Genomic DNA, 72,089 nt, shown 5'->3' with positions numbered 1-72,089 from the left:
ACTTATCAACAACAGATCATAAAACAACTGCTTGTGAAAGAGGCTTGATGTTATCTATAAGTAAACTTTAAAAACTGACAAATAAGATTTCAAAAAGAAAATACACAAGATTACTAGAATTGAAAGAAGTAAAATTTGGCATTCACTCAAATAATAAGATTAACTTTTGATCGTTCCCTTCCCCTTAAATCCCCCTCCTACCCAACTGGCTCTGTCTTAGTTAATATCTCGTTTACTCAGTTACTAAAATGCATTTTTCTGATTGCAACATTTAATCCATCAACATCCAGATTTTGTAATAATCTGACATGTTCAACATATTTATTGCTATAATTCCAGTCAAAACTACTATAATCTATCACCTGAACTATTACAATACCTTATCAAGTGATTTTTCTAATTATACCTTTGTCCTCTTCTAATTTTTCTCAATATGGCATCTGAAGAGATCTTTGAAAAATTTAAATCATATAATATCAATTATCTTTCTAAAACTCTTCAATAGCTTCCTACCATTTAAAAGGGCTTACAAGGTCCTGCATGATCTCATGACATGATTTCCTTATAGTATACTCTCAGTTACCTTTCTTGAGTATATAAACTTAACTTTGCTTCATATTCCTTAAACATACTAATGTCTCTTTTTGGAATATACTCTTCTCTCATACAGGGTGTAGCTCAAATGTCATCTCCACATTTAAGACTTTCCTCACTATTCAATTTAAACTCCCCATCTCTTAAATTATTCTGTCAGTATCTCTCTGTTTTTTGTTGTTGCTATTGTTGTCGTTGCATTCACTGCTATCTTAAAATGTTATTTTTTAATGAATTTAACTGTAGGACCTTATTGATCTGTTCATTGTTATATTTCCATAGCCCATAGCAGTTCCTGGTAAATAGTAGGGGCACAAGTCATTTGTTAAATAATGAAATGTACTCCATTTAGAGCTTATTATTAGCATAATTGAAAAATTTATTATAAATATACCTTTTATGAAAGTTTATCATTAGAGAATGATATGCAAAAATTTTCCTCATTTTTAGCCTGTAGAAATTATTAAATACTGAAAAAAGATATATTTTATACTATGTGCGATGTCCAATGAATCACAAAATTTTACTTCAAATATAATGAACTAAGGGAACATTTATAATATCTCTGAAAGAACTTGAGTTTGTGTTCTGATAAAGATAAAATTATGGAAATGACTAAGTCTTGAATATTAAAAATATAAATAGTTGAAGATGTATGTTTAAAAATAAAAATGGGTTTATTACCCAATAGAGCATCTTCTAATGAATTTTTTAGATGCTTTAGACATTCTAATAGAGCTAAATAAGTGGCCAACATAGTAGTTTGGTGAAAGAAAGTAGTTGATTTGGGCCATAAAGGTGAACAGAGAAGAGGGGAGAGGGCACTTGAAAGAAGATAAAAATAAATTTTAGGCGGAGAATGAAATCAAATTTCTTAATTTGGAGTATAGGAATCTAAATTATGTGAAGACTTGAGTTATGAGGAAGGAGAAACTACAACAATATTTGGAAGGCAAGGCAAGCCCATCTGAAACTGTCATTGCTTTAAAGGAAAGGGGCATACGGTTGGAAATGGGCAGTAAAGAAGCAAAGACATCACATTAATTGATAACTGCCAATGTGTGATATGTGGGCTCTGTGTAGGCTTGCTTTGAAGACCTTCCTGCATTCCCACAATCAATCTCCATAAAAACCCTAGACACAGGGAGAGTTTTTAATTTTATTTATTTTTATATCCTTACCTGAGGAAATTTTTTTTATTGCTTTTAGAAATAGAGGGAGGGAGAGAGAGAGAAAGAAACGTTGCTGCGGGAGAGAAACATCAATTGGTTGACTTCTTGCACTTGCCCCCACCAGGGATGGAATGGGTAACATTGGCATGTACCCTGACCAGGAATCAAACCTGCGACCCTTTGGCCTACAGGACAATGCTCCAACCAATTGAGCCATACAAGCCAGAGCCATAGAGAGGCTTTTCATTATTGTTTTTGTTTCATTTTTTTATTGTTGTTCAGTGACAGTTGTCCCCATTCTTCCCCTACTTCCCTCCCCTGCCCTGCCCACACCACCTCTCCCACATGCAATCCTCCCCTATGTTGCCCTTGCCCATGGGTCCTTTATACTTTCCTTGACTTGGCCCTTCCCCTTCTTTACCCCATTTTACAATTAAGAAAGTGGAAACTTAGAAACATTGGAAAACTTGTTCAAGGCACCTGATCAGTTAGTGAGAAAAGCAAGGTTTTTACTCTAACCTTTCTGATTCTAAAACCTTCCCTTACTAAACATTCTCTATGATAATACTTTCTCTTCAGCCTAAAATATAGGATGTGTTTGTTCTCCAGCAAAACCCTGAAGGTTTTCACAGGTCCCTGTTTATAATTTCCTGTTTCTTTCGTGTGCGTGTGCGTGTGCGTGCGTGTGTGTGTGTGTGTGTGTGTGAGAGAGAGAGAGAGAGAGAGACAGACAGACAGACAGAGCCAACATTTTTATTGAGTTGGCCAAAAAGTTGATTTGTTTTTTTCTGTAAGATGGCTCTAGTAGTGCTTAGTTGTCTTTAACTTCATTCAAAACAATTTTGTTAGATTGTATTGTGACAACTGTCATATCAGCATTCATTAAAAAGAACTTATTAAAATTAGTCAATTTTTGAGTAGCCATTTTAAAGATGGAAGAAAATATGCAACATTTTTGGCATATTATGCTTTATTATTTCAAGAAAGGTAAAATGCAACTGAAATGCAAAAGAAAAAGAAAAGATTTGTACAGTGTATGGAGAAGGTGCTGTGATTGATCAAATGGCTCAAATGTGGTTTGTGAAGTTTCATGCTGGAGGTTTCTTGCTGGATGATGCTCCATGGTGAAGTAGACCAGTTGGAGTTGATAGTGATCAAATAGAGACAATAAGTGAGAACAATGAACATTACACCACATGGGAGATAGCCAACATACTCAAAATATTCAAATCAATAAAGTTATTGGTGAAAAATGAAAAATGTGTCTTTTATTTGATGGAAAAAACTAAACAGACTTTTTGGCCAACCCAATATTTGTAGTAACACATTGGGTTTACAGGGCCTGAGGTTTCCTTGGCGGTCAGCCATCTGCTCTCACCTTCTCAAGCTTGTGGCTGTTGCAGTTAGCATTCCACTTTCTTGCCTGCTCTTTTTAGACATTTCTTCCATCTGATTATCCATATAAAATCTTCCTGCAGTGTTTGTTGTTCTTCACCTGCTTGTTGCTTTTCCTGTGTTTGGAGGTGAAAAAGTTATGTTGGTGCAAACTTAATAAAACCTAGCAAGAAATGAATCCACACAACCGTTTGAACTAAGCAGATGGCAAAGCATGGTTTGAAAGTTGAATAGCTTGCAAACTAAAATGAGGAGAAAATTTCAATGTATTTATTGAATATATGATTCAACATAAAACATTAAAGCCCAATTATACTAATCGGTTAATAACGATTTCAACCAAGATTCTTTTAAATTACTAACTATAACCCCAGTATGTAGTTAAATTCTATTGTCTCAAAATAAATTTGATTATTACTGCTAACAATAATTCTTTTTTGAATAATGTGTCCCAAAGCCTTGGGAAGTCAGCCTATTTGTGACTTCTGAAGGAATAATGGAATAAACCAGGCCACCTGGACCCCTAACCTCTTAGAGTCAACAATATGATTCAAGAACAATAGGAACTAAATTCTTAGCTTTAGAAAGTATAGATATTTTCTTGTTTCACCACTACTTGGCATTCTTCGATCACTATGTCATTTTAACAAAATGCTACGTACATGACAGGAACTTCTTCCTCTATAGCTTGCCAAAACATTGCTCTAAAACCAAACTGTGAACCCCATTTCCACTCTCTTCAGCAGGAGCTATTTTTCTTCACACCAGGCCTATGTTTGGCTAGGGAAAGAGGGCCAGCAGTTTCCTAGGTCTCCATTTTCACTATCATCTTTTCTTTTGAATAACCATTTATTAACAATGTCATTTATTTACTTTATTGTCAGCTTCCCACCGACTTTGATGACTTTGGTAACAGAATCAAGGTTTCCTTCCTTAGAGCTTCTCCCATCAATTTTGGAGATGCCAAAAATGTTAGTGAGGCTAGCAATTTTGTGTCACAAATCTTCATCTTTTCAACTCAAATATCAGTTTTTTCTATTCCACTTTGGCACTTTGTATCCATAGCCACATCTTAGACCTTTTCCTCAAAGAGAACATAGTTTGGAAATCTGAACCTCAACCATCTTACTTTTGTTCCTAAGTCCCATTGCACCACCTTTTTAAGCTGACTTCCTCCTTTCCTCACCAGGTCACTTCACTTTTCATTTTATTAGTATTATGTAAGTTGTTCTCTTCTTATTTTCAGATAATTGGTTTAATGAATTGAGCAAAAGAGTATGTCCCTCCTTGTCAATTCCTACAGAGTATCTGTTATCTTCTCTTATCCCTCCCAGCTAATTTCTTCAGGAAGGTATAGGAAAACTCTATGATTGTATTTTATTGTCCAGTAAGCCAACTTTGTTTTCAAGACATATACTATTTGATCTTCCAACTTCTTCAAATTTACTCTTTGGTGCAATACGGTTGATTTTTCCTCCTCCTATTCCACTGAAACTCCTCTCTTGAAAGTTCCAGATGACACAATTAATACGGACCACAATTAATATGGGCCACAATTAATATGGGCTTATATTAATTTGATCTCTGTTTAGATATTTAGTGCAGCTAATCAATACTTTGTCTTAAATTTCGACCCATCTTAACTTCCATAAGGCCACTCTTTCCACATGCCATCCCCACCTCCTTTGCTTTCTTATCTCTTGTTCTTTGATGTTCTCAGTTTGTCCACATTCCTTTTAAAAATTGGTGTTCTAACCAATTTTTCAAGTTGGTTTTCAAGTTGGTTGGTTTTCAAGTTTTCAAGGGCCAGCATTGGCTCTCCTTTCTTCTCACATCACACTGTTTTTGGGAACTTTGAAACACATCTTTTTCTTGAATTACCATTACTATTTATATGCTAAAGATTATCTTGCATCTCTGATTTTTTTCTTGAAGACACATCTGCCCAAATACTTACAAGTTGCACTACATGTTCTAGAAGTATATTAAGCTCAACTTGTAAAGCTCAAAATTATTTGTTTCTGTACCCCCATCTCCTCTCCCTATTATAAACCTCTAAACTTCATCCTCTCCCTACATCCCCCAGTTTGGAAGTTAGTGCTATCACCTAGTCAATTTCCCAAGCCAGAATGAGAGGCACCTAGAAACTTTCTCTGATGGACACTTTACCACAATATGCTCTGCTTTCTTCCTCTCTTTTCTATATCTCTGCTGCCATTGTTTACTTCAAATTTCTTTTATTTTTTACATAAATTACTGTCACGGTTTTCTTTAAGTTCTCATATTCTTGTTAACCTACCCTCTACGCTGCTGCCATCTAATTTTGTTACTCCTATGATTAAAATCCTTTAGTACTTCCCTGTTGGTTAGAAAAATACCAGGTATAAAGACAATTTGTGAATTCATACAACACAATATTAAAAAAATCTGATTAAAAAATGGACAGAGAACCCATATAGACATTTCTCCAATGAAGACATACATGTGGCCAACAGATACATGAAAAGATGCTCCACATAACTAACCATGAGGGAAATACCAATTAAAACCATAACAAGATATCACCTCACACCTGTCAAAATGGCAATTATTAAGAAAGGCAATAAAGATTAAATGTTGCTGAGGATCTAGAGAAAAAGGAAAACTTGTGCACTGTTGATGGGATTATAAACTTGTACAGCCACTATGAAAAACAGTATGACAATTTCTCGAGAAGTTAAAAATAGAGCTTACGTATGACCCTTCAATCTCTCTTTTGGGTATTTATCCAAAGAAATTGAAAACATTAATATGAAAGATCAATGCAACCTATGTTCATTGCAGCACTGTTTATAAGGGCCAAAATATGGAAGCAAACAGTGTCCATCAATAGACAAATAGATAAGGAGAATGTGGTTCATATATACAATAGACTATTATTCAGCCGTAAAAAAGGAAATGTTGCCATCTGTGACAATATGCAGGGACCTCGAAGATACTGTACTAAGTGAAATAAGACAGACAAACACAAATATATGATTTAACTTATATGTGGAATTTAAAAAACAAGATAGCCCTGGCCAGGTTGCTCAGTTAGTAGGAGTGTTGTCCTGTACACCAAAGGTTTGCAGATTTGATCCCTGGTCAGGGCACCAGGGCGCCTATGGGAGGCAACCAATCAATGTTTCTCTTTTACATTGAAGTTTCTCTTTCTCTCTCAAATCAATAGACATGTACTCAAGTAAGGATTGATTAAATAAATAAATAAATAAATAAATAAAACAAAATAGCAACGGAATTATAGATACAGAGGAAAACAATAATTATTGTCAGATAAGAGAGGAAGGGGGGATTAATGAGACAAAAAATGTTGTATAATATCTAGCAAAGCTATTTTTCAAAAATAAAGATGAAATAAAGACATTATCAGATAAGCAAAACTTGACAAAATTTGTTGCTACCAGACCTGCTTTACAAGAAGTTCTAATAGTTGTTATGGCTGAAAGCAAGTTACCCAGATAATACTTTAAATTCACATGAAAAAACCAAGAACACAAGAATAAAGGTAATTATATAATTATAAAAAAAAGGTAAAGGGGATTATTAAGTACAGACTGCCAGTTATAAAATTAATTATGGGGATATAAAATACAAACATAAAGAATACAGTCAATAATGTAGTAATAACTATGTATAGTGATAACTTTGTAATGTATATAAAAGTGCAATCACTATGTTGTATATCTGAAAATAATATAATATTGTATGTCAACTATAATGTAAAAATAACTAACATAAAAAGACGGTGTGTGATGACTTCAAATATCTGAAATTTCCCTCTAACTCCCTTTCACATTAATAAATCACATTGATATTTGATCCACATCAGCTATAAAACTTTCCTTATTTGTAACATGTACTTTCACCACTTTGAATTTTTTCCATCTTTCCTCCCTTCTCTACCAGGATAACTCTACTGATCTTTCAAAGGTCTACTGGAGTTCTATCTTTTGAGTAACCTGCTATTTTCTGCTATAACTCTGTGTAGTGATTTCTATCATAATTTTTATTACTGTAACAGTCTTCCATGAGTCCCAGCCTTCATGTCACTCATAAGAATTCCAAATGGTGCATAGCAAATAATAGGTGCTAAATTAATATTTTCTGAATATACAAATAGACAAAATTAAGAAAGTTAGGTGGACAACATATGTGTCATTTATCCTTTTAAATGTCAGCTATAGAATTACATAATTTCAGGGGCCTCTATGCCTGTTACTGAGGAACCAATAAGACCTTAACTGTTTTTCCCTGCACATCCCAATGTCTTCACTTCCTAATGTTCCTACTATATTTTGATACAATCTTATTTCATTAATTTTACTGGGGAAAAAATGTGTAGGAGAAAATTGACACAAATCTTGAAGAGTAAGAAGACTATTTTTAGAAATTAACATAAAGTGAACTGAAAATCTAGTAGGAAAAGAAATAGACCCTTCAAACTTGGAAAAGAAACAATTTCTCTAAAAACCTTCATACACAGTAGATTATCACACTAGTTCCTGTACCAAAAATATGATAAAGCTCAAGAAAGACTAGCTTATTAATTAGTATAGATCCTACTCTATTTTCCAAATGTTCTTATAATGCCTTTACTTGAAGCCCTCCTTCATTAGATTTAGAAGGCCCTGTTAAAGATTTCAGCAAGTACACTTAAATTTTTGAATTTTTTTATATTATAGACTTCAACTTTATTTTCATAAGAGAGTTCTAGTGGAAGTATAGAATCTTAGTGGTTTTTATTTTGGGATGTTTTATGCCAATTCAGGGTACTGACAACCATTTCCTTTTCAGAGTGGTGTTGACACACATCTGTTCAAATAAATATATTAACGTTTCCATCTCAACTGACTCAGTTGGCAGCAACCAGCTCACTCCTTTTTGTGAATATAGAACCAGGAAGGGAGCTCCAAAAGGGGGGGCAGCATTTTACAATTTGTCAAGATATATATTCCAGCACTTTCAAAAAAAAAATATCAGTGCTGGGTCAGCTTGAGCTAATAAGCTAATGACTGCTTATCCTCTGCTATTAAGGCTTCAAAGCAGCTCTTAACTAAATGAGCCAATTATTATATCACCATGTATTTTTTTATTCCTTCCTGTTAAATCATGCATTTGGTGGTGTATAGAATTTTTATGCTTATTAAAAAAATAACCAGTATGTATGAGCTTATGAAAGGAAACCTCACTCAGATTTTTAAAAAGCAAATGAAAACCTTCAAATCTAACTGGTGCCATATGGTACACTCAGAAACACTTGTAAAAGGAAAGTTAAACCTTGAATATATTAATGATTTTTTTTTTACTGAAAGAAGAAAAATGCTTCTTTTCCATCTTTGCATCTGAAAAGATTTATGAATAGGGCGTTATAGAACACTTTTCTATACAAAGAAGTGAATTCAGTAACGTAAAACTTGTATTGGTTTTATTATCGCTTGCATGGTTTTGAGCAAGACAAAACAATAACACTGCCTTAACACTGTTCTTAAGATATTAAAGACCTAAAGATACCCACAGCTGACTTTCCGCTTTTTTTTCATTCTGTCTCAATTAAACTCTTTACTCTGACCTTGATGTGAAGACACAGGCACAACCAACTAGGTGTGAGATGCAGCTAATGTGCCTCTAGAGAAGCGAGTCTCCTTCCCTGTCATTCATTTTTTTCCCTTGCATGTGAAGTCTCTTACTCTAAATTTATACTAATATGTAAAGCATCTATTGAAGAGCCTCATTGTTTTTTTTCTTCTCTCAAAATGCAAATGCGAACTTCCCAGAAAGCAGTGGAAAACAAAGAATTGTTAGGTTAAGGAGACCACCTGTACCTCTACAACTCTTTTCTTCCCATCAGTTTGTCAACGTTAAGCAGGACCAGCATTTATTAAAAACAAAGAGTCCTTTAATTTCAAGCATACTGAAGAGTAGGCATTCTGAATATCTTACATGAATACTATAGTCATAAATATACACATCTTATTATTTTTTCATATACCACTACTCACATCTCATTTGTTGAGATGGTTTACTTTATTTAAGCTGTCAGAGGCTGTTTTGCTATGGAATATAGCACAAAGGGTTAGAATGAAACACTCTGAAAAAAGGTTTCAGCATAAACAGTGGTTCACAATTCCATCTTACTTTAAGCTGTGTCTGCTAAAATTATACCTGCTTCCAATTTTCATATATTTTTTACTACTCTTGACCCAAGTCATATGTGTTAGATAAGATTACACATATATTGTCCCAGGTATTTTAGGCAATGATCATTTCCTGAAGGAAGTGGTAATCAATCAACAGCTTCGACATACCTAAAATAACTGAACATTGAGTTTCTACTGTTCCCTGGATTGGGAGTCAAATAGCCTTTTTCTTGGTATTTCTTTGATTAGCATTACGATTTGATTTTCAAGGAATTGTTTTATAATTTAACACATTTCCTTATCAGATATTAAAAAGATGTAGATTTTTAAGTGAGAAACAAGTCTGGCATTGAAGAATGACCTTGCAGAACCTGTTTAATTTAAACCTGAAGAACAACTGTTTATCAGGAAATAGCAAAGTATTTAGTTGACTTATTTAATCATCAGTGTGCATCCCAGAGTGGGGATATGTAATTTTAATGTATACATGATTTATTTCACCTGAAAATGGAATGGAAATTGACAATTGAGAAAAGTAAACTTGCAATAAAGTTAATGTAGTAAATTGTATAAGAATCATAGAAAAGTAATATTATACTGGTCATTTTGAGAAAATAATGTGTGTTAAAATTACATTTCTAAAATCCACATGTGATTTAGTCATCTAGGAATAAACTGAAACCTACATCTACAAAAATAAAAACAATTCAATTTCAGTCATATGGTAGTTTGAAGGGTGTGTTCATGAGACTGCAAAGAGATCTGCTGATTAAATCTGCCTTCTGATTAAGACCTAGAATCTCAATATTGGGACTGTAACTTGAAGCTTAGTTTATATTGCAGAAGATCAAAGTAATACACGACTATGTAAAAAATCAGACAATAAAAAATAATTTGTAGTAAATATATACTAACAATAGCTAAGGCCAAAAACTCTGCAGCGACATGCCGAGAAGAAAGTTATGAAGCTTCATCTGGGGAGAGTCTATGGGGTAAGAGAGGATGGCGAAAGCAAGACAGTGCTTATGGAATGTTCTCTAGGTTGTCATTCAAATTCCTCTACATGACTCAAACATGAAACATAGAATAAGAATATAGAGTCTCACATTGTGAGAGGAGAGACAAGAACTCATGGGAGAGGAGTCTGATTAAGACTTGGGTGATCAGATGAGTCCTTTGAGTCCCTGAGAGATTTTCTCAGACGCATAACTCTCTAAGTAACTTAATACTGTTATTAAGTATTAAGTGATGATACTGTAAAAATGCACATCACTGAGGAATGGAATCTGTCCATGGAAGGGATAGAAACCCCAAAAATAAAAATCTTGAAAGTAAATATCCTGTTTTAATTTTCTAGAAAATTGTTAATGTCTAAAATATTTCATATTTTGAAATAAATACAGTGGCATATAATAATACATATAATACAATTCTGTTTATGGAACAAAAACCTTTATTTTCATGTGTACATATGCCCATGTGAAAGCATTGAAAGTTACAGGAATGATGTAAAACTAAGACTATCAATGAGGAGAGACCATGAAAATAAAAATCTCGAAAGTAAGTATCCTGTTATAATTTTCCAGAAAATTGTTAATGTCTAATCTTTTTCATTGTTGTACTAAAAAAAATAGCAAAAGTAGAAGAAAGAAAATAGGAGGGCAAAGGGAACCAATTAGACACTGGTTTGAGTAAGATAAAAGCAATTTAACAGGAGTTTGGCAGTGAGTTTGTGATAATAGAGAAAGCATAGTTCATGATTGCCAGATATAATTCCCAGGGATGAGGTGAGTCCAAACTCTTTGCACAGGAGACTACTCTTTCTTTACAGGCAAATTCATACAGAAATAGGTGTATAGAAATGTTGTGACTGTTCAAAATTCCACTAGTTTCTACTATTCAACTTACATACTAAGTTGGGTATCTTTAATAATTTTCATAAGTATATATAGAGGTAAACTTTAAGTTGGTTGCTATTGATAAAAGTCTAATTTCTTGGATATTAAAACAACCATTGATATACTTTGGCCCCATGAAATTTTGTATTCTTCATATTATAGGCTACACAGTGGACTTAAAGACTAGAAGGTGTAAAAAATCTTTTATTTTTAAATAATACTTTCTGAAACACAATCATATTAACACTTGATGTATTTTCTTCTAGTTATTTTCCTAATTGTTTTATTACCAAATTGAATATTTAATTTGGCATTCTACTTTTTTTCACTTGCTGCTAACTCACAAATGTTTTCATGAAATATTGTATTCTTGATAATAATAACTTTTAATAGTTAAATAACATTATATTTTGTGGATTTGTCATAATTAATAAGCATCTGAAATTAGAATTTTAATTCATTAGCAATTTTTTTAAAACAATATATTTTCTTGTTATTTGTATGCATAATACCATTTTTACAATATAGTAAGAATAATTAGCCCTAGCTGGTGTGGCTCAGTGGATTGAACACTGGCCTGCAAATCAAAGGGTCACAGGTTCGATTCCCAGTGTAGGGCACATGCCTGGGTTGCAGGCCAGGCCCCCAGGACGGGGCGTGCGAGATGCAACTACACTTTGATATTTTTCGTCTTTTCTCCCTTCCCCTCTCTAAAAATAAATAAATAAAATCTTTTAAAAAATATAGTAAGAATAATTAAAATATATTTTCAGAATTTTTTTTAACTGCACAAGCTTCACGTGAAATTCAGAAACAATTCAGTGATATAAAGGTACTTAAAATGTGGGTGATTGTCTCCTTTTATTCTCTGTCTCATGGTCTCTCCTCATTGATAGTCTTAGTTTTACATCATTCCTGTAACTTTCAATGCTTTCACATGGGCGTATGTACACATGAAAATAAAGGTTTTTGTTCCATAAACAGAATTGTATTATATGTATTATTATATGCCACTGTATTTATTTCAAAATATATCTTGGTATAGTTACTTCTTTGTGTCTTTGTTCTTAAATTTTTAAAGATATAAAAAGTACCTAAAATCTCCTCACCCAGATATCAATTACATATGTATATAGTAAAAAATTCAGAATATTATACTGTGTAAGCAGTCCATTCAAGTCATCATCCGTCTCCCATCCTTCTTTCCAAAGGTAAGAACACCAAAGTGTTACATGGCTTTTTTCAATTAAGGGGAAAACACCAAGTTAATTTATCTTGTTTTTATGCAATGCATTAAGTAATTTTTATTCTAAGGTTCAATTTATACAAAGAAATAAATAGTAAATCAGAAGAAGATGCTGATTTTCCGAGGAGTTTATTAGGTTGTGAGATTGAGATTTCCTCCCAATTATCACAGATTGGGCTATAATTCTAATTATTTGTGGGGCCTATTTATTGTGCAGAGAAGCAAGTAACATGGATCCCAGGCAAATGACGTAAAGAGAACCCACGAGAAGAAGCCTGCTAGTTTATAGAAGGGTTATTCATGCTGCACCCTGCTTGAGAGATTAAAACCCATTCAGGATGCCCCCCTAGTCCTGCCTTCAATTACATTAGAGGCCATAAAACAGCTTAGGAGTGTGTTTTTTACCATAGTGAATGTAAAGGACAAAGGACAAAGGATAATTAGCTCCTGACCTGGAAGGGCTCATAAGAGGAGAAAATTCCAGTGAAACAGCATTACTTTGACTATTTTGAAAGTGTATATGTGTGTGAAGCAGCATGTGTTCATCAGTAATAGAATCTATTTTTTTTAGAATACTATATGGCAGGTCAAAAACTCAGATGGCCACATGGGCAGGCAGTCATACAAATGTGTGAAGCTGGTTGGAACTGGTGAATGTAAGAGCACAGGCACCACCTATAGGGACAGCTGATTTCTGTCATTTGGAAGAAGGTCAGCATGTGGACTGAGGGTTGCCACATCATCTGATTTTTAAAGAGATTCACACATAAGAATATTTATTTACAATCTGCTGTAGTATAAATGTTGGTAATTATTTTAATTTTATAGTAATATATGGGCCAATCAACATGTGTTTGCGCAGTAAGCCAAATCCATGGGCCTCCAGGTTGGAACTTCAGACCAAGCTAGTGAGGCCAGCCGTATATGTCAAGTCTTTTGAGCCAAGGTATAGTAGAAGGGGTCAATATCAATGACACAGAACTTATTCACTCTTTTATCCAAAGAGGATTTATTAAGAGAATATTAGCATATAGTTCGCAATATATACCCAAGGCCAGTGACTTAAACAGTATAGACTTTCTGTCTCCTCTGGCAAAGTGCAAACAGTCCAGGACTGGCCTGGTGGCTCTGCTTTCCTCCACACACAGCTTCCACATCATGACCAAGATGGTTGCTCCAGCGCCTGCCATCAAATCATATTAGCACTTCAGGCAATGGGAAGTGAGAAAAAAGGAATGTGGGGCATTTGAGGATACCACCTAGCAAGAGTGTCTAACTTTTTGGCATCTCTGGACCACACTGGAAGAAGAAGAGTTATCTTGGACCACACGCTAAATACAAACACTAACAAAAACTGGTGAGCAAAAAAAAAAGGTTTTAAGTAAATTTACAATTTTGTGTTGGGCAGCATTCATGGCCATCCTGGGCCACCAGTGGGCTGCGGGCCGTGAGTTGGACACCCCACATGCTATTTCCACTCACATCCAAATTAGCCAAAACTTAGTCACACAGTTTTATCTAGCAATAGAGAGGCTAGAAAAAGTAATATTTGTGCTTGGCAACAATGTCTCCATCTAAAGTTTGAGGGATCTATTTCTAAAATAAGAGAAAACATCTAGAATTCTCTACTACCAGAACCCTACCGTACAGGACGACATTGTGTTAAATTCCAATAAAAATATTTTGTTTAAAATGTGTATTTCATGCTCACAAGGAATTTAAAATCCAGGAAAGCATATATTCTTGAGGAATAACATTATTCGAGAAAACGGAACAATATGATCAAAGTAATGATGGGTGGATAGTGTGGTGCTTTATATGATATTAGAGGTTTGGCTCAGAACTTTGTTGGCCTTCTCAGCACAATAACATTCATTCCAGGGAGTACCACATCATGGAGAAGATACAGCCATCAAAGTTGGCCTCTGATCTTGGAACCTTACTAATTTGAGAAAAAACTGCCAGGCTAAGCTGAATCTTTAGTCTGTCAGGCCCAGCCACTTCATGAACAGGGACTACGATGAAGAAAGTTTTGCCAGTCCATAAAAATACTGCCTGTTCCCATCCTGAATCATGCTTAAGAAAAAGGACTAGGTTGTTATAACACCAAAACCAACTGCAATATGTGTTGCTTTAAAAATGTCTAGAGGTAATAAAGAACAGACATAAGAACCAATCTCCCACCTTGATAAGTCTCAAAACCTTTCAAGATATACTACCATGTCTAATTTAGTAAAGCATCAGTTCCCAGCAGACTGATCCAGCCTCCTTATTAAACTTAGGGATACCCACCCTTCCTGATACAATTACCTGCTGAACCACGAAAGCCAATTTATAAGTCCAACTCACTGGAGACAATTACATAGGAACAGCCTTTTACCTCTTCATATTTTCCTCTCACATACAGATATTTAATACCAGCCTGTTTTCCCTAAATTAATCTAATAATTCTTGACTTTCAGAGCCTGACTTTAATCCTTAAGAGTTTATTTTCTTTGTATTTGTCCTTCATCTTTTTTTCCTCTTCATTGCATTTTACAAATAGGATTTTCTCAAAAATGTGGCCTTGAACTTTCCGTTTGCAAACCTGCTCCCAAATCTCTCAGGAGCTATAAGAACAACTCCTGTTTAGACTTCTGACCTCAAAATCCAACCTTTCTCCCAAACACTCTGGCGGAGCCCCAACTTTCTTCAAATCTATACTCACTTACAGAGGGAAGGAAGGTCTCCCTGAAACAGAGATCACGTAAGTGCTATAATGGTATTAACACAAGGCATGGAAACGAGCCCGAGTTAGGGTGATGACAGCAGAGCCAGAAAGAAGGGCGAGATGCGAGGTACATTAACTGCGGTAGAACCAACTGACCTGGTAACTGACTGCTTATGAATAATAGATTGAAGAAATGTTCAAAGATGGCACTGAAATTTCCAACAGAGTGGCTCATTAAAGGAGACAGGAATTCAGGAAAGCAACTGGTGGTGAGGCTAAGGTGTTTAGTTTGTGATGTGAAGTATGCTTAGTGTTTAAATGTATAGTGAGTATATCTTTCTATTAATAATTTTCTTTGTACCATCAGCACCTCTAAAAATATGCTGTAAAGTTTTTATTAAGATAGAAAGAGAAAACAAATGTTACCATAAGATTTTTCTGTCTGGCAAATAATTCCTGATAAATACTGTAGGTTGACTTAAATGATTATAGCATCAATTAAAAAAAATCCAGACTTAGGTAAGGAAAGACATTAGTTAAAAGGATTATTACAATTAGGGGAACATGGCAATTGTAATAGGGGAAGGGAGACTACTAATTGCAATAGGGAAGATGCTCAGACCATTACATGTGTGCATGCCTCACCAGTTAGGCAGAAAATGGTTTGTCTTTAAAAGGAAGGAGTGAAAAGGGCATTAAGGCAAGGAATGGGCTGAGCTGGGAGCATAAATAGCTGTTCAGGGAATGTTTTTCCCTGAGGTCAGCTGACCCTCGGGAGAGGCCACTAAGGCTGAGTTGTTCCACTGTTTTAATTCTCAAGGATGGGCCAAAATTCAAGGACCTGAGGGAAAGAGAGAATCTGCCTGACTAAAGTTTGGTTAAATCAGATTAGCAAGAAGTTTGTCCAAATTGTACTTTAGGAATAAACAATTCGCCTAATCATTTATGAGACAAAGAATCCAAATCTGGAGGGTCTATATCTGGCCTTGTCATAGGTAAATAAAGGGGTCTTTCAAAAATCTTATCTAAATCATATGAGGAAGGAGGTTCTTTACAATGAGCTATTTCCAAAGATGCAAACCATGGGGTGATTTTTTTATTATCACTGCTTAACTTTGTCAGTAGCATTTTGACCTGACCATACTTTTGAAAAAAGAGTACCTTATCTAAAATTTGTAAAATATATTTTCAAAGGTCAATAATTAATTCTGAAAATGAATATCCCTGTTGAGAAACTAAAAAATGGTAGTTCATCATCTTTAAGTTGACAGAAAGGCTGAAATACAAAGACTGCATAAGTCATTGTGATAATGAAAGAAAATTTAACCCTCATGTTTTCTCCATAAATTTATATTGCTTTTAATTTATTAGATGTTGGCTTTCCTCTTCACCATCATTGCCTCTTGTTGAACCTTTTCAGATAACACTCCGACTCCTTCTTTCTTGGGTATTTGCATTTTGTACTGTGGTCCCTAAAAAGCTATTTAGTAATGTCAACAGGACCATTTTTAATAAAATGTTACTGTGATTTACTAGGTCTGTGAACATATATTTTAGGTGGAGGAAGGGGAGTTTCTCTTGTACATCACATAGAAGTTGGCCCATACACTCAATAAAAGCTCATTATGGAAAGATTATAAACGTATAACAATACATTTTAAGTGAGATGCAATGATCCATAAAATTGGTGTAGCTAATTAGCAGATCAAATCTCTGTAAATACTGGATGTCTTTAATAACCTGCAGTTGCTTAATTCTATAGGTGCTTAACTATCCACAAATGTTTAGTAAAATTAAATAATAGTATAAATGTTCAGTGGGATTAAAGCAACTGTAAAATGAAACCAAACAAAATGAGTTTATTTTGTTAATTGAATAAAGAGAATCCCAGTGTTAATATAACATTACACAAAATCTAGAACAAACATCCTCTGAATCCCAGACTCATTTCACATGTAATTAACCTTTCTCAATCAAGCTAAGCATCCCTCACACCTCCTTATCAACTGCTGCGTAGCCAAGTCTCTTCTTTCATGTGAATAAAATGCGGGCATCAATTTAGACTAGTAATACTGCCTCACACTGTGCTTCTAGAGCAACATCGTCCCAAGAGTATTTTAAATGCTGATCATTTTCCCCACCTGAAAAGTATATTTTATAAATTTTATTTTTTTCTTGCAGGAGTAGGGGACAATTGGTGTTAATGCATAACATGTTTCAGCAGGAAAATCATCTTAACTATTGATTATGACTGTGGTGACATATTTATATTTTCATTCTCTAACAACTACTGCCTCATTTCTGGTAAATGCTGACAGTTTGGGAGCAATAATCCACTCCTTTGGGTGGAATCTCTATCCATGGGGATGGAACATACTACCTAAGCTTAGATCAACTAACACAGTCAATTCCCGGTGCCTGAGTGATTGGTAAACAGGTAAGCTTAGGACCCATGTGCCTCTAATCAGGCAAATATAAGAGCAAGTGTGAAAGGTGCTGGGAAAAGAATATCTCTTTTTCTTGGGATTTGAACCTGAGAGGATATGAAGCTGTGGCAGCTGTGAGCATTCCACAAATGGTTTTGTTGGAGGACAAAACCAACACATAGAGGAGAGTCTGACCAGAAATAGGGAGAAAACCCATCCTCATGATGTTGTTTGAGCCTACATATAGCCTACAAATTCCTAAAGCCAGTTTTACCCCAAGACTTCCCAGTTACCTGACAATACATTTTTTTTTCTTTTAGTTTAGAGTCCCAGGGATGTACAACTTTTGACAACCCTGGGCCACACCAGAAGAAGAATTGTCTTGGCCACACATTAAATAGATTGTGAGATGTAATCACAAAAAAAAAAATCTCATAATGTTTTAAGTAAATTTACAATTTTGTGTTGGGCCACATTCATAGCCATCTTGAGCCAGTTGCGGCCCCGTGGGTTACAGGTTGGACATCCCTGATTAGACAGTGTTTTCTGTTCAAATCAAGAGTTCAGAATGAGCCCTGGTCAGATGGTTCAGTCATTTGGAGTAACGTCCTGTACACCAGAATGTTGCAAGTTCAGTTCCTGGTCAGGGCACATTCACATACCTAAGCTGCATGTTCAATCCCCTGTTGGGGCATGCAAAGGAGGCAACTGATCAACGTTTCTCTCTTATATCGATGTTTCCCCCTCTCTCTTTCTCTCTCTCTCTACTTCTCTGTCTAAATCAATAAAAAATATCAAATATTTTTAAAGATTTTATTTATGTAGTTTTAGAGGTGAAGGGAGGGAGAAAGAGAGGGAGAGAAACATTGGTGTGGCAGAGAAACACGGATCAGTTGCCTCTCATATGCACCCCAACTGTGGACTGAAATGGAAATCCAGGCATGTGCCCTGACCTGGAATTGAACAGTGAACTTCTACTTTGCAAGACAACACTCAACCAACTGAGTCACAGTGGTTAGGGCACATAACAAAAAAAAAATTTTTTTTAAAGAGTCCAAAATGATACCAGGCCAATGTCATATTAGTAATACAATTAAAATCATGGATTGAGGAATCATACAAACTTTGGTTCTAATTCTAAGCCAGCTACTAACTTCCAGGGTTTCCTTTGGCAAATAGCTTGAACTGAGGACATAGTCCCTTCCATTATGTAGAAGGATTTATAAAAACTTTGTTGTAACTATTAAATTAATTGTACATCAATTAAACACAAAAGACATGTTAATGCTCAAAAACTGGTAGCTGTTATTTCTACCACATTGAGTTTACAGAGATTTTACAGAAGAATAAAAGCTATGTGATTTTATTACAACTACACTGACTCTTATTCTAGATATTAAGTTTACCTGTATCCTGAAGTTTTTCTAATTCCAAAGTGTGGTTAGCTCTGCTACTAAGAGACTTGTAGAGGGTGTTTGGTGGAGGAAACAAAATTATGTTCTGAAAATAAGGTCATGAGCATCTATTTTTACTAGTGTTGCCCAAATGTTTAGAGATAAAGTGAAGTGAAATGACTCACCACTGTGTAGATCAATGGGATTTGCATAAAGTTTGTACAAAATAGTAGACAAGAATGTTCCTGCACAAGATCCAGTGAGGTCATGTTTTAAGGCACATTTCTACGCTTCTTATAATATTAAACAAGAAACTACAAAATTAGAGATTATAAAAGGTAGCACTGGAGTATACATCTCTAAGGATCAGAAAAGGAACGAAAACATAAAGCCACAAAATTTCTGTGCTACAGCTATAGAAGGCGGCAGAATCAGTCACTTGTGTTTCAAAGAAAACTAAAAGTGTTCCTGGCAAGATGAAGAAGAAGAGTCAGACATACTTTTTGAAGTTAGTAGCTATTTCTAAATTCCACTGGGATTCTGTTGTAGCAAGCTGGGCCTAGAGAGATAAGAGAACAAAGAATGTCCCTTCACCAGAAATTGAACAAAGTAGTTCACCAGACTGGTGTTATTATGTACTATCTCCTACATCACAATAGAACAGAAGCCTTGCTTGTTTGTTCTGTCTTAGGGTTATAGAGGCCAGGTAAGAAAACTTCAAAAACCACTAGTAAAAAGAATGTAAACACAGAGAGAGAAAGAGAGAGAAGGGTCAAATAAACAAAAATATTTCCTTTTTGCCTTTGCAGCTACCTAGCTAAAAATTCTTTATACCTGGTTAACAATTCTTTGTAGTATTGAATTCTCTCTGGTGAAACAACTGGTGTGATTTCTGTCTCTTAACTGGAGACTGGCTGATAAAATATTTAAAAATGAAAATTTTAAAATAGCAGTACACAGCTAGAATGAAAACATAGGAATAAAAGCAGTTGAAACTACTAACAAAGTTGTAAGTGACAGCTTCTGGAGGTTTTTGTTTGTTTTGCTCTTTTGCATGTTGTTTTGTATGGAACAGGAGACTTACTTGAAAAGAAATCTCACATGAAAACCCTATATTTAAATGCTCAAAGAGGAATCTCTTTGGTGGAAAGGTTGAATCTGGTTGTTAATTGGAGTCCTCCAAAGTAAGGCATCTCCTTGGAAACCTATGGAGAGAAGCCAGAAACATTTACAACATGGATCATGAAATAGAGAATGTCAGTCTAAAAGTTTCATTTTTATACTTAATGGTATATAATCTTTGGGGTGTGATTTCTTAAACATTAGTTTGTCGATTGATGTTAACATAACCTATTAGTGTCCCCAAATAACTGTGACAATATTAAAGGAGGATGAAATATCCCATGCATATTTAAATGGTATAATAAAATGAAATTCAGAGAAGGCAGTCATTGAGAGAAGAGGTGACACCTGGGTGGGCCTTGTGCATGAGAGGTGACAAAAGAATCACAGCACAGTCATTCAGAAACAGTCATAAAGCAGGAATGTTAAGGAACCAAATATTCAAGTCATAAGTCCACTTTTTTACAATTGAAACTTGTAAGAAAAATTGTTTTCAGGGCTCCCACATCAGTATCTTATTGCCTGAGGTTAGTTTAGACATACTGTAATTGCATCTTGTTTCCCAGTGTTTGTCTTACCTTTCTTGTGTCCTACTGATCCATTGATTCTGCCCCACGGGTTACTGACTTCAGTTTTCAGTGAAGAGCATGCTGGGATAAGGGCTTTGTTTCCTCAACTCTACCAATAGAGTGATGTTGTCCTGGAAAGTCAGATTTCTAGGCACTTCAAGTTTCCCGTGGCAGTGGTTAATTATCCAAGGGGAACTTTTATATTTCTAGGAGAATTTACCTCCACGCTTTAGAGTCCCTGCAATGCTCTTGTGAATCAGACTTGAAAACAAGCTTTGTCAAACAGCGGGGTCTATCTGAATGTAGGTCAAAAATAGAAAACCTTTCAAAAGATTAACAGCAACTGGTGAAAGACAAGACAGTAGCAAAATTATTCACAATCTCTTTCCTTCCACTTAAAACTTGTTAAGAATACCACTGTTGCTGAAATCTACTGGATTTTTAACAGTGGGCAGCTCTGAAAAATATCTTTCATTCTAGTATTCAAACCACCAGAGGGGAGAAAAATGTAAGCTGTATATATTCCCTAAATTTTTAAAGTCCGCAAGAGGAATCTGGAGTAGAATATAGAAACCTGTCTGCCTTTTACATGCTTATATCATATTAGACATGATTTAACAGACACAGGCTTACTTTTTAAAGCGATATAAACATCATTTCCAATGAAGTTATGGTACAGAACTTAACATAAAATTAGGCAACTACCTTTACAGGAATAGGGTACATATTAAGTATTAATCTCTAGCTGGTTAATGTATCTTCTTAATTTGTATTATTCTGGTAGAAAGATTCCTTTGAAAAATATAAGTAACAGGATTTTGAATTTCAAGAGTCCATTCATGTTTTCACTAAGTATAACTCATTTTAACCTTTTAGGGTAATGAATGGAAGTGAATGTATTTAGTTCTAAATAACTACTATTTTTTAGTTTTTATTTATACTTCATAAATAAAGATGGTGTTCAATAACTAACTAATATTAGTGCCTAGGTACCTTATCATTATATTCTAATCTTTACAATAATCCTATGAGATGGTATGATTAACCTTTGAATATGGAAGCTCAGCTTCAAAGGGTTTCACCTCAGTGTGCAAACGGAGGGCCAGGAACCCTTTCGCAAAGCAGAGTTTATGTCCTTTCTGCCTTATCAAGATGCCTTCTTTGCTTAGGAACACACAAGTTTAAATATAGATAGTACAGCTTTTAACCCCAGGGTACAAAACTGTGTATCATTGTAGAAGATGACAGTTCAGAGTTCATATAACCTTTTGGAAGAAGTTCCCAAGGCAAGAGAAAATTTTTTAAAATAACAAAAATTGAACAAAAAACCTTACGGAAATTTTTATGACTGTTACACTTTTGATACAAAGTAAAATGTATTTTTTAACAAGAAGCTAAATTCCCAATGTTTTTGTTAGACATACTTGTACCTCGTAAATGAATACATATATTGGCACAAATTCTGAAAAGAAATTGAGCCCAGAATCAGTGAATTTTCTTATCCCCTTACTGTATGTAAAATTTCAAGACTCTTTCCTAAGAAAAAGATGAGAAATGTGGACAAAAGATGAGTATAATTGTATTTACTGAAGTATTATTTTTAATACAAAAGGTTGGAAATAACCTAAATGTCCAACTTTATGAAGATGTTTAAATGTTATCATTCACGTATAAGATGGAATAGTATGAAACAAATATATCAATATTTAAAGAATTCTTTATGGTTTAGAAATATGCTTATAATATAATAACATGCAAAAAACAATATAAAAACAGTGTGCAGAGTATATCTTAATTTGGAAGGAAAAAAGTGTATTTCCAAAAAGAAAAAGAAATATAAGGAAAAACACCAAAATATCAATAGCAATTACCTTAGAATAGTGAGATTGTGAAAGATTTCATTTTTTTAATACATTTTTTTCTATTTTTAAAATTTCAACAATATAATGTATCACTTTTATAATCAGATTATGAACAACTATAACAATTTAAAAATGATTTGGACATTTCAATTAATATTCTTTTAGGCTTGTCAATTTAAGAAACTTTTTCTTTGATCTTATAGATGGTTTCTCAAAATGCCTGCTTATTGACACATCATCTCAACAATATTTTTTCAGATTAATTAAGGATTTACAATGACATATCAATTAAAACTTTTGCAGTGAATTGCAATTTTAAAAGTACATATATTGTTAATGTGATGAGTTGTATATTCATTTAAATTTAGTTCTGGTTTTAGGGAAGCAATGGTAATTCAGCTGCTACTATACTCATTCAGAAGATTTTAATTTTTTAAATTTATGATTGGCATGGTTTAATCATTTTGATCCCATCATCTTCATTCTTGAACTTATTGCTATGGGAGCAGTTTTGTTTGTTTGTTTTTTAAATATAGATAAATGTTCATACCTTCTGTGTTGATGATTTTAATGCGGGAGTTTAAACTTTCCTGGTTACCATTTTTTGGTCAAAATAATTTAATTTGTAATTTAAAGCACATTTACATTTGCTCTACATGTCTAATTAAAGTAACTTTTCAAATATCAATGATTTGAAGTTATTTTTAAATAGGTGCATCGATTTGCAATGAAAAGAAATAGTAAGTTTTATATATGAATGACCTACTCAGACTCAATCCCTGTGAGCTCCAGAGCTGGGGCAGCATCTTGAAAGGCACCAGGGGAATATAGCAAGGAACATCTTGGCAGCAGAATGAGAGATGGAGAGGCAGCTTTCTCACAGACTGCTGGCAGAGGCCATTGTTGCTTTTCTGAGACCACTCCCACAGAGCCAGCCAAGTGGGCACAATATCTGAGTCTCCATCAACATGGCTCAAACCGTTCCCCTAATCAAGGTGATGCCTCAAATCATGCCCCACCCAACTTGCAGGCCCAACCAAGTTGTTTACAGTGGGTTTTCTGTACAAATGGCTTGTTTTGGCTCATGCTGTGAATTTTCCTAAAATCTCTCAAACAAGCAGCATCTGACAGTAGTGTGCCTGTGTCTCTCCCTAAGTGGCTCCATGTCATGCACAGGTGGCAGCCAGTTTTGGTTCATAGCTTGGCCTCTCCTGGGCATTTCTAAACCCAGCACAAGCAGCAGTCATCTGAATATCACTCTGTAGCTCATGCTGGGTGGTCCTGAGCCAGCCACAAGTGGTGGCTGAACTTTGCCTGCACCTCTTAGGAGGCCCCAGAGCCAGCACACCCAGTAGACAACTTCAGACAAAGTCCAAGCACCACCCAACCACTTCTACAATCAACACACTCAAGGGATAAACTCAGCTGGAACCAGAATTCCACTAGAACAAGTCCTGTTCCATGGGATGTACTCCTTCATAGCTGATCCTCCATGGTGGTCAAGCCAGTCCTTCCAGCTGATCTGCCTGAGATCATTGATGTGCCACTGATATGCCACAGTGCTCCCACTGATGTGCCAACAGCAGTCAAAATTCAATTACAATAGGAGGGTGTACACAGTCCACACAAGGGGAGGAGTGCACCTAGAGTGCCCAACTTAGATGCCACTGGATCTGACAGATACATACTACATTAGGCCACTCTACCAAGCCCAGGAGATGTAGCAGCTCTACCTAATACATAGAAGCAAACACAAAGAGGCTGCCCAAAATAAGAAGATAAAGAAACATGTCCCATATGAAAAAATAAAACAAAATTCCAGGAAAAGAACTAAACAAAATGAAGACAAACAACCTACTAGATGGAAGAGTTCAAAAAACTGGTATGAACTTAAGAGAAGAGTAGATGAACTTAGTGAGAACTTCAACAGCATATAGGATATGGAAACCATAAAAAAGAACTAGTCAGAAATAAATAATGCACTTACAAAATAACAATTTATAGGGAATCAACAGTAGAGGCTGAAGCTGAGAATCAACAGATCAACAAATGAAGCTGAGAAACAAATCTGCAATTTTAAATATAAGAAAGCAAAAAATGCCCATTCAGAAAAGTGAAAAGGAAAAAGAATCCAAAAAAATGAGGATAGTGTAAGAAGCCTCTGTAACAACTTCAAGTGTACCGACATTCACATCATGGGGATATCCGAAGAAGAAAAGAAAAGGCAAGAAATTGAAGACCTATTTTAAAAAATAATGAAATAAAACTTCCTTAACCTGGTGAAGGAAATAGCCATGCAATTCTAGGAAGCACAGAGAGTCCCAAACAAGATGAACCCAAAAAAGGCCCACATCAGGACACATCAATTAAAATACAAAAGGTTAGAGACAAGGAAAGAATCTTAAAAGCAGCAAAAGGAAAGCAGTTAGGTACCTACAAGGGAGTTCCTATTAGACTGTCAGCTGATTTCTCAACAGAAACTTTGCAGATCAGAAGGGACTGGCAAGAAATATTCAAAGTGATGAAAAGCAAGGACCAACAAGATTACTCTACCCAGCAAAGCTATCATTTAGAATTAAAAGGCAGATAAAGAGCTTCCCAGACAAGAAAAAACTAAAGGATTTCATCACCACTAAACCAGTTACATGGTGCCAAAAGGTCTTTTTAAAAATTATTTTTATTCATTTATTTTTAAACTTCGCCCAAGGATATTTTTATTGTTTGTACAAAAAGAAGAAGGAAGACAAAGAGAGAAATCTTTTTTAAAGAAGAAAAATAAGAAAGATAAAAATATGAACAATAAAATGGTGATAAATACATATCTATCAACAATTGAATCTAAAAAACAAAATAAATATACAAGCAAAATGAAAACAGATTCATAGATGCAGAGAACATTATGACAGTCGTCAGATGGGAAAGAAGTTGGGAGGATGGGTGAAAAAGGTTAAGAGATTAAGAAGTACAAATCAGTTGTTACAGAAAGTCATTGGGATGTAAAGTGCAGCATAGGATATATAGTCCATAATATTCCAGTAACTATATATGGTGTCAGATGGGTATGAGATTTATCACTTAGTAAGTTATATAATGTCTAATCACTGGGTCTAATCACTGAAACTAATATAATATTGTATGTCAACTGTAATTGAAAAGTAAGAAATAATTTTAAAAAACAACTTAAAAGATCTTAGTATAAAGGTATCTGAAACTACAGAGAAGAAAATAAAGCATTTCCATGGTGCCCATCACACTTCCTCTCCTTTCAGACATTTTTAAAGTGTATGTGCTAATTTTATCTTTACAAAATTAGAATCAGACTGGAATACACTTGCTTTGTACATTTAATAGTGATAAATAAACTTCTTTCCCTTTAAAAACTATAGATTTATGTTACTATTTCAATGGCCATAGAGTAGTTACTTGATAGAGTCCCATAATTTATTTTATGAATTTCTTACTATTTTCATCTTTAATACACCTTTTGACATATTTGTCAGTTTTCCTCTAAGACTGCATTCTTAGATATGAGATTTCTGGATCAAAGGAGATACACAATTTTGTCTTTTGTAAGTATTTCCATCAGAATTTTATTAAGACCTCAAAAGGGTTTAAGGAAAAAATAGACACACACACACACACACACACACACACACACACACGGAATACACATAAACTTTTTCCTGTTCTAGTTACTTACCTTTCTATATTGGCATCAGTCATTAGTTATTTTATTAGTTATTAGATTTTTACTTGCTTTCACTCTATAATGTGTTGCAGTAACCAGCAGATCAAGTTCTCCATCATCACTCTTCTTGCTCATATTTTTCCGGGAAATTTTCAAAGTTTGTTTTAACAGTTCCTTTATAAAATGTTTTTGTCAAGTTAGCCTCAAACCATAAGTACATTGATTAAGAACAGATTTTTAATTTATTTTTGTTAATGCCTAACATTTTTTTGTTTTATAAAACTTGCTACCTTAATTAACTGATTTTCTATATAGATCATCATCTGAATCATAAATCATAACATGGCAATCATATTTCAACATTTATATTCCCAATTTCATGGTCTTGAATAACTGCTTTAGATAATTCTAGGATAATATTATATAATAATAATGCTAATATGTATGTCTTTCCCCTAATTTAATTTTTTAAAGTATGATGCTGTCTTTTAAATTGACACAGATTGAGATTTTCACTCTTCAATACTTGTTTTAGCGTGCATGTTTTCTTTTTAATCATTAATAGCTGTATTTCTATCCATTATGTTTCTGGTATCTGTGTAGTTAAAAATAAACATTTCTCCTATTGACCTCTTAATATGACAAGTTATTGATTTCTTAATATTGATTCATCCTTATAACAAATTTTACATCTCCAATGGACACTATAGTGACGAATTGGTTTGTAAATATTTAGATTTTATTAACATTCATTAATGAAAATGGTCTACATTTGACACTTTTGAATGTTAAATGTATCAGATTAAATTCAGAACACATTGACTTTGTAAAACAACCTAGAAAAACTTTCCTTTTTAGTACATGTTCAGCAAATGATTTAAAATCTAGTTATTGATTTTATCTTGAATGTATGATAGATTATATATAAAGTTTCTTAGTAAAATTTATTTCTTTGGAGTAGTACTTTATTTCTTACTGAAAAGCTGTAAGTAATATATTTGGTTAAAATTTTCTGTCAGTTATACTATTACATTTATTCTTATAAAATTCTATATTTCTTTTAGATTTCCAAATTAACTGCTATGAAATTATGCATAATATTCATCTACAAATATTAGATATTCTAAACATCAGTGCTTGTATCTTTTTTCTAATTTGGAATATTGTAAATCCACAGTCTCTTTTTCACTTTTGCTAAAAGTTCTTACTGGACATTTTTCACTTTTTCAAATCTTTTCAAAGATTTCAGCCTCAAATTTATTAATTAGGTATTTTTCTAATTTAATAAACTTTAAATTTATCTATATCATTTTTTTCCATACTACCTCTAAGTTTATTATATTTTTCATAGGATCTTTCTTTTTCTTTTTTTAATTTTTATTTTTAAATCATGTTTATTCTATTACAGTTGTCTCAATTTTTCCCCCTTTGCCCTCTTCCACATGTTGCATGGTCCACACATGATATGGTCTTTGCATTGAATTCTTTGTAGGTATTAATATGTATAATATTCTGAAATGTATTATATGTTATATAATGCAATATGTGATATACATTTATAATGATATGTATTATGATATGCAATGTACAATATGTAATGATATATATTATTTAGATATGACTATGGAGTTATAATTATTTATAACATACTTGGGCTTATTTGTGATTGTAGTATGTTTTCAATGTTATGAGTTTTCCTGTGATTTTGGATTTGAATACATTCTTTAAACTGTCATGTAATTTTTTCATAATCATAAGTTTCTAAATGGTCTTATTTTGGATTTGATGTCCTTTGGATCCTTTGATTCAAGTATTTTTAATAAAATATTTTAATGCTTAAGTAGTTGTGTTTTTCTGGTTTTAAGTTATTAAATTCTAGTTTTGTTACGTGGATTTAATTAAAACTGGTGTGTTGAATGTTTGCTTTTTCCTTTAATATACTGAGATCTTACATAAGATCTAATAGATAATCAATTTTAAAAATATCTTCCAGATTAGAAGTACAAATTGTGAGTTATAAAAACAGTCATGGGGATGTAAGGCAAAGCATAAGAAATTAGTCAGTAATGTTGTAGTAACTATATATGGTGTCAAGTGATTACTAGACTTATGGGGGTTATAACCTACTAAATTATATAAATGTGTAATTTCTATGTTGTACATCTGAAACTAACATAACATTATATGTCAATTATAATTGAAAATTTTAAAAAATAAATATTTTTATAACAATTGGAGATAGCTAATCAAGACATCATATTATTATATTATTAAGATTATATATGTTTGATCTACAAGAATGAATTAAGCATATTTAAATTTTCTACTATTACTATATTTTTGTAATATATTCTGTTTCCACAAGTGTCTTTTGTCCATTTTTACATGTTAATGAATTTTAAGCAACAAAATTGAGTAAGGTACTCTTAGGTCAAAATCTATTTAATTCAGAAATCTCCAAATGTTATCCAATGGCAGTTAGTGTTCTGATCACTAATCTAAGGGTTTAAAACTTTCCATTATGTAAGCAACTTTATTCATTCAACCTGGATGTTTTCTTAATATTTATAAAAATTTGTCTTTCTGTGTCCTTAATATGCAGTAATTCTATCAGGACTTATCTAAGTATTGTTATTAATATATCTTTTAATAAACAGTTTAGGTCCAGGGAATTTTCTCCTCATATATCTGAATAGCATTTCTGTTTTATTTGTTTTGATCTATGCTGGAAAAGAACAAAAACAAAAACCACACACAATATTTTTATTTTTCATTGACTGGCTCCAAAGTCTTAAACTCTTAATTTATTTCTTTATTGATTTTTCTCACTAATACCTACATTTTCAAAACTTTACTCATTGTATTAACTCTATTTTTATTTCCATTTACATATTTACTATCTAGTGTTTTCCTTATTTCCACCCACTTCTTTGAGAAATTAATTGTTATTCTTTTTATGGAGATTTAACAGTAGCCACCATAGTTTAACTCTCACTGTTTCCTGATTAAATCATTTTTCATAACTGTTTTGGTCTGCCAACTCATAGACGAGCAATGTTTTACTTTGTGTTATACAAATACTCAGTTCAATAACACTTTGCTTATTTTTTACTTACTTATTCATATTTATTAATCAGTAAATCATAAGTTTTCTCTCCAGTAAAAGGGAAAGTGGCTTTCTCTGGGATCTACTTCCTCTTTCCTTATTGATAGAAACCTTTTGGAGCTCACATTTAAATGCTTGTTATTGGTTCTGTGATTCATCTAAGGGTGGGGATACAAAGATGGAGCTAGGGCCATGAGTAATTATGGCTGGAAAACTTTGCACCATCTTTGATGAGGCACACATGTGCTTGTATATATGAAGGCAGTATGACACATATGACAAGTGCCTGGCAGGGTATACCCAAGATTCTTTCAAGGCTAAGAAATAGCCTTGTTTCTTTGGTCCAATCATCATTCAATTAAACGCAGCTTAATTCAACTATTTCTCTAGCACCACTCCTACTATAGGCCTTCAGTGATCTATTATCTAGTGGAATGAGTCTTGTCTTTTTTCCTGGTCTAATATCCCTACGCAGCTATTTGAGATATTGAGGAGAGCCTTGTTGCCTTGTTCTGTTTTAGATCTTTGTATCTACTTAACAGAACCTCCTATGTTAGCCTGTAACTTCTAATTTCTGTCCAGAATCTTCATATTCATTGCCGCTGTGGAGCTTACGCAGTTTTTTTGTTTGTTCATTTAATTAGTTTGGTTTTGAGTTTATATGAAACAGGAACAGACTAGTAATGACTTAGAAAGATAAAATATTTAATAAGTTATAATAACTTAGATTTTGAGGTTAGTTAGAAAGTTATGAGGAAAAAAGAAGATACCAACTTAATAAATTTTATAAAACTGATAGATCAGTAATATATTAATAAAAAAAGAAAATATAAAGAGAATTACTTATAGTCGTCAAAAAGATGATTCTGGTTTTGCATGCGTTCATCTATAATGATAACCCATTAGAGATATTCTAGAGAGTGACCTTCAAATACTTGACCTAAAATTGTCATTGAACTTACAAATCTACCAATAAGAGATAGGCTTCTAAAAATCTATATGTAAAAACGATTTCATAGATTCTTATGTGTAGTTATGTTTGGAAACTACTCTTCTAGGTTATCTAGAAATGTACATTAGGAGAAAAATTAAGAAATTTGACTATATATATGGAAAGTCTTTAAATAAATTTGGTGTGGTTAAAAAGCAATTTAATGTTAAAATGCAAAGCACAAGCACTCAAATGAATATTGTTTCTCTTGGATAACATTCAAGTCTGCACTTAATTGTTTCGATTTCCTAAAGGTTTAAAAATCCTCATCTGAGAATGACTTTTATTTTTTTGAAACATATTGAAGTCTTCTAGAATTATGTTTTAGCAGCATGACTGAGTAGGCCTCTGGGAATCTCTTTCAGGTATTGTAGAGCTGAAAGATGAAAGTGAAAACTAACTTCCTGAAATTGTTATGACTGAAGTTTAAAATATCAGCTTAAAGATAATTACCCTTAAGTTGATCAATATACTTATGATCAGAAAGCACATTTAGAAAAAGAAGTCTCGTATTCTTTACACTTATATCCACAGTCCTGACACAAACAAAAGATAAGCCTTTGTAGTACATGAAAAATAGCCCAAGTATTAAGTCAAATTGTATGTAATAAGTGAGATTGGCATTTAAATACATGACAACTCCAGGTGAATAAAAAAGAGCAGGCCAAAAGACTACTCTTTCAATAATGGACTTCAAATAATTCATCTCTGTCCTAGCACTGTTCACATATTTCAGTAGCTTGTATATTGATTTTAAATATATGTAATATTAAAACTAAGTTAATTTAAAGCATCAAAAGAAATGTAAGCTGTGTGTTTATTTTGATTATGTGAGCCTGGGGAATTTCATAAATAATCTCAAAGCCATAAAATATTTTTATGTACGACTTCTATTTCTTAATACCTTAATTTTCACTTTTATTTTTTCTATCACATAGTTGAAGTATGTTTTTAAAGACTGGCCAGGTAAGAAGACACTATGCTTTCAGAAAGACTCTCTTCTTTGTCATAGTTAATGCTTCTCTTCATTGTTTTTTGGGTGATAAAATTACCCAAGAGTCTGAATTCTACTTTGCTCAGCTAGCAATTTACTTCTTCAAAGTTTAAATCTTTAAAATAGTTTTGTTTTTTTCTTAAATTTACACTTTATTCTATCTAGTTGTGGAAAGTTTGGTGTTTTCAATAACCCAGATGGGCAGAAATAGCATAAAACAAAGTTACCGAAGACCCCCTGAGAACCTCTCACCGGGGTTGTTTTCTATGCCTTTACTCTTGGGGAGATCTAATGACAGGGTACAAGGCATATTATTCATATGACATACCTTGTCTCGTTATCCAGTAAGTTTATTCTAACAGGGAGAAGCAAGGTTTTATTTCCTTGCTCTGAAATCAAACAGGAATGGGTAGATAGAGCTAATTTTTTTAAATCTGCTCCACCCTAATTGTACATTTCTTTCTTCAATGACATTAAAATCACCTTGGAAATAAGTCCCAAATTCAGAGGATGGCTGCTGGTGCCATGACTACGCAAGTGCAGAAGAAATACACTGAACTCCATGTTTAAGAAATTATTGTCCAGCCCAGCCTTCTTATTTAGGGTTTGTGCCCTGCCAGATCAGACACTGATTTGGTGACAATGTCAAGATCTAATCTCAGTTCCCTTGATGAGGGCTCCTTTCTCTTATACTAGCTTCCTTATCTGGATCAGTTCTAAGTTGCTTGACACTAATTTTCAAAATTCACTGTATCAACAAATACCAACATTTATTTCACATTACAAAGAAGGAAAAGGAGATGTCAGAGCATGTAGGCAGAGCACTGACTAAAATGGGTGGGGCTCAGCCAGGGTCTCCTGACAAGGGTCAGGGAGTGAGTCAGTTCCCGCAAGTATACAGGAGAGAAAGAGGAAGCTGGTGTTAGGATCTGAGAGCATCCATCGTTGGGCTCAAAAGGGTTCACAATGAAGCGTGGCTAGCGAACAAAGAATTGCCTGTGAGGTCACAGATCAACAGTACTTATGCTGCATGAAGGACTTCTTTTGGTATCCCTTGAGTCTTGCCCCAGAATTTGAGCTTCTGCTAGAAATAAGAAGGTTTTTCAGAACCAAGTCTCCAATCTTCATTCCATGAGCAAATTTTGTCTCTCACTTCACACATTTACTAATTTGCCACACTTTTTTCGCATCTTAGGTAAAGAAACAAGTGTGTAGTAAATATAAGCAATGCTTCTGAGTAGTAGGAAATGGTCATAGGAGTAAAAAAGTCAGAGTTTTTAATTAATTTATTTATTTTAGGATTTATGTAACTTTAACTCCTTTTACAACCTAAGAAGCACTGATGACTATTTGTGGCTAACTCAGTGAAAAAAGAATTGAGCTACCATGTAAGTTATAAATGGAAAATTTTATGCTGTGGTGGAGTTATATGTGGGCCCAGTAACCACACATATAATTTAGCTCATTGAATTTATTTTAATATCAGCTAAGTGTATAAACTGATTTTAATAACATACGTACATATAAAGCAACCAGTCCTCCTTTTTATTGACATAAATGGCTATTAGTCTTTTTTATTGACATAAAATGTTTCAGTCCAAATGTTAAGAGTATTAGGATAATAAAATTCTGCCATCTTTAAGAGATTTAGAAGTAGGTGAATTTTATTGTATTATCTATTGTATGTATAGATCCCCCACTATAAATTAGACAAATAATTGAGTTTTACTTTACTTTGAGTTATACTTTTGGTATTTCAGGAAAAAAGAAATCCTTACTTTATGTATATTCTTTTATCTGTTCCCCAGTTTCCTCAACTTCTACAGTTGATTAAAGACATTCTTTGCAACATAGTTGTTTGGAATTTTTTTATGGAAGAAGGAAAAGGCAACAACTAAATTAAAGTCACTGAGTATTACAGAGATCTGAAGCTATGTTATTGACATAATTGCAGCTAGGATAACTTTAATATGTCAAAAACTTACCTGCAACCACTCCCTTCTCTTGATATTTCCCTGAAGCTACTTTCCCCACAATTGCAGGTCTTAATCTTGAAATAAATTTTTAGCATACTGAAATTTAAGAAAGAAGAAACTACAGCCTTTGCAAACAATTATAGCTGGATACTTTTAAAAATTATTAACTGGTATTTTTTTACCCCTAAATAGTTAGCTAAACCATACCATGCTCATTGACTCAGGAGAGAATTAAAGGAGAAAAAATCCCTTTATCAGAGTTTTATATTTCAAAACAAAATATATAAAATTTTCTTAAAGAAAAGCTTTGTTTTATTTATTTATTTGAATGTGAGTATATAGTTGGTATATAATATTGTATTAGTTATATTAGCTTCAGGTGTGCTATATAGTGATTAGACCCTTTTCATACATTACAATGTGATTATCCCACTAATTCTAGTAACCATCTGTCACCATGAAAACTTATCAGAATATCATTGACCATATTCTCCTTCACCTTTTTTACCCATTTTCCCCATGTCCTCCCCTCTGGTAACCATCATTTTGGTCTCTGTTACTATGAGTTCATTTTTGTTTTGTTTTATTTTGATTCTACATATAAGTAAAACAACAAAAAAAGTTTAGGTCTTTGTGAAAATGGGAGAGGCTTCTGAAGGAGGCACTACATTTAGAACATGATGATTTACAAGAAGAGCTTCTTCATCCAAGATTAGAAAAGCTTCTCCAGGTTGGAAGGAAAATGGTAGAGGTAGATGGAGGTGAGGAGACCTTAAGTGCTGCACAGTCCCTGGTAATGGTGCCCAACTTGAACTCTTATCATTATCTGTAGCATCAAGATAATTTTTCTTAGACAAGATTGCATACATAATAAATGTCTGAGGTAGAATTCATGCTCCAGCTTTCATGCTATGTTCACTATAACTAGGGTGGCTATATAATTCATTGTCCAATTCAGGAAAATTTTGAGAATAAAATATGGGCTACTAAAAGTTATGACAGAACAACAGGCATGGGGCATGGCTTATGGTTACCTATCACCCAATGCACTAAGGATTATATTTACTTTGATCCCTTATACTATGTTTTTTGTTGTCTGGTTGATCCTGAATCTTTGTATTTAACATTAAATTCTGATTGCTGTAGTGGGCCTCCTATGCATGATGTTTCCACACACCTTGTCTTTTGAATGGATTCTTTGAGCACCTAGTTGAATGACCTTGGCCAAGTCATACCATCTATTTGAAACTTGGGTTATATGAGCATTACATAAAATAGCCCTTCTGTAACTCTAATTCTACCCTTGTTTTGTTGACCTTATTCTGTATCATTGGTGCTCTTTTCAGTGGTGATTTGCTGAATCGCTGGACATCGACTCAGCAAAGACTGAGTCTTTTTCTCAGTTAAGCCCTGCTATCCTTCTGGTCTTGAACTTCACCTGCTGAGGGATGTCAGCACTGATGCTTATTTATCAGATTATTAGCTCCTTGGCATATTGTTAGGATTGCTTAAAATACAGGCATTTCTATATAAATGGAAACGCTTTAACACTTTATCCTTTTTAATAATCAAGCCAAAGAAACTGCAGCCATCAAACTCTGGTGCAATCTCTTTTATTGAATGTGATAACATTACTGGGTAGCACTCAGTGTTCACGTGGGGATTAATGCATGAAAATGGCATTTTGCATAACAATAATGTCAAAAGCATAACTCTGAAAAGGTCCATCTTAGTTATAAAATTCAAGCAGAGGATTGATACATTATCTTTAGAGAATTCCAAAATGCTTTGTGATTCTGCATTGTGTAATATCTATGACAAGATATACGAAGAAAGTATTCCATTTAAATACGCAGGTGTGGATCTGATCCCAGAGCCCTGTTTCTGAAGTCATGTTTGTTTTAGGTAAAGGTCACCAAGAAATGCTCCTTTGAAACTTCAGATATTAGAAGAAAATACGGCAATATTGGGGTGAGTGACCTTTGTGTTGATCACTCTGTCAAGAATCCATAAATATGTGCATATGAGAAGAGACTTTGCCTATTTTTATAGATTTTTAGAACAAAATTTAATATTTGGAATTATCGTCAACTGCATTTTATTTGATGAATGCACACTCTGACACAATATTTAAAACCCTTGATATCACATTCTTTTGATTAATTTTGTAAGGAAAATCCTGCCTTCTCTTCTTTCCAGCATCAGGTGTAGTTGAAACACATAATAGTAAATGGCTCCATATGCTTATGTAGTTTTTATTCTAACTTATTGGTTTCTCATGGTTCTTTATTTCATGCTTCTGTTTATCAAGAAACTCCATGTGAAAGTTAATAATAACATAATTTAGAGCAATAATTACATTTTTATTCAATAGCTGTGGGAAAACACTGGGTTGAATAATGAGATAAAAATGAGTGTCTCAGTCCTAATAGGACATTAATCAACATATTAAACTGTGTGGGCAAACTGATTTGAAAATGTTATGGCTTAATTTGTCTCAAAATCATTATTTTTAATGTATTGCATAATATACTTTAAAATATGTGTCGAACTGATCATAAGTATTAGAATTCAATGGAATAGTTGCTACTCCTTATCATGTCATGAGCTATCCTCTTTTTATAGTGAACAGTATAAAATCGATATTCCTGAAACTCTGACATTTTATAGCTATGTTCACATAAGGCTAAATTAGTTCTGCAACCTCTCTACCTAAAGTCAGTTATAATAATCATAGTATATGTCATGATCCTAACTGCCAAAATATATTTAGTATTCATTGTCACTTTAAAGGATTTTTCTCAAAAATGTTTAAATGTCATTGCTGTTTCAATAAATAAAAATTTCCCAAACTCGGGAATCTTTGATCAATTTCACCTGACAGAAATTCACTTCTTAACCTTAGATCTTCACTTAACACAGATGTGATTCTTTGGAGACCTCAACCAAGCTTAAGAATGCAGCTACCACTGACAAACTTCTCAGTCTGCAGGAATCACTTTCCACATCCTTCCCCAGGGGAAGCACACCTTGGCTTCTCTCTTCCAAATTCAAACACAGGGACTCATGCTTTTTCTATGCTTCAGAGCAACTTTTGGTATTGTTTTAGCATTTATTAAATGAAAGTATAATTATTTATTTATATGTTCCTATTATTTACTTGGCTGTTTGTTCCTTAAGGAGACAGATATTCCTATCTTACTCTAATATGTCATAATGTTTGCATTAATAGAGAGAAAAAATGTATATATATGTACATATTATGCAGTTAGAGATAAAATAGTTAATTTAAAAGCTAACTTCAGGTGGAGTAATTCATACATAAGAGGAGTAAGGTAGAATTCTACTTAGGGAGAGAATTGCCCATATATTTCTTTCAGGAAAAACATGGTATTGGTCTTTTGTGTTCAAAAAAATTGAATAATTTCCTTACTAGGCATAGATGGTTTATGTGAAAATGTTTTACGTAGAGGAACTAATTTGCTTAAAAAGGAGGAGGAGTAGAAGAGGGAGGAAGAGGAAGAGAAGAGGGAAAAGGGAGCAAAGGGGAGAGAGAGGGAAATGGGGAAGAGGAAATAGAAAGATTGAGTTTTCTTCTGAGTTAAATAAGAATTTGGGAACTGTGAGACAGGGAAAATCTGAGAGAGGAAAGAGAAAAATCTTCATCGGGAGGAGGTTAAGAAGATGTCAGTAAACGAAGACCTAGAGGGGTAGACAAAGCAAGGGAGAAAGTCCTTATGGTGGAAAATGGCTAAAATATGGTTAAGGCATTGATGTCTAAAATTCAACTTTAAGTTTTTTCTGTTTAGTAAAATGTTTGACTCCCTGCCACCATCACATTCACTGAGTCAGCCTCAAATGTAATAAAACAGCTATTAATAGATCATTCATCTATTAGTGTTTATGTCAAGAATTAAAAGAGAAGGGTGACATTTCTCCCTCAAGTCAGTGAGTGATACAGGACAGAGAAAGATGAACAGCCACAGGGGGCAAGTTGAACTGCGGAATCAAGAATGAAGTGGGCCAAAGAAAACAGAACAGAGCGGGGACCAGAACAAGAAAAACTTAGTAAGTGCTTGCAGGGATCCTGAGAAGACTCTCTCTCTCACCCTACACATGCAGTGTATGTATGAACATTTCAGGACATGTTACAGGGATTTCATTTTAGTCAGATAACATAAGAAGCAACACTTTCAAGAAATCAAAGGACCACATGCCAAATATTCATTGAGAATATGAATGAATGTTGATAAAAAGCGACAATATTCAGAGCTGGCACCAAGATTTGTCATTCATCTGGCCCTGGAGTTACCGCTCCTTGCCTGAGAGGGAAGGGGAACATAGCATAGAACCAAGAGAGATGAGGAATTAAGTGGACTTTAAAGTTCATAACAAAAACATTATTTTTCAGCCAAGAGTTTTGCTTGTGTGTTTAATATTCTAAAAGTATTGACTTACAGTATCGAAAGGCCTGAAGGAACAAAACTGTTTATTCGAAAATAATACATTGGAAGGAGAGCAGAGGTTCCAGTTTCCCACCATGCATGAAGGTAGTCGATGGGGAGATGGTCACAGAGAATTGTAACGGGGCACAGCCAGGGCCCCCCGCAAAGTGTATTTGTAACGGGGTCCAGAGATTGGGGTGTCCAAGAAAAATATATTCCCCACCCCAGGGCGGGCCACCATGGGGGATGAGAGCCTCAAGCAGGGCCACTGGAGAAGTCAGTTTGCATGTCAATAACAGGATAGCTTCGTTCCTCCTTTGCAAAGAGGATTATTTGGCTTATCACCAAAGCTAATCAGGTTTAAAAGACTTAATACAGAATGTGAGAGAGAGGGAGAGAGGGAGGAGAGACAGGGGCCTGCAGGAGAGAAAGGGACACAGACTCTGGGGAACAGTGTGGACCACGCGGGAAGAAAGAGGGGAGAAAGGACTCTTGCTAGTGGGCCAGGAGAAGGTGCCACATGGTTATGGATTAAAAGCTGGAGATTGCGGTGATGCAGTGGATGGTGCTGACCCACGAGAGGCCTGCCGAGCTGAGCCCCGGACTTCTGTTCTTTTTCTTCTGAAGGACAGTACCCCTGACTGGCCTGACTGGGCAAAGTGGGGAAGGTAGGACGATGTGTGTGCTGGTGGTTGTTTTGAAGGGATTTTGAGGTTTAAGGGTGACATTTAGCCATTAATCAAGCCTGTATAACTTTTGAATAAATAGGTCCTTTCCTTTTCACCAAACTCTGCCATTCAGAGCCATAATTCCAAGGGTGGCGGGCAAAGGACCCACAACCAAGGGGTCCCAGGGAAGGAAGGTGTCATTGTTTTGGTAATAGCATCTGGGCACCCCCCCCGCCCCCGCCACGGGTCCTTTTGTTCGGTAACAGAATTAGTGGGGAAACCAAGGGTTCCCTGAAAGAACCTTTGGTTTTGTGCCCTTCACTGCTCCCTCTTTCAGAGCCCAATCTCAGAGCAGGAGGCTAACAGATCATCCAGGTCAACCAAAAAGACTTCATATTTAGGGTCTCTCTGGGAAGATCGCAACCTTCAGAGAAAAGCTTCATGCTGAACACAGTGTTTCTTGGCAAATAGTTCTAAGTGTGGATAGCAACTGGGAGATGATCTGACAAAGGTCTCAGAGATTTTTTTGGTCCAGTGTGAGTCAGGGAAAACTGAGGCTTTCTGAACACTACTGGGGACTTAGGAACTAACTTGAGTTGTCGTAGGAAAAGAAATGTCCAAGTTTGGCAACCTAAGTGCTGACTAAATAGTAAATTCACTGCATTAGACAGAGACACCCCTGAGCTCCTCCATTCCCAGCCCTGCTATTTTTCTTGTCTCCGGTTCCATAGCTGTGGCCAGCATTCTAATAATAGCTCATAGGGAAACTTTTTCTTCCACCATAAAATATGCATATAATTATTTTCATTCTCTTCATTCACTTCAATACTCTTCTTCTTGACTTTCCTATTTCTATCAATTATTTTGTCTCCAAAGTTCTTTCTACTTTGTAATCCATACACATCTTTACCTAATCTTGCTAGATTTTGTTCAGTGTCTTGCCTTCTTGCTTTTCTAACTAACCATATATTAAGATAGGCTTTTCGACATTTTTTAATTGCTTTGTGCCTAAGCAATTTTTATGATCCCAATTATTATCTGTGATTTAATTTTTTTCTTACTTTCAATAATTCTGCATACTAGCATGTCCTCATTTTCCCTAGAACCACACTTTGATTATGCCATTCCCTTACTTGCAAACCCTTAAACACGTAAGGCCTGAATTAAGCCTTTCCTTCCAGTCTTATATCCTAATATACAAAAAGCATACACTGAGCCCCAAGCACTGTTCTAGGGTTTGGAGAGAGAGAAGTGAACAAAACAGACAAAATTATTTGCCTGTGAGAGCTTATGTTCTAGAAAGAGATGACAGAAAATAGGCATAATAATAAAGTATATAGTATTCTAGAAAATAAATGTTAAAGGAAAGGCAAAACGGGGTGTTTGCAATATTTATAAGGTGGTCACAAAAGGCCTCATTGAGTAAGTGCATTTAGACAGAAGAAGCATGGGATGAGAAATGAGCTCTCTAGGAGGAGCATTCTCCAGGCAGATGGAAAAGCCCATATGACGACCTAGAAACAGGAGAGCATGATACAGGAGTTTAAGGGACAGCAAAGGCACCAGTGTGAGTAGAAATGAGTGAGAGAGGGAGAGAGGCGGGGGGGGGGGGGCATGAGCTCAGAGAGCTTTCGGAGGGTCAGATTATATCATAATCAAGCATTGTAAGACATTGTGAGAACTTGGTTTTCAATCTAAGTGAGAGAGGCTGTTGATGGGATTTGGGAAGAGTAGCAATGCAATCTTACTATCCAGGAAAATGTTTGGGAAAAAAGTGTTTCCAAGATGAGAGTATTATTAACTGTGTTAAATGTTTCCAAGGTGAGTGTATTACTAACTGTGTTAAGCCAGGGGGCAAAAGACAAATACCATATGATCTCACCTATAAGTGGAACCTAACCAACAATACAAAGATGCAAGGAAAATAAGACCAGCAACACTGAAAGGAAAAGAAACCAACAGAGACAAGAGAGAAGGAGGGAGAGGGGCGCGGGGAAAAGGAAAGGAAGGGGAAAGTCAAGGAACATATAGCAAGGACTCATGGACAAAACCAAAGGGGAAGAGTTGAGGGAGGGAGATAGTGAGGGAGGGGGCAAGGGAAAGTGGTGGGGGGGAGGCAGAGACAAATGTATTTGAAAAATTAATTAATTAATTTAAAAAATAAAATAAAACCTTAAAAAATAAAATTAAATTAAGAATGAAAAAATTTAAAAAAATTTTTAAATGACAAAGAATTGACCGTTAAGTTAAACATCAATAGTGGTGGTTTTCAGAGAGTGATGTAGATGACTTGAGTAGGGTAGGTTTAAGCAAAAACAAGAAGACAATGTGCATATTGATTTGAGGGGTTTTGTTATTAAGGGGAAAAAAGAAATGGGATAATAGATGAAGAAATATTTGAGGTCAAGGAACCATTTTTGATAGGGAGTGTTCATCTGTAGGAAGGGGAGGAGACAACACAAATGGATACAGATGCAAAAGGGGGGTAATTGTGGTGGTAAAGTTTCTAGAAATTGTTTTCTGATTTCTTTTTTTTCCTTTCAAATAAAAACTGTGTCATCTGCTGAGAATGAGGATAGGTGAAAGGGTATTACAGGTTTGGGAGGAGAAAAGAGGATCTGAAACAATCATCTGGGAAAGTCAACAGACCAGAGAAAGGTTGTGCTTGCCAGGGAACTCTAAGGAGTAGAGAATTAGATTTAACAGGGTCAGAATTTTGCCAAGCGACTATGCTGAAGTGAGAGATGATGCTATATTATTACCTGTATCTGTAATTTTAGCAAAACCTGTTATTCAGAACTGCCTGACCTGTGTTGGAATGTGACATGAGTAAAAAATAAACTTTTATTTTGTTGAGACTTTGCAATTTGGGGTGGATCTTTGTTATAGGAGCTAATATTAAGTAAACTAATGCACATTTGGTAAAATCTTCCCCTTTTTTTATCCAGATTACCAATTGTATGAAAAATGAAGTCTATTTAAATATAAAGGGATTAAAGGGATTTTATAATAAAGGGATTTTCAGTTCCGTTTGCTTTTCAAATTTCCCTGTGTGTCTTATCTCTTTATACATTAACTCCTGGGTCTTAAAATTCTCTGCAGTTTCATTGCTCCTAGTATGACATATATTTTTCTCCATAAATAATTGCTTGATAAATAAATAAGAACAGGTAGGTATCTGTATAAGACTTATACTAATTTTATTATATTAGTTAATCCATTTTTTTCCAGAGGGAAGTGGTAGATGAAAGTCATGAGAGTTTGTTTTCATAGTGAAATGTATACATGTAATAAAAGGCTTCTGATACGCATGTTTCATACATGATGAAATAAATAATCTTCACTCAGACTTGGATGCAATTTTTTCTTGGCAGCCCAGAGTGCCATATTTCTTCAGTGGCAGAATCTCGAAGCAGTACTTACTTTTGCTGGAGGCCTCTGGGTTATGACATTTGCCTTTGCCCAAATATGCCACTAAGAGCACAGGACAGTGTTTTCAAAACAAATCTATTTTTCAAGCCTAAGAAAACATACATATTCTCTGGGAAGTTCATTGAAAATGAAGATACAATTACCTAATGCAACAATCCACATGGGTTTTTTATATGAGTAGGTAGCTATTTATGTAACTAAGATAAGAATCAGAAAAGTCAGAATCTCAAAATATGAGATTAAAGATTTAAATGTTGGACTAAAAACCATAAAAACCCTAGAGAAAACATAGGTAGAAAAACCTCAACCACTTCTCTCAGCAGTATTTTTTCTGATATATTTCGTCAGGCAAGGGAAACAAAATAAATAAATAAATAAAACACCTGGCACAAAAAATGCCCTGGAATGGATGGTTTCAGAGGAGAATTTTACAGAATGTTTAAGGAAGAGCTAACCCCTATCCTTTTCAAAATATTAAAAAAAAAAAAAAATCCAAGAAGAGGGAAAACTCTCAAACTCTTTTTATGAGGCCAGCATCATCCTAATCCCCAAACCAGATAAAGACACAACAAAGAAAGAAAACTACAGGCCAATATCACTGATGAACATAGATGTTAAAATCCTCAACAAAATAATGGCAATTCAGATCCAACAATACATTAAAAAGGTCATACACCACGATCAAGTGGGATCCATCCCAGGGATGCAAGGATGGTTCAGTATTTGCAAACCAATAAACATTACTACATCACAAAAACATAATACCTGATCACAAAAACAAAAGGAAAGACAAACACATGATCATACCAATAGATGCAGAAAAAGCATTTGATAAAGTACAGCACCAATTTATAATAGAAGTACTCAGCAAAGTGAGAGTAGAGGGGCATACTTCAATATAATAAGGGTCATATGAAAAACCTACAGCCAACATCACACTCAACATGCAAAAACTAAAAGCTTTCCCACTGACTGGAAACAAGACCAGATTGTCTACTTGTACTATTTCTATTTAACATAGTATTGGAAGACTTAGCCACGGTGATCAGACAAGAAAAAGAAATAAAATGCATCCAAATTGGAAAGGAGGAAGTAAAACTGTCACTGTCTGCAGATGACGTGATAGTGTACATAGAAAACCCTATAGACTCCACCTAAAAACTACTTGACCTATTAAGTGAATTTGGCAAAACAGCAGGAAACAAAGACCATATGCAGAAATCGAAGGCATTTTTGTATACCAACAATGAAATATCAGAATCAAAAATTAGGAAAAAAAATCCCATTTCCTATAGCAACAACAACAACAAAAATAAAGTACATAGGAATAAACCTAACTAAAGAGGTAAAAGGCCTGTACTCAGAAACCTGCACAACACTGAATAAAAAAATTAAGAAAGATACAGATAAACGAAAGCATATGCTGTGTTAATGGATTGGAAGAATTAAGATCATTAAAATGTCCATACTACCCAAAGCAATTTATAGATTCAATGCAGTCCCTATTAAAATACCAGTGATGTATTTCACAGATATAGAACAAAGATTTCAAAAATTTATATGGAACTATAAATGACCCTGAATAGGCACAGCAATTTCAAGAAAGAAGAACAAAGTAGGAGGGATCATAATACCTGATAGCAAACTATATTACAAGGCGACTGTAATCAAACAGTCTGGTAATGGCATAGGAACAGACATATAGATCAATGGAACAGAATAGGGAGCCACGAAATAAACCCATGTCTCTATGATCAATTAATATTTGACAAAAAGAGCAGAAACATAAAATGGAATATAAGCAGCCTCTTCAACAAATGGTGTTAGGAGATCTGAACAGCTACACGAAAAAAAATGAAATGACCACTGACTTACACCTTACACAAAAATAAACTCAAGATGGATAAAAGACTCAAATATGTCATGACACCATAAAAGTCCTAGAGGAGAACATAGGCAGGAAAATCTCAGATATTCGTTGCAGCAATACTTTCACCAATATGTCCCCTAGAACAAGGGACATAAAGGAAAGAATAAACCAATGGGACTTCACCAAAATTAAACGCTTCTGCACAGCTAAAGAAAACATCATCAAAATGAACAGGGAACAAAATGTATGGGAATATATATTTGCCAATGATACCTCAGACAAGCGTTTGATCTCCAAAATATATAAAGAACTCACATGACTCCAGTCCAGGAAGACAAACAATCCAACTAAGAAATGGGCAAAGGACCTGAACAGACACTTCTCCAAGGACATACACAGGGCCCAGAGACATATGACAGGATGCATAGCATCACTAGCCATCAGAGAAATGCAAGGTAAAACCAAAATAAGATACCACTTCGCACCAGTCAGAATGGCCATCATAAACAAATCAACAAATAAGAAGTGCTGGCGAGGTTGTGGAGAAAAGGGGACTCTAATACATTGTTGGTGGGAATGCAGACTGGTACAGACACTGTGGAAAACAGTAGGGAATTTCCTCAAAAATTTAAAAGGGGAACTGCCTTTTGATCTGGCAATTCCACTGCTGAGATTAAACACTGAGAACCCTGAAACACCAATTCAAAAGATTTTATGCACCCTAATGTTCATGGCAGCACAATTTACAATAGTCAAGTGCTGAAAGCAACCTAAGGGCCCATCAATAAATGAGTGGGTCAAAAAACTATGGTACATTTACACAATGGAATACTAAGCAGAAGAAAGAAACAAGAAGCTCCTACCCTTCACAATAGCATCGATACAACTGGAGAGCATTATGCTAAGTGAAATAAGCCAGGGGTGAAAGACAAATACCATATGAGTATTATACCTATTGCAAATACCTGTAAGTGGAACCTAATCAAGAAAACAAACAAGCAAAATATAACTAGAGACACTGAAATAAGGAACAAACTGACAGTAACTAGAGGGGAGGCGGGAGGGGGATAACAGGGGAAAGAATGGAAAAGGACCAGTGGACAAAGCCAAAGAGGGATAGGATTGAGGGTGGCAGGTGGGGATGGGAGGGGTGAAGGGAATGATTGGCCAAAAATGGAGACAACTGTACCTGAACAGCAATTAAAAAAAAGAGAGAGAGAGAAATAAATAAACAAATGATATTACATCAAACAGAAATGATTTTGCATAGCGACGGAAGACATCAAAAAAAGAGAGCAAAGCAACAACCTACTAAATGAGAGGACATATTCACTAGTGATACATCTGATAAAAGATTAAATCCAAAATTTATAAAGAACTTCTCAACACCAAGAAAACAATCCAATTAAAAAATGGGCTGAGGACCTGAAGAGACACTTCTCCAAAAAGGAAAAACAGAAAGCTAATAGACACATGAAAAGATGTTCAACATCACTGTCATAGAAATGCAAATTTAAACCATAAGTGGGGGACTCACAGAGGAAAAAAAAGAATATCAAAATACGTAGTTACTAAAATATCTCTACATGCCTTCCTTCAACTACTCCTTCAGATAGAATCACAAGCTATCACAAGGGTTGAAAGGATTTTGAACGGTTATCTAGTTTGTCCCTTTATTTCTATAGCATTTTAAAACTAACTTTAGATGGCTTCGAAGAGTACTCCATGTTTGGGAAAAATTACACGTGGTAGAATACATGTTCAAGTTCACTTCCAAGTCGTGGAGTTGACTGTTTTCAGGAATTTTTATTTCCTTCCTCTCTTTCTTATTTCCATGATTTCCAAGTATATTTATGGTTGGAAATAAGCAGGGCCCCCTCCCTCGGTTCTCCCTTTCCTCCCTCCCTCCTTATTTTCTTCTTTACTTTTTACTTTCCTTTTTTTAAAATTAAACACTGAGACTTTGGTTAGATCTCACACTGTCTCTACAACTGAGGAAAAAGAGTTCAAATTATTCCAATGTTAAACTGAACATTTTCTTATTTGACTGTCCTCATCCTCTACAAACTACAACTCATGTGTGATCAAATCAAGTAAACCCTCCTCTAAGCCTCACTATCATACTCACTCTCTGTAGATTTATCTCTTCCACTGACCAATGGCCTATCACTGCTTGACAGTCATGTTTCACCAGTCTCCACTGAACCTTTTCAGACAAGTTCTACTGTACATGACTTAAAACTTTTTATCTTGAGTGTTACTAAGTGTACACACAGGTCCATATATATATATATATAAGAATTCTAGACAATTCTCACTATGTATATTATATATTTTTAAATATTTTAAAGTGTTTTTATTCTGTAATGTTGGATTAAAGTCTTTTTCCTCTGCGAATACTATTTTCTTCACTACGATACTGTTAAATGCCTTACTTTGAGCATAGATCTAATCTTAGCCCTTTTCTTTAGGCAAAATTTAACAAATCCAGCCTAAGTATCAAAACTTTTTAACATAAAACATCTGAAAAAGATTCCAATATCTTTATTAAACTACTTCAGTACTTAACAACTTATATTCCTATAATTTATTTGTGGACCTATCTAGGTATATATATGTATATGTGTGTGTATATACCTGAAATCAGTTCTTCTATATAGATCAATATATGTTTCATTACACCTTATATTTTATAAAATACTTGTTATTGCTTTCTTTAACATAAAATGATTGCCAGAGCCTATGAATGATGTACAATATCTGAATTGGTAACAATTAGGTACTTAACAATGTGAATGTCATATGCTAGACAAACTGGATATCAATCAAGACTCGCTTGACTTCATATTCGGTGTGCTCTGCAAAAACTGGCTGTGGTTATACATTTCATAAGACAAAAGAAAAGTAATTTTCAGAAGCTGGCAGAGCAACTTTGGGTATGATACACAGGAAAGAGAAGTTTAAATACCTGGCATTAAATCATAAGTTTGATTCAAAAAAAGAGGGAATACTTTGTAGCAAGTAACTTTGTAAAATTTGCATTTATCAAGTTTTACACTTTTATTCTTGTTGAAATATACAACAGGGTATATTAAAATTCCCATACAAAAAAAGATCATTCCTTTTGATTTTCATCCATTTAGAGGTTTGCAAATCACATTTAGCAGTTTACTGTATATATTAATTAAGGCTTATAGTATCTCTAGTATTATGCTTCTCATTTCTGGCATTTCATTGCCTTTTATTTGTAATTTCTATCTCTCCCAACATTCTGTACCTTTTCATGAACATGTCAACCTTTTATACTAAATTCCTTAACATATTAACACAGTTGGATTGTTCCCAATAACTGGATTATTTCCAGGTTGAGTTTTATTTTATCTCTTGAAGTGGGGTTATTATTTCCTTGCTTTGTGTGTGTGTGTGTTATAATATCTGTTTTTTAAAAAAAAATAAAGGTAGTTGAGATCAAGGTAAAGGATATTTATGCTTGGAAATAACTATGGCTTTTCTTCTGTCAGGCCATTAGTATGAAAGGTCGAATCAATCTAGTCTTCAATTTCTGCCAATGATTGCTAGCTTAGAATGAGTTCGGGGCCCTGGCATGTGTGGCTCAGTGGATTGAGCACCAATCTGCAAACCAATGGGCCACTGGTTCAATTCCCAGTCAGGGCACATGCTTGGGTTGCAGGCCAGGTCTCCAATAGGGGGCACGAGAGAAGCAACCACACATTGATGTTTCCCTCTTTCGCCCTGCCTTCTCCTCTCTCCAAAAATCAATAAACACAATCTCTCTCTCTAAAAAAAAATAGGAGTTCTGGTATGCCTGAAGAATTTTCTCTGAATTTCTGCTCCACCTCCAGTTTTCAGTAGTTGCTGTGTACCTGTGCCAAAGAGGTAGGTCACTTTCATTTTCTTTTTCATCCCTTAGCAGAAACTATCCTTGTTGGGTACTCACTCCAAGGCCCATGTTATGGAATAAGTGGGTCTCTCAGTTCTCCTACTCCAGAGTTAGGCAGGCCCTGGGCACCTAATTTTGGGTATGGATCTTTCTCAAAATCCATGCCCTTACCCCAGCAGCAAGCAACCTCTGCCTCTTACCCAGTGCTGATTAGAACACAGACAGTTTATCTGCCCATCTTCATCAATTTCAGCTTTATATCAGCAGAGATTTTGATAGAGTTTTCTGACCTCCCATTACTTTTGCTTAGTGTTGATGTAGAGTACGGGTCAGATTTCCAATTCTTCCCCTTCTCCTGTGGCAACCTCTATTTGCCTCACAACAAAACAAGGACTTTGGGGTGGAGAGGAGGAGGGAAAGAATCTCTTTGCTCTCTCCTATTGACACTGTACACTACAGTAGGTTATGTAGGATATGTAGTAGGTCCAGGATATAAGTGACTTTATTGCCTGTTCTTTCCTGACAGATACTACATAGCTCTTATTAGGAACTAGACTCTATACAGGTTTCTTCAATCTCTTGCCCACCCTCAAATCCAGGCCACGTCTACTACCTGTGCTACTGAGAAGAAATTCATCAGTCTCCTCCCAGGCAATCAGTCATCCCTGTGGGCATCCAGTAGAGGCCTGTGGAAAAGAGCAGCCTAGGACATATATCCCCCTGTGTCTGTTCTGGTAGGATTCTTAACTCAAGTTACCCACGTTCATCTTTAAGAGTTTATTAAAATTTCAGTTTCTTTTTTTCTTACCTGATTTTGTGGCAACTGCTTCTTCCTCTTATGCTTTGGGAAATGTGAAATAGTTAATGTGTCTTGTCTCTCTCTGGAAGGGCTTGTCAACTACCGTAATTCAGTTCATCTGAGACATCTTTATTCCCTAATATACACCAAAATACAACTTTGTAGAAAAATTTTTTTCTAGTTGTTGGTGTGTAGGTGATACAGTTTTTTACCTCTCAATTGGAAGTAAAAACTCTATATTAAGTTTCAAATTTCAATATTTATATATTTAATCCCTTTCTTTCCATTAACAAACTGCTCTTATCCTATGACTCTGATATTCGTTACCATCTTCTTAAGATATTAATCCTCTTTTGGTGTCTTCCTTATTTCTCCTTTCTTGCTATATTCTCCAGTAATGTTTTTTCTGTCTTGTTTTACTCTGTTCAATGTTATTTTGTTTGTTGATTTGAATTGGGTGCATCTTGGTGATTTTTCTAAATTATTTACTTTTTTTTTTGTTTTTTTGTAATTTAGTCCTATTTGTTGTAAGATTTCCTGTTAATCTCACTGGGGCTACTATTTCTATTTTCCAAATTCTGATTCCAGGGTTTGTGGAGAAGGACTGAGACGGGCTACAAGACCAGGTGTGCCTGATATTGGGAAACTGACTGTGGGTTTCATATTCCTCCTCGGTCTTGTCAGCTACCCAGTGTTTTGCTCTCTCTCTCTCCATCCATGCACTCGTGCTCACTGCTGACATCAAAGTAGAATCCCCTTAAAATAAAAGTTGAGAGAAAATGGGTAAACTGAGTAGCAAAAGTAAATTTAATGTACTCACCAATGCAATACCGATTTGTTCCAAGGAGCTGGTTCCTCACACTCTAATTCCTACCTTGATTAGTGAGCACTGCAGGCTTTCTCCCAATTGTTTCCACAATTTTTCAACTGTGTATATTTTAGATAATAAATTACTTTAGAGATCCTACTCCATCCACTTTTCATATTTGAAAATTTGTTATAATTTTAAGTTCACTTAAGGTCATCACCCTTTCTTATTCTTCCTCCATAGATATTTTTTTTTTTTTCCTAATGTTTCTAGTGGTTTGTTAGAAGGGAAGGTATATATCTAGTGGCAGATTTCTTTTTCCTCACACCAACCAGATTCTCTGATACCAACTGGATATCCTACAATATAATTCAATTCTGACACTTACTACCTGGAGTTAGTGTTGGACTCCACAGGATTAAGGGCTTACTTCTAAAAGGTGGCCCTCATTGTAGATGTCACATGCATCAGCTCCCCAGGATTCCTGCATTTCTGTCCAACTTGGCTACAAATTCAAGTGTTTCCACAACCACCTCCCTCCTCCAAGTTTTAATAATTTGCTAGAATAACAACTCAGGAAAAACTATGCTTACTATTACAGTATATTACAAAGCTTACAAGTAAACAGCCAGAGGTAGAGGTGCTGAAATGCGGAAGTCTCTGACCTCTTTGAATTAGAGTGCACCACCCTCTTGGCAAACAGATGTGTTCGCCAACTTGAAAACTCCCCTAATCTACTTGTTCAAGAGTTTTTATAGAGCTTATTCTCCATCCCCTCACTTACTTCAGAGGATGGTATGTTGGGCTGAAAGTTCCAAACTTCTAATCAAGACTTGCTGTTTCTGGTGACTAGCCCCCACCTTGAAGCTATTTAAGAGCCCACCAAGAATCACCTCACTAGAACTCTTACCATGAGGATGGTAAAAGACACTCTTACCATCCTTATCACTCAGGAAATTACAAAAGTTTTAGGAGCTCCATTCCAGGAACTAAGGACATAGATCTAATATTTTCTTTTTATACTACATATGCAAACTCAGTTCACTATTTTTGACTTGGTTATTTTGTAAATATTGCTTTGATGATAATTCTTTATGATGTAATGACAGTACTCTGGAGGAGGGTATGGTCTGTAAGTAATCTTACGTTGTTTCAAAGACTATATTTAAGAAATATATTTATGCTTTAGACAGAGGTGTCCAACACTGAGACTGTGCCATACTGGAAGAAGAGTTGTCTTGGTCCACACATTAAGTACATTGTTATATGTAATCACAAAAAAAAGTCTTATAACATTTTAAGTAAACTCACAGTTTTGTGTTGGGGAGCATTCACAGCCATCCTGGGCTGCATGCAGCCCACGGGCTGCAGGTTGGACACCCTTGCCTAGAATATGTGTGTATTTTTTTCCTCATACTAAACTGAGTCAAAATTATAGACTATGAAAAATTCTGATTTTAATATATGTCAATGAATATATAATAAATATCAATGAAGCTTGAGCCCTGAATGGAACATTATAGCAATGTTACATGTTTTGATTCCCATTAGCCCACTAACCTTTATTTACAAATTCTAAAACATAGCCTGAGTATCATATGAGTAACCCATGAAAATTAAAAAGCAACAGTAAAATATGACACTTGGCTTCACAAAATGATAAGTAAAATCATCATACCTAACCCCCTTTAATATTCCTACTAATTACAATAAATGTGTGATATACACATAATAAAATGTGATGATTTTATTCTGTTTTAGTTATTCAGATATCTTCATAAAGATAACAAAAGTGGTGCCATTAGATTATGTTTATTATACTCCCAAATCTGTCCAAATATAGCAAAATCACTTGTAAACATGATTAGAACTGTTTTTTTCCTATTTTAACAAAATTAGTATTAAACATAGATAGTGCTTGATCTGGGCCCTAAAAGTTAATTGAAAACATTATGTATCATTGGCAATTGATGGGCAATATTGATGGGCAAATAATATGGGCAATAATACATTTAAAGGCACAAAAACATGCAATGGTACAGTGTGATAGGAAATATATAAGTTAAGATTGCAATTAATACAAATAAGAATTCACTGAATTATAGGAACTTATACAAGAAAAGAACCAATCTTTCTCTTTTAAAACAAATTTAGAATTGAAAGGCTTCTACTGTTGGTTAAGAGGCTTGGTGATGTCAGGGCAAGGGCTCCACAGTTCCAGGGGTGCTGTAAGTAAACGCAGTCAGGCAGTGAACCGACACCCTTCGGGGTCACAGTTCTTCATGCTTATTGTCTCATGAGCACAAGATCTCTGCTGCCCTTCCAGCCATCTTGGCATGCTCCGGGAAGAAGGATAGGGATTTTCTCCTGGTCAGGCTTGGAAATTCATTCAAATTCTAAGATTTATTTCCTGCTAGAACTTTGTCACGGTGTCAGTGCTTAGCTACAAAGGAGGCTGATAATTGATAAAAACACAAAAAGGAAACAACCAAAAAGTCTATTGGAGGTAAATAAAAGGCCACCGGGAGTTGGAATAGATCTTAAAGGAGCAAGTCAGTTGTACCTGTCAGTGGACATCAATAAATGTTCTTGTCTAATTGGAACATAGAAAAGATGGAGATGTATGAGAGGACCCAAAAATGAGGAGCATCAGCAAGTCAGAAGAGCTTAGAATTAATGTTCTAGAAGACATTTTTCCAAGTGGCAACACTTGGTGCCACAGAATCCTCTGTGGGAAAAAAAATGTTGAAGGTATTTGGGAAAATGGGAAGGAGAGGGAGGAGGGGGCAGGGGAAAGTGGTAGGGGGACGGCAGAGACAAATGTATTTGAAAAAATAAATTAATTTAAAAAAAGAAAATATTTGGGAAAAGCTGAATTGTTACATGTTTTTACTTTAGATAGTAGCATGTGAAAGAATCCAAGAAGTTTTACATAAAGTGCTTAAATTTTCTTAACCTATATTTTCTAAATATTTTTGTCTATAGAACTGTGTATGTGTGATTGTGAGTGAGTATGTGTGTTCCCATGCATGGGGAGAGATGCTATTACCAAATCAGGAACGTATGTCTAGAAATGCTATGCTAGAAACTAGGGATCTTTTGCAGACTCCTGAGCTGAAGACTAACATAAACATAAAGTATTGTCTTATAACAATAATCTAGTGATTTTATACAGAATTAATTTGTGGGGGAATAGCAGGGTGTTGCTAAGCCTGGAAGGAAGGAAGGCTACATAGGAGGCTATTGATTTAATGTAAGGTGGGCCTGAAAATTTCAGAACTAAGGTTTTAATAGTGAGTGGCAATTAACTTGAAAAAAACTGGTAAAATATTTTATTACAAATATAATAAGATGTGTCTATTCAGACCCTTTCCCATTTCTTAACTGGGTTGTCTTCCTGGTGTTGAGTTGTATTAGTTCTTTGTACGTTTTGGAAGTTAAACCCTTATCAGATGTATCATTGGCAAAAATGTTCTCCTATACAGTGGGTTCCTTACTCCTCTTGCGCATGGTCTCTTTAGCTGTGCAGAAGCTTTTTAGTTTGATGTAGTTTCATTTGTTTATTCTTCCCTTTGTTTTCAGTGCCTTAGGAGATATATTAGCAAAAATATGGCTATGTGGGATATCTGAGATTTTACTGCCTATATTTTCTTCTAGAATTTTTATGGTTTCACAACTTACATTTAAGACTTTTATTGATTTTTGGTTTATTTTTGTGTACAGTGTAATTTGGTGGGCTAAATTCATCTTTTGCATGCACCAGTCTAGTTTTCCTAACACAATTTATTGAAGAGACTGTTTTTGCTCCATTGTATGCTCTTGCCACCTTTGTCGATATCAATTGATCATAAAGATGTGAGTTTATTCCTAGGCTCTCTGTTCTGTTCCATTTATCTATATGTCTGTATTTATGCTAGTATCAGGTTGTTTATATTACAGTGGCCTAATAGTATAGTTTGATATCAGGAGTTGTGGTATCTCTAGCTTTGTTCTTCTTTCACAAGATTGCTGAGGCTATTCAGGGTCTCTTTTGGTTTCATATATATTTTTGGAATATTTTTTATAGTTCTGTTAAAATATGCCACTGTTATTTTAATAAGAATTGTATTGAATGTATAGATTGTTTTGGGAAGAATGGACATTTTAATGATGTTAATTCTTCCAATCCATGAACACGGTATATGCTTCTTCTTATTTGTACTTTCTTCAGTTTATTTCTTCCATGGCTTATAGTTTTCCAAGTATACACCTTTCATCTTCTTGGTTAAATTTATTCCTAGATAATGTTTTTTGTTGTAGCAATAGTAAATGGAAGTGTTTCTTAATTTCTCTCTCTGATAGCTCATTACTGATGTATAAAAATGCCATCAATTTCTGGGTATTGATTTTTTATCTTGTTACTATGCCAAATTCATTTATTAGGTCTGGTAGCTTTTTGGTGGAGACTTTAGGGTTTTCTATGTACAATATCATGTCATCTGCAAATAATGATAGTTTTATTTCCTCCTTTCTAATTAGGATATCCTTTAAGAGCCCATAGACATATGAAAAAATGCTCAACATCACTAATCATCAGAGAAATACAAATTAAAACCTCAATGAGATATCACCTTATATGTGTCAGAATGGCTACCAGCAATAAATCAAAAAACAAGTGTTGGTGAGGATGCAGAGAAAAGGCAACCCTAGTGCACTGTTGGTGGGCATGCAGACTGGTGCAGCTTCTGTGGAAAACAATATGGAGTGTCTTCAAAAATTAAAAACAGAACTCCTTTTTGACCCAGCGATTCTATTTCTGTGAATATATCTTAAGAATCCCAAAACATCAATACAAAAAAATACCTGCATCCCTGTGTTCATAGCAGCCCTACTTAACAATAGCCAAGATCTGGAAACAGACTAAGTGCCCATCAGTAGGTGAGTGGATAAGAAAGCTGTGGTACCTTTACACAATGGAATATCATGTAGCAGAAAAAAAAAAGAAGAAACTGTTACATTTTGCAACAGCATGGATGGACCTGAGGAATATTATGCTAAGTGAATTAAGCAGGTCAGTGAAAGACAAATAGCATATGATCTCGCTTATATGTGGAATCTAATCAACACAATAAACTAACCAACAAAATAGTAACAGAATCTAAATACATGAAACAGACTCGGGGTGGGGGAATGGGATGAAAGATTGTGAAGGGATTAATCAAACAACATTTATACAAAACCCATGGACAGGGATGACAATATGCGGATTGACTGAGGAAGGGGAGCGGGTGGGGCCGCATGGTGGTGGGGAAAGGGAGAAAAAGAGGAAACGACTACAATCGCACAAAAAATAGAAATAAATGAATATAAAAAACAAATATAATAGGATATTAGAGATTACCTAATTCAAATTTTAACATAAAATACAATGGATTGTTGTTAGTAGAATACATGAAAGAAGAATAAGAAACAGCGAAGGAAAAGAAGGAGCCACAGATGACTAGATTTTGAGTCTATAAACCTAGAAGAATTATGGTGCCATTATCGTAGATGACAAGGTTAGAAAAGTGCGCTTCTTAATGTATTCCACTCAGCACATTGTAAGTATAAGGGACAGGTCAGGATACAAGTTGGATGTCCAACTGCCTGTTAAAAGTTCGAAATTAGAGTCTGGACAAATAATGTGGGCCTTAAGAAATATATTTATGATAATTGAAGCCAGTAGAAAACATTCTTTTTCTCAGAAATAAAGATAAAATTAGATGCATAAAAAAATGAAACAGCATAGCAAGCCTTCCTCATTTCTTCTAATCTCCCTCCTTTTATTTATATATTGATGGTATAAAGTATTACTATTTAACAATCATACAAGCAAAAACAATCTAATAGTCATACTTAGCTTTTCATTATCATGACAGAAAACACTTTGCTTTTACAAAGTGGTAACTTATTGAAATTGTGGAACCATCTGTCCTATTAAAGTCATATCTTTCAAAACTGCACTTTGTGCAAGTTTACTGAAAACCCCAGATATGATGTATATAACTAAAGGGGTGCCTGCACTCAGACACTAAAATTAGAGCTCTTCTTCTTGTGCATAGCTCTTTAATATATCTTATCTAAATGTTATTAACTTGTATTATTATATGCTTAGCATTAGGTGCCAGTCTCAAGGTTATTCTCTCTTTATGCCATACTCTCTAGTGCTGTGGCAACAATTTTTATAATTGCCTTCATGTGAAAAATGATGTCACAAATTTACTTCCTATCATAGAGATTAATGCAGATCATTTGGTGGAAATGGGACAGTTGATAATCAGTCAGTGAAGAAAGAATGGTAAGAATGGTAATAAACTGAAAATATTGGCAGTTTCTAAAGTACTGTTTATATGATCTAGGGTGTTTTTTTTAACAGTATGAGCCCCAAATCTGCATCAGACATCAAAATACACAAATTCCACTATGTACAATTCACAAAAAAAATTGTCCACATAAAACAAAATATTAGAAAATTCATTAATTTACAACTGTGCTATAAATTTATAATATGGTAAGAATATATAGAAGTGCAATTCTAATGAAAGTTGGCTTGGCAATTCAGAGGAACAGTCTCAACAGACGTTTTTTTTTTTGGTAGAAATTAAACCTAAATGTATGTGAGAATACAAAGGCCCTGGAGCAGCTGTGGTACATCTACACAATGGAATACTACTCAGCCATTAAAAGGAAGAAATCTTACTCTTTGTGATAATATGCCAAGTGAAATAAGCCAGAGAAAGACAAGAACCATATGACTTTACTTATATGTGGAATCTACTGAACAAAATAAACTAACAAGCAGAATAGAAACAGACTCGTAGATACATAGACCAGAGTGACAGCTGTCAAAGGAAGGGCATTTGGCGGGCTAGGTAAGAAAGGCAAAGGTATTAAACAAACTAAAAAAAAAAAAGAACAACTCATAGACACAGAAAATAGTATGGATTTTACCAGAAGGAAAGAGGAGTGAGGGGAGGTAGAAGAGGGTAAAAGGGGAATAAATGGTGATGGAAGGAGACTTGACCTGGGGTGGGGAACACACAATAAAATATGCAGGTGATAGATTATAAAATTGTACACCTGAAACCTATATAATTTTATTACTTAATTTTACCCCAATAAATCTTATAAGAAGTAAAATAAATGTAGAAAAATGTTAAAGATATGCTGGCATAATCTCATCACCACAATAACACTGTGAACATTCTAATAATGTTTACATATCTCTTTGGTTTTAATATGGTTATCATAAGGGTAGATTTTACTACATAAATTCATTGATCTTAATAAATTAAATGTATGTTAAGTTTAGGTAATTTATAAAATAGTATATTCTGCTTCATTTCCAACATTATATGGGAGGTAATCTTTAAAATGTTTTTAATTTTCTAACAAAACACTATGATTATTGATTATATCATTTCATATCACATAGGAAAAACATAATTTAACCATTCTTGTTAGAAATATCACTTACAGAAAACAGAAGACTAGCTGCTATAAATAAATCTTATATGTTTATTTATTATTTAATTTTAACTGATCAAAAATAAATGTAAGGTATGACTCTGATGTTTTTTTATAGCTAAGTGATATTTAAAGCATTATTTATTGACTATTTAATCATTTCCCACTCATTTAAATGCTACATTTTTGTATAGCAAATATTAGGTTAAGCCATAAGAAATTGCTAATTTTGTAGGTCGGCAACTTCAATACTTAAATCTAATTAATAATTAGGACTATCATTTGCCTTTTAATTTCTAATATCTGCTTTATTATGATACTGTGGTAATTACATAATAAATAGGCCAATTCTTTTCTTCTTTTTCTTTCTTTTACTATTTTCCTCAGGTTTTATTTCATAATTGTTTTTTTAAGAAATATTCTGTCAGAGTCCCCAGAATGTCTCATTTTATTTACTAGAATTGTGGTACACCTTTAAGTCAATTTTGGGAAAAATGATATGTTTACATATGCTGAGTATTTCTCTTTATTTGTTTAAATACAATTTTATGGATTCTTTCCTTATGTCCCATACATGTATTGCTGAGGTTATTTTTCCAGTATTTTGTAATACTGTTTCTGATGTGAATGAGATATTTTCTTTATATTTTCTAATAATTTATTTCTTGCCTGTATAATGATAGCTAACATTTTCAAACACATTCTACATGTTGAATGATATTCTAGTCAGCTTTTATAAAACCTCTAGTGCAATCTTTATAACATATCTGTGAGGCAGTTACTAATGTTAGTTCCATTATACAGATGAGGAAACTGAGGCATAGAAGTTAAATAACTTATCCATGGTGGCATAGCTAATAAAAAAGTATTTGAATGTAATTAATTTAATTATAAGGTCCTGATTTTAACCCCATATCAAAACTGTTTTATTATTATACACTTATTTTATATACTGTCATATAACTGAACTCTTCTTTTAGTTCTAGTAACATTTTAGCTTCCCTAGGTTTTGTTTTGTTTTGTTTTTAGCTTCTCTGGATATATCAGTTATATCTCATGCCATAGTATTAAACTTTCTTTTGTTTCTGTCATCCTTTCTCCACTGAACAGAGAAAGGTTCCTTGGTTGTTTCTGCATCATGGGTGTCTTTATCTCTGAAGAAGGAAAGAAAAATATGTCCTTAATTTAAATTAAACTATAAAGTTTTGGGGTCAATTATTAGATAGACACAAGTCAATTTATACCTTGAATTAATAAATGTACACTGTTCAGTTTTATGCCACAGTGTTCCCTTATAAAATATTATTTTAGTCTGAAATGCAAAGGCAATATGCTGATCTTTAAATAAAAAATAATTTGTTCATATGTATGTATTCACCAAAAACCTTTAAATTTACATTGTGTCAAAAAGGTCCATTAAATAAAGCAAACATATATTCCAGCAATTTTCTACCTGTGTGCCACAAGAATTTTTAAAACATGCAATAACTATTTAGTCAGGGGCACTGACCTGTTTTCCTTGAGGTTGTCAGATAAAAAATGACAGCAGCCAACAGTCGTCCACTGTGAATGAATTAAAATTATACCTATTTTTTTTGTCAGATTGGCAAAATTATGTTTTTGGTGTGCCACAGAATTTTAGTAATTAGTTTATTGTACCATGAGATGAAAAAGGTTGGAAATCACTGACCTATTCAACCTTTATTCACATAACCTCATGCGTTAATTTACATTTAGTAGTTGAAAAGCAAGAAAACCATCTATACAAAGACATCTATGCATGAGAACTTAATTATAATACCATTTTAAGCCTCTTTTTATAAAAATTCTAAAAATCAAGGTACAACAGATAGTTCTGCATAGCAATTAGAAATACTACAATATCTTTGCAACTTATTCTTTAAGTAGTTCACATGGTAATAGGGGAGAAATTCAACTTATGTGGTTTTGATGTGTGACAAATCCAAGAATTGACAGAACCATGTAAATCATGTGTATTATCATGCCTCATCTGGATGTCTCTACAACATACACACGTTGAAGGATTAAGTGTGAGAAGAGCTTTCAGAGCTGAGTCGGTGCTGGAGGCTGCCTTGACGCTGATTAAGATGCTGACAAGACTGCACAAAAAAACCATTTGTTGGCATGACATGTCAGATGGATGAAGAATCAGTCTTTGTCTATTGAGTTCAGTTTTCTTTCAAACTCACTTACAGATCAGCTGCAGCATTTTCAGAGGCAAACAGTACATTGATTTGCAGTATGGACATTATGCAAAATACATAGTGATGAAAACTTTTAAAGAGGCTTTTCTATATAGCATTAGTAAGCACAGTGAACAATTGTGTATTAATCTGAGCAATGTTTTCTTCCATCTTCTACTTCTGCGAGCCACTTTTTAAAACAGCAGCTCCCATTAGCAGGCTAATTCTCTTTCTACCCATGACTAAACTATGTGGTAAGGTTTACTTTTGCTTGGCGCTGAAAAATAAATGATGGAAAATTGGAACTAACAATATGTTCTGATTATTCCTATGGAATACAATAATCTCTGAATGTGACAAACCATATTTATCCCTCTAGGGAGGGTGAGTGAGGGAAGGAGAGATTCCCTGTGATTTATTGGCATGCATAGTGCTGTTAAATAGCCATTTGATTACTCTACCTTGACACTGACAAATTTTACTTCACTTCTAAGAACTGAAATTTTCATATGCAAAATCTTACCTAAATGTTGTGTTGACTATGAGAAATAAAAGCCATTCGGGGGCATATTCATGACCAATGGGTCCATCAAGTATTTTATTTCCATTTTTACTATTCTAAGTCATATTGGTTTTTTAATGTTTCTAAGACATTTAAAGTGCTCTATTTCCCACATTTCTACATTTTGAAAACATGATAGCACAGAGCATGCAGATCATGATTCTAGAAAGCTAAATGACTAAGTTAGAAAAAAACACAAGATTATATTCATATGTACCACTATGTTTTGAGTTTAAGACTAACGTTAATAAGGAGCAGTACTATCCAATGTGGCTGGCTATCCCAGCATAAAAGAACAAATATTCCAAGGAATCAATGCATGATTATCTTCTCAATGTTGAATTGCTTATGATCATATAAAAAGATATTTATCTTAAAGGTAAGGAAAACTGAAAGACCACAAACACTCCTTTTCCTAGTCCTACTTGAGATAAAAAATAAAAACTCTAAGGTGAATGGCCAGAGTTGTGTAAAATCTGTGCCCAAAGAAGTCAATAAAGCTAATAATATCTCAACATGAAACTTGACTCTATGGCCAGGTTTGTGGCAAAATACAGAACAGGAATATTACAAATAATTTTAAAGCATATGATATTTAACTGGGCATATATAGTTGATAATGAACTAGCAGAGAAAAAAGACAGAAAAGTGTCTTTAGTATATTGATATTGTTATTCCTGGATTACTGTTTATGTATTGTGTGATTAAAAAAATTAAGTAAGTAATGTTATGTTATGTTTGTTATGTTATGTTATTGAGTTATGTTAGTGTAATTCACACCTGGGGAGGTTTGCAAGGGAGAAACAGGATATGGACATAAGACAGATGAATTAAAAACTATGTAGTCCTAAAAATAAACAAAAAACAACTCTGAAGTACTAAATTTGAATTACAAGAAATCATAATATATATTTTAAAGATATCTTAGCCCTGTCTGCTGAAAAATCTTAGAAGTAATGATTCAGTACAATCCCTAGATCCTCATAATGTTCTCTAAAGACATTTTTCTCTAAAAGAATACAAGGATCCTTAGCGAAAGTGGCTGATTCCTCATCTTAGGCAAAATATACAGAAGATGAGCCTGAAGCAAGCAAGGAGATGAAACTAAAACTTTTAATATGATAGTAATACAATGACTCAGGATCTTTGATGTTTCCATAGCCCAAACTGGGACAAATTAGCATTAGTAATTGTGGATTACTAATCCACGCAATGGATTGAAGTACATCTAAAATATTTAAATCAATGATGTCGTAATACTTTTTAAAGACACAGAAATCATCTTTGGCTTCTGGAGGATGCCTAGGGAAAAAAAACCCTCACTTTTAAAACCATCAACTCAAGTATTTATTCTCCATTTTCAATGTAATCTGCACCTCATAGTAACCAAATAGTTGATGAGAAGAATTTTTCTTTATTGAAATAGTTCAGCTAATAATTGAAGAAATAAAGATATAACCAAAACATGGCCAATTTTATAAAATAATGCCAGAGGTCAGCAAACAGTTCTTATAAATTGTCAGATGGTAAAGTATATGAGGCTTTGAGGCCCAGATGGTCTATGTTACAAGTCTGCTGTTACATCAAAGGGGCAATAAACAACACATAAATGAATGAGTATGTCTGTGTTTCAGTAAAACTTTATTTATAAAAATAGGCTGCAGGACATGTTGGTCCATAGGCCATAGTTTGTTGACCTCTGATATTAGCAATGATCATTGATGACTGCTACCACTACACAAAGAAAGGCAGTACATGCTCCCTGGTAGAAGAATATAAGAAAACATAAAATTATATATAAAGTATTCACACAAACACACACACAAAATGATCAAGGATCTAAATCTAAATATCAGAAAATTTTTAAAAAGTTGCAATAAAAAGGTCAATAACTTTTCAGATTCTGATTCAAACAGATATATGACATATATTTATGTTCATATTTGTGTGTGTATATATACACACATAGATACATGTATATGAGACATTTACGGGAATTTGAAACACTAATTGGTTATATAATGATGTTAATATATATTTATAACTATAAAGTAAAATTTCATATTGTTGTTATATTTTCAAAAAGTATCTTTTTACACTGAATTTTCACATATAAATTACATGTTGTTTGGGATTTTCATTAAAATAATCTGGAAAATAAAGGGGTAATAAATGCAGTATAAAACATAATTAGATAGGAATTAATAATTATTAAATACAATAAGTATATTGCAGTCTAATATAGTATTTGTCTATTTTTCTACATGTATGAAATTTTCCAAAATAAAAATGTTTTCAAAGATAAGTAGAAGAATATATTTCTTGGTTTATAAATTCAGTTCCTTACCTGGAAGACTTTTTGGTATTCCTTATATTTTAGTTGGAAATATTTTATTCTTTGGCATTCTTTTCAATTTGCAATGATGCAAATTCATATTCTTTGTCTTTGACTATTCCTTTGATATTCTATAAGACAATATAGATTTTATTTCATCTAAAGAAAACTCTTAAACTTGGCATTCTTCTTCATACTACTTAACATAGCATGTTTATCAACACTGCAAAATAACTCTTAACTTATTCTAATAAGTTATTGTCTTAGATAAAAATCTGAATTCTTGAATCCACACCTGAATTCTTTCTGAGAATTCTGAATCAAACTCGAGTTCATGATGGAGGACACATTAACTGCACTGGGGTTAGGATGACAATTTTTATATGTACTATAATATTGTTGTTATAAATGAGTAAGCTTTATTGTATCAATTATAAGATATACTCATTTTTATTATGCTTATTGGTTTATGACATTTTATAAGCTTTAAACAGTGAAAGTGGAAGTGTAGTTACAGGATATTTCTGAGCTTAATGCACAATGTATAAAGGAGAAACTCTCAGAAACAAAGAAGCAATAAAAGTATATTTTAGGTTTTATAGGAATGTTAAAATCTTTCTAATTATGCTTTTATCCATTATATAGTTTATCCAGCAAATACTCATGTATAATTGGAAACATTTTAATTTTTCTTATCATTTATATAATTTTTGACTCCATTTCTCTCTTAACTTCATTTAAATTTTTCAAAAGAATGCATCACATCCCTTCAAAAATATTTCCTAAAGACCTCTAAATTTTTATTTCCTAAAGACCTCTAAATTTTTTGTTCAGTCTCCATCAATACTTACATCGATTTATATAAATACTGTGATAATTATTATTGTAGTGACAATAACTGTCTTTTCATTGTCTTAACCATGTTGCAGGCACTTTATATACATTCATTAAGTTTTTGACATTCAAAATAAGGCTTACTTCTGTTGCATACTAGAAAGCTGAAACTTAGGACAACTTATACATTCCTGAGTTTCTAGTCTTAAATGAAGAGCTAGGTTTCAAGCTTAAATCTGGGTCTCTAGAGCCCACATTCTTTTCAACGGACAACATCACATAACGTAACTAAAGCCATGTACCAGAAACCTGCTATGGTAAAGATGCTATCTCTCCAGCCTAAATCCTCTGTTCATTCCAACAGAGTTTTTATTTTTTTTCAATAAATTTTCAAAAAAATTTCAATAAATTTTTTTTAAAGAATTAAAATTTGAATCTCATTCTCCTCTTCAAACATACACTTATGTATTACTTGCAAACAAGGAACACAGGACAGAGAAATAGAATGACACCAATTCTCTGGAATGTGAATTCCACCGAAAATGTTAAGATGTTATTCTCAGTAAAAAAAGATAAGTTTGTGGTGACCTGGTGTATGTTTTCAAAATACACAAAGGCTAAGTTGATCTGATTCCTGAAACTGTAACATGTGAGAAAGATGAAGTCAAGAAAAATAATGTATCATCTAAATATTGGAAAAAAACATTTTACAAATTGATTTACTATGAGGTTAAGAACTTTTTTTAATATAATGTATTTCTGAAGACTGTTTTCTTAGAGGGCCATCTTTAACATTATGGCGTATGAATTCATATACATAAAATGTCTTCGAAATAATCTGGATGATTTATCTCTTCATTTATAATGATATTCCGTGAAAGAAAAGATCCCGGGACTCGAAATCTGATTCAAGAATTAAAATTCGGGCACTGTCTAGGTAGCTCAGTTGGTTAGAGTGTCCTTCTAATATACCAAGGTTGTAGGTTCGATTCCAGTCAGGGCACGCACAAGAATCAGCCAATCAATGCATAAATAAGTGGAACAACAAATTGATTTCTCTCTCTCTCTCTCTCTCTCCACCCCTCTTCCTCTGTCCCTAAAATCAATCAATAAATTTTTTTTAAAGAATTAAAATTTGAATCTCATTCTCCTCTTCAAAAAACATTTGTAGAAAGTTTTGCCAATTCTCTTGAAAAATCAAAAATTTTCTATAGTCACAATTCAAAAGAGTTGTAAAACTCCAGGGAAAACCTACACATTTCACAGCATTAATTCTACAATGGTCATGCAGCCTTCCTCAATGCATCGCTAGTTAATGAGCTCTTACATTCTCCATCCACTCGCACTAAATGTGAACCTCTTCATTTCTTTGTAGACTATGTGTTCACTCTAGATTTCAGGTAACAAACTATTCTCTTCTTGAAATTCACTTTCACCCTTCCTCCCTGAGCTAATTCTTCCTGTCAGGAGTCCTTTTAGACGTCACTTTCTTCTGGAAGCTTTAGCAGACTTCTTCCATTTGTTTGTAGCACATAGGGGAGTTTCTGTTCTAAAGCATGAGCTTATTCTAACTCCTTCTAGCATGGCAAGGGTTTGGTCTTTGTCTTGGTATTTGTCTCATTCTCTCTCTTCCAGGTCATGGGAGTAAATGTTTCTACTTTATGAGTTTGCAGACATGAAATCCCCACAGTGTCAACAAAACACATGGGAAAATTCCTTTTCCATGGGGGGAAAAGTAATTATTAAAACATCAAAACTACACATTAGGCAAATTTATGGTTGCAGCTGCAGGCTAAGTAGGCAACTAAAAACCACCATAAACTCCCTCTTCTATCACCAATGTGTGGTAGAGTGAGGCTGACATTTAATCTCTAAAGTGCATCCATGGAAAAGGGAAATCAGAGGTTTGTCCCCTGCTCTAATATGACACCTGTATTGACAATCCCAATCCCCACTTGCCCTTGGGTTGGAAGTAGAAGAAGCATTTGGATGACTTATTACCACTGGAATTTTTGCTGCCTGTTCTTAAACAGAGTCCCTGAAAGAAAAAGTGTTCTTCCTAGATCAAAAGGCAGCAGAGATGACTTATGTTTGCCTAAATTTTTCCCATCATAAGGATACCTATTAGCACTTCTAAGCTTAGAACTATCAGACACTAACAGTCTCTCTTGTGAAAACATGTTTGAAATTATTTTTAGATCTAAAATTATGTGAAGCAGTTGATTTTATTTTTTTCTGCAGAACATTAAGGCTTTCATTCAAAATGGCTCTCAGCTGTTACACCCATTGGGCATCTACATGTAATACAATTGCTATACCAATTACTGGTAACCAAGATGGTCAAGTCACCTACAGTGGGACCTCGGTACTCATTGTTAATTTGTTCCAGAACTCGTGACGAGTGCCGAAATCAACGATTACCAAACAATGAAGCATTTTCTCCTGTGGAGCAGCATCATGACTCATACCAAGTTCTAGCAAGTATTATGAGTCCCCAGCAAGTGCCTAGTGCTGAAACATTGTTTTTCTCATCAAAATGTGACAAATACAGGGTTTGAAAAGTTCTGATGTCGACAAGTACCAAGGTATGACTGTATTTGCACGAAATCTGGTAGTAGCTGTTGCATTTACATTCAGGATAGAACTCTGCTAGGAATAGGAAGTTTCTAATGAGGTGAAAGAATAGAAAGATGATCAAAAAGTTGGCAAAGTGTGTGTGGAAGTGGTAATATCTGTTCACTCTGTTTAACAAGGACATCACCTAATTATTTCTTTGAAATGAAATGAAATGAAGACCAGATTCATTTCACTAGTTAACAAAGGCCTGCTTACTAGGAATAAATAGCTCTATGGATGTGCCAGGTTAGGTGTTTAAACTGGCCAAAATATCCCTGGCCAGTGTAGCTCAGTGGTTGGAGCATGACCTGGTAACCAAAGGGTCGTGGGTTTGATTCCCAGTCAGGACACATACCTACGTTGTCTTTAGCTCCCTGGTCCAGGTGCCTACGATCCCTGGTTTGGGTAAACAGACTATTCCCAGTCTGGGCACATGTGGGAGGCAATCAACATCCACTGGTACTTCTCTCTCATATCAATGACTCTCTCTCTCTCTCTTCCTCTTTCCCTTCACTTCCCTTTAAAAAATAAAAAAAAGCAGCAGTGAAAAAAAATATCCTTGGGTGAGAATTTAAAAAATAATAATAAAAAATAAATAAAAGCCAAATCGTATGCTTTTGTGTGTATGTACATGTGCTATAAGTATTTGAAACATGCCTGAGAACACTACATATCCAAAACTGGATGGGATGCCCCTTCCGTATCCTTGCATAGCATCTTTCACCGCTACCATTATAACACTTATCACACATAGCATTGATTTGCCAATGTTAACTCTATGAAGGTAGGTACTCCATTATTGATCATTTTTCTGTCTGCAGTGCCTAAAAGAGCCCCAAACACAGAGTAAGTACTCAACAAATATTAGGTGAGTGTCATATCAATGACAAGACAGAATGGATTATGGGTAGGAGTTTTACCACTCTTAATGTATTCATTCATGTAGATTCTTTATGTATATTTTTTTTTATCCCAAATACCATTAATGCAATCAAAAGCATAGCAATTTAAGAACTGACACCCACTCTAATGATAAAGCCAAAATCCAGTGGCTCTTACTGCTCTGTTTACCTATCAACAAAATACACAGGAAGACAAACGAAGTCCAAGAATACTTTACAGGCTATGTAACAATACATTTCTGTGCTTTCGGGTGATTGAAAACAGTGGCACATAAATACTTTTTCAATTAATTTTAAATGAAAAGACAACCTGAACAGAGAATTCCATAGCCAAGACCATAGTCAGAGTGCCCTGGCATCAAGTATCTCAAGATTAAATCAAGGGCAGATTAAAATGCCCTGCTGAGTCAGAACTCAGTGACAAACCCATCATATAACAATTTTCTCCCAAAAGCATTTTTTAATAGAATGCTACTGTACAGAGTCCAATTGTAGAAGTAAAAGATTGAAAGGTCATTTAGTCCTTTCTGAAATGACCTCAAAGTTTCCTCTTTACACTACAGCATATAGTATTATTTTCCAGTTTCCTTTTTTTAAAATATTAAATGTTTTGCTCAAATTTCCACTGAAACTAATTTCCGTGAATTTGGTTCTCCATTTTTCTTAGAATGAAAGTCAAGGAACTTAACGCTTTAGATGCCACGTGACTTGCTCCCCTCTCCCCCAATTATATCACTGAGCTCTTCTCTGCTCTACACCTTGACCGTCTTTTCCAACCTCCTTGCTCTTCCTTGCCAGCTATGCTTTCAACTCAAGGCTTTTGCCCTGGCTGTTCACTCCTCCTTCAGATAGCAACAGGGAGAGACCTTCACCCTCTTGCCAATTTCACATCTTTGCTCCAATGTCATCTTTCAGTGAGGTCTTCCTTCACTACCTGTTGTAACTGTTAACCAATAATAATCTGAGGGCTGTCAAATAATTTAAAAGTTTATTTGGAGTCTTCAAGGATTCAAATCCTAGAAATTCAGATTCAGGTAGCAGCTCAAACTTTGCTCTGGAGAGAACAAAGAAAGGCATGGTTTACAAAAGCCACAATCAGGAAATGTAATTCTTTCATGCAAATGAAGGATTGCAGGCCAGGTTCACAGGGACTCTCGATAGTTCCAATATGCAAACGAGGAAGGCAAAAACTACAAGGAGCAGGTAAAGTCCATATGTGTTCATGCAGCAGTTGTTTCAAGGTGTTTTATAGCTCAGCCTTCAGCTGACCTTAGCAACAGGTTAGCAACTTAATAGCAGCTCTGAGAACTGAAACACAAGATACCATAAACTCCACTTCCTAATAGCCTCCTGACTCTAAGTGACTCTCTTAGCAATGCTTATTCCATTTTATTTTTCCATTATCAGAACCTTGCCTCAGCACCTCTCATCTCCCTTATTCAGATATACATCTCATAGTACATACTACTTTTTTAATGTAGTATATAAATTACTATTTATTATCATTAGTGTTTCTCTCCATTAGGGTGGAAGCTCCATGAGAGAAGACAGTTTTTTTTCTCTTTCCCTAGGACCTAGGACAATCATTACATCAGAAGGCAAGTCAAGAAATAGTCACAGAACAAATAAATGCAGTAGTTACGTATTAAAAAATATGTGTAGTTCTCCAAAGGACTGGAGAATTATTAAATTATTGAAATATTTGGTTTAAAATAGCAGAAGTTTATATGCAGATTGATTACAATTATGTAAAAAGAAATTTTAAAAGCACCTAAACAAAATCCCATACGTAATGATGTAGAAAGAAAGGAGGAGGAATGAAAGATTAAACACACAACAATAAAACTCACAGAAATTGAAATTGTATGTTGGAACTGTAGGAACTTGTTTTCCTTTTAAGTTTCTGCAATGTGTCAATTTTTAAAGAAACATTACTTAAGCATTTAAAAAAATAACATGAGAAAAAAACTGAATGTATAAAATAGAAAAATTCTCTCTGAAGACACACAGGGATTTTTAAACAGCTTCTACAACCAATCTCAAAAGATAATTAAAATTTAGGAAACTAATCTTTTATCTTTCTTGATAATTTTCTTTTCAGGTAGGTAGAACTGAGTCTTTTAAATAGAAGTTCACAGTTCTCTGTCTGCAAACACCTTTAGAAATACAGCAGCATTTCCCAGCATTTACATTAGTCCTAAACCTGGATACTGTTATTTTGCTCTCTTCTTTCTGCTAAATTTAATAGGAAGACTTCATTAGACTGAAGGGTTATTTTTACCACATTTAGTTGTTGAAAAAGCTAGCTGTTTTCAGGAAAGGGAGCTTTTAAATTAAACAGAAACAATTCTGTTACTCATAAAATCAAACTACCTCTTGTAAAAGCAAGAGCTGCCCAATGTAATATTGAAACAATCTTACAATAAACAAATGCCTTTGCCATCAATGATAGTTAAGTGTTGCTGGTTTTTAGCAAATGTATCACTTATTTATCACAAGCACTTTACAACTTCCACCCCACCCTTTCAAACTGCAATCCCACATTCCATAGAGGCACCCATCTGAAATCAATGAATCCACTATTTGGAATATCTTTTCGATTGACATACACCAACTCCTTCCTTTCTCTCTTTTCCCAATATGTGGAATTTAAATTCTATATGACTCTTATATTGCTTAAATACCTAAACTGGGCTAAAATATTTTAACCTGTATTTCTAGTTCCATACGCTTTCAGAAATACCTGTGAATTTTTATGAAAATTTCCAAGATATGTCTTGGAAATATTATAAGAAATATATTATACTATTATCTGTACTGTTTCTTTATAGACATTTGCTCTACTCTCTTCTTCTGGATTAACTATTAAACATACATTGAAATGTCTCAATTTGTTCCCATGTTGTTTATTTTTCTTAACTTCTATTTAAATTTGTTTAGACTTTTAGTCACTTTGTTTTGCAATCTGGATGAAATCCTCGGTGCTGTCTTCTAAATCATGAATTCTCTCTTCAACTTTATCCATCTAGATATTTCCTTTCTTTGAGGTTTTAATCCCAATATTTTATTAATTTCCAGCATTTCTAATTGGCTCATTCCTATTATTGTTTTTTTTTTTTAAAGATTTTATTTATTTATTTTTAGAAAGAGGGGAATGGAGGGAGAAAGGGAGAGAAACAGCAATGTATGGTTGCCTCTTGTACTCCCCCAACTGGGGAGCTGGCCTGCAACCCAGGCATGTGCCTTGACTGGGATTTGAACAGGTAACTCTGGTTCACAGTTGGCACTCAATCCACTGAGCAACAGCAGTTAGGGTTATTACTGGTTTTTAAATTTTAAATAATTGTTTTAAATCATTAATTATTGGTTTTCTTTCAGAATTTCTTAGGGTTTGTTTTTTAGTAGTTATAATTCAATACTTTTACTTTGAGATTCTAAATATAGTTGTTTATAAAGTATTTTTCAAATTAGTTTATTATTTTCATTTTGTTTTAATTGAATGCATCTTCTAGTATTTGATTGCTTGATTTCGATTCTGTTGGCTATCTTTTTAGGCATTAATTTTTAATAATAATGTACAGGCTTTTCTGGTTTAGAAATCTGTTTTGCGCGAGTGAGCACGCTCGCGCTCTCTCTCTCTCTCTCTCTCTCTCTCTCTCTCCATTCATTTCTGTATGAGTTTTGCAGTTGACTGCACATCACTCCTTGCCTGGGGCCCTCAGAACAGAATATAATCTGTGTTGGAAATATGTAACTCTCATGCTGCAGAGTAATTTTGACCATTTCAAATCCAGGTTCTTAAACTAGTGGGAGTCTTGACCCAGGCTTCAGATGCAGGTTGAGCCTTCTTCCTCTTCTTAGAAATCCAGTTTAAATTCTATTGGCCTTAGTCTCAGTCAGCGATCTGTGACAGCTCTAGTCAGCCTACTCTCTAATTTGGGGATGCCAATTGTTCTAGTGCTTGATTTCAAGCATGACATTTTTTTCTAGTTTCACCACCCTTGAATCCCACCTAATAGATCCACTACTCAGCAGGCATAGCCTTTGCCCAACATACTGTTTTATATTTCTCTTCTGGTTCAGATTGATGGTGAGGTTTGCTTTGTTTTCAAAACAATTAGTTACCTACAGGGGAGTTCCCATAAGACTGTCAGCTGATTTCTCAAAAGAATTTTTGCAGGCTAGAAGGAACTGGAAAGAAGTATTCAAAGCCATGAAAAACAGGGACCTACAACCAAGATTGCTCTACCCAGCAAAGATATCATCTAGAATTGAAGGGCAGATAAAGAGCTTCCCAGACAAGAAAACACTAAAGGAGTTCATCATCACTAAACCATTATTATATGAAACATTAGAGGGACTTATTTAAGAGAAAGAAGAAAATCAAAACTATAAACAATAAAGGGCAATAAATACATATCTATCAACAATTCAATCTAAAAAACAAGCTAAGGAAATGAAAAGAACAGACAGAATCATGGATATAGAGAGGGTTTTGATGGTTGCCAGATAGGAGGGGAGTGTGGGGGAATGGGTGAAGAGGCAAGGGGATTAAGGAGTACAAATAAGCAGTTACAGAACAGCCATGGGGATGTAAAGTTCAGTACAGGAAATGGAGTAGCCAAAGAACTTATAGGTATGACCCATGAATCTGAACAATGGTGTGAGGATTGCCTGAGGGAGTGGGGGGTGCTGGGTGGAGGAGGGCAAAGGAGGAAAAACTGGGACAACTGTAATAGCATAATCAATAAAATATAATGAAAAATGAAAAAATAAATGTGGCTAAGTCTTTTTAAATATTTTCTCTTTCTGTACATAATTAGAAGAAACTTTCAAAAGGAAAATGGAAAATCGATTGTATAGGTAAAGGTAAAATATGCAGTTGAGTATGAAGCATTCTTGGATGCCTTGACAAAATGATTTCAATTTTTCAATAAATGTATTATAGGGAGGAAACTGCATGATAGTAAATGAAGCATATAGCAATTATGAGTGGATAAACATATCACTTAAAGGCAGAGCATGAAATGAACAAGAGAAGAATGTAGATTATTACTAAACTCTGATACTGTTCCTGCATGTTTTCAAGGTTCTTTGTATAATACCATTTCTGTGCCTCCCAGTGACTCTTTAGAGTCAATGTAGACCACTGGTTTTCAACTCTCACAATAAAACCACCTAGTGACCTTTTAAAACATAATGCACAAGCCTCATTTCCAGAGATCCTTATTTAATTGTTCTAGTGTAGAGCCTGGGCATATAATTTTAAAGCACTTCAGATGCTTCTAATATGTCACCAGAATGGAAACACTACTCAGAAATACTGAGTAGATAAACTTTATGTAGTGGTACATTCCTATTGTTTAGCTTCTACCCTGTTTTGACCACCTTGACAGAGAAACGATAGAAATCCATTCTTGATGAGCTGTGCAAATTGGTTTGTACATTAGTTTCTTACTGATACTAAGACAAATCACCCCAAACTAAATGTCATAAGACAACACAAATTTATTATGATTGTGGATGTCAGAAATTCAAAATTGGTCGTACTGAGCTAAAATCAAGGTGTCAGCAAATATGTGTACCTTTAGAAGGCTCTAATGGAGAATTTAGTCCTTTTCTCTTCCAACTCCTAAGGGCTACCTAAACACCTCGGCCCCTCCATCCTTCTTCAGAAGCCAGCAGTGTAGCACCTTCAACTCTCTCCCTCTGCCTCTAAACCTCCTGCTTCACTCTTATAAGGGAACCCTTCTGGTGATTACACCAGGATCATGGGATGATCCAGGACAGTCTTCCTATTACAATATTATTAATTTAATCACATTTGCAAATTACATTTTGTCAAATAAGATAACATAGTCATACATTCTGGGATTTAGAACATGGGCATCTTTGGAAGTGGTGCATTA

This window comes from Pteronotus mesoamericanus, unplaced genomic scaffold (assembly GCF_021234165.1).
Source record: "Pteronotus mesoamericanus isolate MK-2021 breed Mesoamerican mustached bat unplaced genomic scaffold, CSHL_Meso_final scaffold_651, whole genome shotgun sequence".
In the NCBI taxonomy this organism is placed as follows: domain Eukaryota; kingdom Metazoa; phylum Chordata; class Mammalia; order Chiroptera; family Mormoopidae; genus Pteronotus; species Pteronotus mesoamericanus.
The sequence above is the reverse complement of the archived record's forward strand: the minus strand, read 5'-3'. Positions refer to the sequence as shown.